Consider the following 72,089-nt stretch of genomic DNA (forward strand, 5'->3'; position numbering starts at 1 on the left):
ATAGACAACATACATCTCATCAAAATATCGAACGAATACCAAATTCACATGACTACTAATAGCAAGACTTCTCTCATGTCCTCAGGAACAAACGTAACTACTCACAAAGCATATTCATGTTCATAATCAGAGGGGTATTAATATGCATATAGGATCTGAACATATGATCTTCCACCAAATAAACCAACTAGCATCAACTACAAGGAGTAATCAACACTACTAGCAACCTACTAGTACCAATCCCGGACTTGGAGACAAGAATTGGATACAAGAGATGAACTAGGGTTTTGAGAGGAGATGGTGCTGGTGAAGATGTTGATGGAGATTGCCCTCTCCCGATGAGAGGAGCGTTGGTGATGACGATGGCGATGATTGCCCCCTTCCGGAGGGAAGTGTCCCCAGCAGAACAGCTCTGCCGGAGCCCTAGATTGGTTCCGCCAAGGTTCCGCCTCGTGGCGGCGGAGTCTCGTCCCGAAAGGTTGCTTATGATTTTTTTCCTCGACGAAAGACTTCATATAGCAGAAGATGGCCACCGGAGGGCCAACAGGGGGCCCACGAGGCAGGGGGCGCGCCCCCACCCTCGTGGCCAGGTGGGGCCCCCTCTGACGTACTTCTTCCGCTCAATATTTTTTATTATTTCCAAAAATGACTTTCGTGGAGTTTCAGCACTTTTGGAGTTGTGCAGAATAGGTCTCTAATATTTGCTCCTTTTCCAGCCCAGAATTCCAGCTGCCGGCATTCTCCCTCCTTATGTAAACCTTGTAAAATAAGAGAGAATAGGCATAACTATTGTGACATAATGTGTAATAACAGCCCATAATGCAATAAATATTGATATAAAAGCATGATGCAAAATGGACGTATCACTCCACACATCGACCGCTATGCAGCATGCATCTAGAGTATTAAGTTCATAAGAACAGAGTAATGCTTTAAGCAAGATGACATGATGTAGAGGGATAAACTCATGCAATATGATATAAACCCCATCTTGTTATCCTCGATGGCAACAATACAATACGTGCCTTGCTGCCCCTACTGTCACTGGGAAAGGACACCGCAAGATTGAACCCAAAGCTAAGCACTTCTCCCATTGCAAGAAAGATCAATCTAGTAGGCCAAACCAAACTGATAATTCGAAGAGACTTGCAAAGATAACCAATCATACATAAAAGAATTCAGAGAAGATTCAAATATTGTTCATAGATAAACTTGATCATAATCCCACAATTCATCGGTCTCAACAAACACACCGCAAAAGAAGATTACATCGAATAGATCTCCACGAGAGAGGGGGAGAACATTGTATTGAGATCCAAAAAGAGAGAAGAAGCCATCTAGCTAATAACTATGGACCCGAAGGTCTGAGGTAAACTACTCACACATCATCGGAGAGGCTATGGTGTTGATGTAGAAGCCCTCCATGATCGATGCCCCCTCCGGCGGAGCTCCGGAACAGGCCCCAAGATGGGATCTCACGGGTACAGAAGGTTGCGGCGGTGGAATTAGGTTTTTGGCTCCGTATCTGGTAGTTTGGGGGTACGTAGGTATATATAGGAGGAAGGAGTACGTCGGTGGAGCAACAGGGGGCCCACGAGGGTGGAGGGCGCGCCCAGGGGGGTAGGCGCGCCCCCCTACCTCGTGGCTTCCTGGTTGAAGTCTTGACGTAGGGTCCAAGTCCTCTGGATCACGTTCGTTCCGAAAATCACGTTCCCGAAGGTTTCATTCCGTTTGGACTCCGTTTGATATTCTTTTTCTGCGAAACTCTGAAATAGGCAAAAAAACAGCAATTCTGGGCTGGGCCTCCGGTTAATAGGTTAGTCCCAAAAATAATATATAAGTGTATAATAAAGCCCAATAATGTCCAAAACAGAATATAATATAGCATGGAGCAATCAAAAATTATAGATACGTTGGAAACGTATCACGCTCCCAATGCTCTGCTCGCCCGTCATCAGCAACGTCCAAGTCACCAAGACCCTCATCGACGGCGGCGCGGGCCTCAACGTCCTGTCCGTTGAGACATTCGATAGCCTCCAAGTGCCATACGATCAGCTACAGCCTACCAAGCCCTTCTCCGGAGTGATGGACGGCTCCACCACCCTGATAGGGCAGGTCCGCCTTCCCGTCACCTTTGGCTAGCGTGACAACTACCGCACCGAGCTCATTGACTTCGACGTCGCCCACATCCGCCTGCCGTACAATGCCATCCTCGGATATCCGGCATTGGCCAAATTCATGGCGGTGACCCACCACGGCTACAACGTCCTCAAGATGCCGGGGAGTGGCGGCATCATCACGGTTCCGTGTGAAGAAAGAGGCGTGGTGTGCTCCCTTGAGCGCACCTTCCAAGCCGCAGCGATCGACGACCCCGACGACCGAGGCACCATGTACCCTCCTGAAGCCATCCCCAAGAAGAAGAAGTAGCTACCCCACCAGGCGCCACAGGGAAGCGGTGCCTCCAGTGGCACCACTTCAGGATCTGCGCCCACAACCGGGGCGCCTCCCTCCCTCGCATAGGAAGGCGTGCCCGGCGCCCTCCTCGGGCTGGGCTCGGGGGCTCTCTTCTGGAGGGCCTCTGACCTGGCCAATGTCACGAGGGAGGCGCTCGGGCACCACGTGGAGGCGTGCTTCGCTGCACGTTTCCCTCAAGAGGGCACTAGGCGAGGGGCGCCCGGTGCTCAGGAGTTCATCGTCAAGGCAACCCAGGAACTTCAAGAGGCAAGGACCATATGCGGCGACCGCCGCCCACCATCCGGCGCAGCTCCCCATCCCGGCGAGGACAGCGGGCTGCACGTCTGCATCGACATCCCAGGGCTCAACAGGGCCGCAACTCTGGAGCGCTTTTGGCCTTCGCGCGTTGGGCGGTGCGAGGGCCCGCCTCACAGCTATGTCTGCATGCCATTCGGCCTGCCGAGCGTGGCAGCCACCTTCCAGCGCAACTTGCAGAGCATCCTGGCAACTCAGGAGGCCAGGCATCACGCAGTCCTAGCGGAGATGGCGACGGTCCTCAAGGAACCACCCGAGCCCCCAGAGCCCACTGAGGCTCAGGGTCCTGGCGGCTCATGAGGAGTGACTCCTCCATCGCGCGCCTTCGGCTACCCCAACACTCCTTCGACAACGGAACCAGGTGACATTTTTCCAAGTTTATTCAGCTGGGTGCGCCCCTCGGGCGGCACGATTCCCAGGTTGCACGGGCCTGTCCCTGCGGCATGTATCCTTTTGCATCTTCAGCTTACTCTGTTGGGGGCGCCCCTCGGTCTGCATCATCCCCAGGCCGCTCGGGTCCGTCCCAGTGGCATGTATCGTTCTGGCATTTATCTCAGCTAGCTTGTCTCCTTGCATGAGCTATTTACGATTACCACTTGCCTACCCGGCACTTCGATGCCTTGAACGTCGTGCGCCCCAGCAAGCCCGCCCGCGACTGCCTCATGATTAAGGACTGGCATGGCGTCTGTGCTCGGGTTCGTCCCTACAGCGCCACCAAATCCAAGAGGCTGAGCTCTGGCTCGCGGGCCCGCTCCCATGTACGTCACCTCCCACGGCCCTTGGTGCCTTATTCTCGCATGAGCTAATCATGGACGGACAGACTAGGGCGCGCGGCCCGGTGCCTCGCCACCACGGGAGCCGCGCGCCGGTCGTCTTTCTTTAGGATTCTTCGCATGAGAAGACTAGGCACGGCGTCTGTGCTCGGGTCCGTCCCTGCAGCGTTGATAAACCCAACGACCGAGCTCTGTCTGGCGGGCCGGCCCCGCTCACGTCACCTCCTGGGGTCGTTGGTGTCTGGCCTTCTCATGTGATCGCCTCAGGAGATTCGCTCGGCGTAGGTTGCCTAACCATCTCGCGGGACCACTACAGCTATCAAGAATCAAGACCAGGCGCAACCCGCCTTGAGGTAGGGCCTCATGAGTCCCGCGCTGGCTCACGAGTGCCCAGACACACCTCGTCTAGCCCTGTCGTGCAAGCCATGTGTCAGGGCGGGGCTATATACGCCCCGGGGGCTCCACTCAGAGGGAGCCCTCACCCATGCACCAGTGGAAGCACCATGCTCCGCGCTGGCAGTCGACACGGTCGAGGAGCGGCTATGCCCGTGCAAGTGCAGAAGCGCTAAGGTCCGCGCTGGTGATAAACAACTGAGGGCGGCCCCATGGCCGTACCAACCTCAGGGAGCCACCCGGTTCAGTGTCCAGCCACACCGCAACGCTTTCCCCTCGGGAGAGCCGTGCGAGGGGGCTGGGCACAGGGGCTGCGCTCGGGTCACGCCCAAGCATACACCGCCCTGCTCAGGTCCCTCGGACCTGGTCGTCACGCGCCCTCCCGAGCGGAGCCAAGGTATGAAGTTTGTTTGGGCGTCAAGGGGGACTCCCGAGCATCGCGACTCAGGAGCCTAACTGGCCACGTAGCCCCTCACCCCTTGGTCTCGTCCTGGCGATCCGGGCAATCCAACGGCGGCTGAGGTATGCGCGGGGTCAGGCCCCGCCGACGTAGAACACTAGGCCTACTCCTGCATCTCCTTCCAGTAAGTTGTTTGCGCGTCAAGGGGGACTCCTGAGCATTGCGACTCAGGAGCCTAACTGGCCACGTAGCCCCTCACCCCTTGGTCTCGTCCTGGCGACCCGGACGACCCAACGGCGGTTGAGGTATGCGCGGGGTTGGGCTTTGCCGACACAGAACACCAAGCAAACGGGAAGGAAATCGCAGAGTCTCAAATAAATATTACAAGCCATATTGTTCTTCAAATACCAAACCCAAGTTTAAACGCCTCCATGAGGCATGGTGCATGTTGCAGAGGTAAAGCAGGAAAAGGAGTCACCAGCAAGCCATCTCGTCATCCCTGGACGCCGCCGTTACCTGCAAGGGGTGCCCATTCCGCGGTGACGTTGCCCTCACCTGCGTCGCCCGCCGGAGTTGCAGGTTCAGCAGCACCACCAGTTGGGGGTGCAGGGTCGAAGGCGCGAAACTTCTTCAGCAGGGCCTCCACCTGGCTCTTCACGGCTTCAGCAGCGGCTGCGCAGCGCTCATCGTCCACGGGCTCGAGCAGCTCGTCAAGGTCGGCGTCGGGATCGCGAAGATGGAGGTGGCTGAAGACGCGCGTCAGTGCAGCAGAAGAGAGCGCGCGGGCTTCCCCCTCCACCAAGGGGCCAATCCCGTCCACGACGTCCTCAAGCGCCGCGACCAGATGAGGGACCAGCTGGGTGGGGCCCTCATCATCTGTCGCCAGCGGCTCCTCCAAGCCCTTCTCATAGAGTGCCCACAGCGCCACGCGAGACTTCTCCTCAAGGGACCTGAAGGCCACGCGGTCCTCAACTAGGACCTGTGCTTTGGCTTCCAGCTCGGCCTCCTTCGCCTTCATTTCCTTCTCCAGCTGGCTACGCTCCATGGCATGCACCCTCGCCAACTGCTCTAGCTCGGCGTCGCGACCCCTGATGGCGTCCTCTCGGGCCTTCATCTTCTCCGCCTCCGCCTTGTGGTCTCGAGCCTCGGCCGCACGCTCGTTGCACATGATCTCTAGCTCGGCCTCCAGCGCCCGGCAGGGATCCTGGGCAGCCCCAGCGCCCTTCAGCGCCACCTCGCGGGCAGTCGCGGCTTGGGCGACCGCTTGCTTGTCCTTCTCGGAGGCCACCGCAACCTGGATCAGCGCCGCCCGAACGGACGCATCGGAGTGAAGCTAGCCAGAGATTAGCTCCAGGCGCCCGGCCACCAGGAGACGGTCGGCGCCTTGAAGATCCTCTCGCAGCAGGGTCAGTGCAGAAAGAGCATGCTCCAGGATGTCAGGCGAGGCAGAAGGGTCACGGACTGGTGGAGGGGCAGAAGAAGGAGGTTGCGTCGTCGCCAAGACCTGCAGGTTGATGGCGGTGGAGGAAGAGGCCAGGAGCTCCGGAGCCTGCGGGGCCTCGGCCGACGAGCTGGGGACGATCGCCTCAGGAGCTGACGAGGCCTTGGGGGTCGCCCTCTCCTGGAGACACTCCTCTGGGCCTCGTGAGGACGATCGGGCCGGAGAAGTACGGACGCCGCCGTCGTCTTTCTGGGCCGGAGGAGGCGCGGCCGTGCCAGGCTGCTGGACCCCCGAAGATGTGGCCGTACAAGGTAGAAGCATCATGAAGCCGCGGCAGAAGCAGGAGCAAGAACAAGCTCAGGACAAGATACTCACTGGTCTACGGCGGCGTAGTCCCGTTGCCTCTTCAGAAGCGAGGAGCCTGGAGGCCTCGCGGCCTGGGGCGCTGGCGCGCGAACCCCAGGTGTTGACGAGGCCGCGGCAGCCCCGGGCGGCGACACAGCAGGGGCTTCGCCCCTGGAGATCAGCGCCGACCTGCCCTTCGTCGGGACACCGGGCGGTGGCTTCCTCGAGGGGGAGACGCCGGACCTCATGGTGACCCCAGCATGAGACGGGGCTTTCTTCACCGGGTGGTCGTTGATGTCATCGTCATCGGGCAAAGCGCGAAGAAAATCAGCCTTGTGCAGAGGGGAGGTCTCCCCAGACCCCTCCAGGGTGGCCGCCGAGTCCTGCTCCTCCTCGTCGGAGGACACCACCACCGGAGTCGTCGTCACCAGGACATCCGAGGGCGTAGGCGGCACGAGCCTGCGTCCATCAAAGACGGGCATGGCGGCGGCAGCCTCCGCCCCATCTGGGCGGCGGTACAAGGGAACGAAGGAATCCGGCGGGTACCCTTGGTCATCCCCAACTAAGGAGCGGAGGGCCGAGCCCAACTCCTCGGCAGAAAGGGCCTCCGGACGCAGGCGGAGGTCATCTCCGAGCTTCCACAAGGGGCGCGGGCGCGCCTGGAGGGGAGCCACGCGCTGCGTCATGAATTCTTTGACGATCATGGCCCCCGTCAGCTTCGCCGCCCTTGAATCACCAGGCTTCAGGTCAGCGGTCATCCTCTCCAGCACCTGCACCGCCCGGGGGTCAGTGAGCTTCGCATGAAGCCACCCTTCTTGAGACACGGGCATCTCCGTCAGCAGCACCAGCCGGGGGTGGGAGCATTTGGCATCCATCAAGACCCACTTGCTCCTGAAGCCCTCGGCCTTCTTCCCGGCCTTCGAAATTGCGTTGGTCTTGTTGGCTGCAACGAAGCCAACGCACCCCGAGCAGTGGCCCTCCTTGATCCGGAGGAAGAAGAAGTGGTGCAGCAATGCCACGGACGGCATCACCCTGACGTACGCCTCGCAGTAGAAGGCGAAGATTGACAGGAGGAGGATGGGGTTAGGATGAAGATGGAGGGCGTGAATCTTGTAATGGCTAAGGACGGAGTAAAAGAAGTCGGAGAAGGGGGGAACCAACCCTGCGATGACACTGCTCATGAAGAAAGGGTAGAAAGTACTGCCTGAGGCCTCCGGCCCGGCGGAGCCGGCCCGGAGCGCAGTCTTCCTCTTCCCATCACTCTCCGCCGTCATCAGGAGCACGGCGGCAAGGTTCTTCTCCGAGACGCTCGGCGCATTGAGCACAGGTTCGTACCAGGATGGCGGGGAAGCGGCCCGAGCCTTGTTGGGCACCATCGGCGGCAAGCTTGGAGGAGGATTTGGGCGGATCTGGAGTCTTTGGGAGCAAGGAGCAAGAAAGGGGATCTGGAGCAAGATGAAGGGAAGCAATGAAGGCAGCGCAGCCCGCGCCAGCCTTTTGTCAGCCGGGCAGTTACCAAGGCTGCATGGGGAAGCGGAGACGCCCACGTCCCGTCGGTTGCCATGCATCAATCAAGGCCGCAGGCGGTTAGGGCTCGCGGCGCTCCACACTTGCCCCTTGGCTTCGCCTCGAAGCCAAGTCCGAGCGCGCCTTTGGCCCGGGGGCTACTGTCGGCGTTCTGGGAACGGGGGTCCCCAGACTTGCCTGCCTGCGGCCCACGGTGTGGCTCCACCAATGGCCTGGTACGGCCCATCTTCACCAGCAAACACTGAAGACCCTCGTGAGGGGCCAAGCCTCGCGAGGCGGACGACACAAGACCTCCTCAGGGGCGGCCTCACTAGGCTGGCTCGCGAAGAGCGGAGAGATCAAGGGGAGGGGCACCTCGTGAGGTTCCCGTGATGTGAGCTGTGACGACCAAGGCCAGGCGGGCGCTAGCAGGCACAGAGTACCCGTTGCCTCTTTGATGCTAAAGGGGCAAGCACAGGCGAGGAGTCCCGAGGCATCATGCAAAGGTTTCCATATCGGTGCAACAATACCAAGACCAGCAGGACGGCAGGACGGAGGTCATCGCGGAGCCCGCGACGGCGTCACCACCAGAGCCTTTGGCAGGCGAAGACCACATTTTGTCAGGATAGCTTGTACTAGCTGTCCCCCTTCAAATTGGCCGTTGTGGGATCCCTTCCCACCTAATATTTGGGGAGAGGACCCGGGCCTCTATAAATAGGACTAGCCACCACCTTAGCAAGGGGACGGATCATTCAGATCACCATCCACCACACTAGCTCGCCAAGCATAAGAGCACCTCTCCTTAGGAGGCTGTTCTTCCCTAGTACTTGTTCATCCTCAGCCTATAAGGCAATCCACCACACCACACTAGAGTAGGGTATTACACCACATCGGTGGCCCGAACCAGTATAAACCCTTGTGTCCCTTGTTCTTCGGGTTCGACGTGCTGAGCTCTGAGATTGCGGTGCACGTGCGAGCTAGGGGGAGAGAGACCTCCGTGCCCACCCCAGTGTTCGAACCTCAAGGGTATCGCCGGAACCCGGAATCTGACATTTGGCGCGCCAGGTAGGGGTGCGCCGAAGCTTTCCTTCCGTCGATCCACGCTCCACCGCCCCGCCGCGTCCATGGCAGACGCACGCCGAGCGTCGGGCCGCCCTCGCCGCCCGCGTCGCTTAGACGGCTGATGTCTACTACACAACCTTCTTCTTGTAGACGTTGTTGGGCCTCCAAGTGCAGAGGTTTGTAGGACAGTAGCAAATTTCCCTCAAGTGGATGACCTAAGATTTATCAATCCGTGGGAGGCGTAGGATGAATGGTCTCTCTCAAGCAACCCTACAACCAAATAACAAAGAGTCTCTTGTGTCCCCAACACACCCAATACAATCGTAAATTGTATAGGTGCACTAGTTCGGCAAAGAGATGGTGACACAAGTGCAATATGGATGGTAGATATAGGTTTTTGTAATCTGAAAATATAAAAACAGCAAGGTAACTAGTGATAAAAGTGAGCACAAACGGTATTGCAATGCGTTGAAACAAGGCCTAGGGTTCATACTTTCACTAGTGCAAGTTCTCAAAACAATAATAACATAATTGGAACATATAACTATCCCTCAACATGCAACAAAGAGTAACTCCAAAGTCACTAATAGCGGAGAACAAACGAAGAGATTATTGTAGGGTACGAAACCACCTCAAAGTTATCCTTTCTGATCGATCTATTCAAGAGTCCGTAGTAAAATAACATGAAGCTATTCTTTCCGTTCGATCTATCATAGAGTTCGTACTAGAATAACACCTTAAGACACAAATCAACCAAAACCCTAATGCCACCTAGATACTCCAATGTCACCTCAAGTATCCGTGGGTATGATTATATGATATGCATCACACAATCTCAGATTCATCTATTCAACCAACACAAAGAACTTCAAAGAGTGCCCTAAAGTTTCTACCGGAGAGTCAAGACGAAAACGTGTGCCAACCCCTATGCATAGATTCCCAAGGTCACGGAACCCACAAGTTGATCACCAAAAGATACATCAAGTGAATCAATAGAATACCCCATTGTCACCACGGGTATCCCATTCAAGACATACATCAAGTGTTCTCAAATCCTTAAAGACTCAATCCGATAAGATAACTTCAAAGGGAAAACTCAATCCATTACAAGAGAGTAGAGGGGGAGAAACATCATAAGATCCAACTATAATAGCAAAGCTCGCGATACATCAAGATAGTGCCAAATCAAGAACATGAGAGAGAGAGAGATCAAACACATAGCTACTGGTACATACCCTCAGCCCCGAGGGTGATCAAACACATAGCTCGGCCTGTTTTTGGGCCCGGCGATTGCAGACCGAACCCGGCGCACTGGGGGCGCTCGGGGGCTCCGTCGCAAGGGAAAAACACGCCTAGGCCACATTGTCAGGCAAAAAGTCAAGCCTATCATCCAGATTCGCCTCCCACCCCCCGCGCGCTCGGCCACCACCATGCCGATCCCGGCGCCGCCCACCGCCCACCACCGCTAGATAGGTCATTCCCCGCCAGAAAAGTGAGGAGGTTTCGCCACGGTAGCCTCTCCACCACCACCCGGGCGATTTTTCCGGCGTTCCGGCCGCGTAGGGCAGTGTACCGGCGGGTGTGCGCCCACAATGCCGGCAAGGTGTTCGGCGATTTGCCTGCTCAGCAATGGACTCGGACGGTGAGGAGGCGCTCGCCGCGCTGCTGGAGGAGGAAGCCGATGCCAACGTCCAGGAAGAGGAACATCTCATGGTCCTCGCCGGCCTGCTCGCGAACAATGAAAAGCCGCAGCGAGGTGGCTCGGCGCCGGGGCGGATGAAAGCAAAGAACCGGCATCGTCTGGAAGGCTACTGCATGCTCTACTCCGACTACTTCGCCGACGCACCACTGCACGGCGACAAAGTATTTCGGCGCCGTTATCGGATGAGCCGAAAGCTTTTCCTCAGGATTGTGAATTCCATCCGGGAGTTCGACGGCTACTTCAAGTGCAAGAAGGATTGCACCGGCAAACTTGGATTCACCTCAATCCAGAAGTGCACGACAGCGATGAGGATGCTTGCATACGGAGCTCCCGGTGATTCACTCGATGACTATGGGCGCATAGCCGAGTCCACGACCATTGAGTGTTTCTACAAGTTCTACAGGGCAGTGGTGGCAGTGTTTGGACTGCAATACTTGCGAACACCCAATGCGAAGACACTGCTCGGATCCTAGCACAGAATGCAGCAAGAGGATTTCCGGGGATGCTTGGAAGCATCGACTGCATGCATTGGAAATGGAAGAACTGCCCATTTGCTTGGCAGGGGATGTACAAAGGCGGCAAAGGCGGTTGCAGTGTGGTACTTGAGGCGGTGGCCACATAGGACCTCAGGATTTGGCACTCCTTTGGTATGCCAGAAACTCACAATGACATCAACGTGCTTGTTGAAGGTCATTCTCCTCCGGCGAACTTCGAGGTCAATGGGCGGCACTACAACAAGGGGTACTACCTAGCTGATGGCATCTATCCGAGATGGTCTACATTTGTGAAGACTATCTCAACCGCTGTGCCAAGAGGCAAGAAGTCCCACTTTGCCAAGGTTTAGGAGGCTTGCAGGAAGGATGTCGAGCGAGCATTTGGTGTGCTCCAATCTCGATTTGCTGTTGTCTGATACCCTGCTTAGACCTGGTCGAAAGATCAAATGTGGGAGATCATGACTTGCTGTATCATCTTGCACAATATGATCATTGAGAGCGAGAAGAAAGAGCCAGTGTTTGACACTGAACCATACTACAGGCAGGGTACTCTTGCCCAAGTTGATCACCAGCTACCGACAACCTGGACTGCCTACCTCAATATGCGTCAGGAGATCCGAAACCCACAGGTGCATCAACAACTGCAGCAGGATCTGGTGGAGCACCTATGGAGGATTAAGGGCGACGCCTAGCTCGACGTGTGATGAAATATGAGTTTTTATTTGTTGAACTATATAATTTGTATTGAACTATTTGATTTTTATTGATTTTCTGTGATGAACTATGTGATAAAAATTTACTTATGTTGAGAATTCACGCCGAACCACGCTGAATATGAGCCGATTCGCGTCGATATCAGGCCTTTTTTCGCTGAGAGTGGACCGAAAAGCAACCAGAAATAGGGCCGATATCAACGCCTAGGGCAACGGCTGGATGCCCAACCGTCCCAGAGCTGATTATACCGCCGGCTCGCCCCTCATAAGGCAATTTTTATGCCTTTTGGAGAGCCAACAGCTGGAGATGCTCTTAAGACGAAGACAACGCTGGCGGAACAGAGGAGCTGGAAATGGCGCACTACCGTGAGGCGGTAGTCTGGGCGAAGAATACGACAGTAAACATGTCCGCCCTCCAGAGCCCTAATCGGCGAAGATAGCTTTGTAATAGCCCGAGCCTGACACCAGCTGTAGTGAAGGTCACGCCGTGCCACCATGCGAGAAAAGCTGTAGCTTTTTTTTCAATCATGATAGTACAGCGAACACAGGAAATGATAATGAATTGCATCCAAATTCATAGACCATCTAACAACGACTATAAACACAAAAGCAAGGCGCGCCACTGTCATCTCCTCTCCCTCGCCAGGGCCGGGCACAAGCTTGGTATTTAATGATGCAAGTAGTGGATTTGATATCGTACATCTTACTCTGCTCTCAAAGTTATTCAATTGCTTCAGTTAATTATTAATTTACTGAAATTCCTTTGAAAAGGTAGCGTAGAAAAAAGCATCCGCTATGTTGGTAGAATGGCAACCACTCACTAAGGTGTCATAAACACCTGAGGCCTGTGCACAACTACTTAACTCTAATTAATCTGGAGGATCGGGTTTTGAAATGTAGCATCCACAGCTCTCGCCAAATGAAAGCTGCCGTATGCACATCTTTGGGTTGTGTTAGTACACTTTGCAACTATTCAATTTTCCTACCATGCACACCACCTGAATAGCATGTATTACAATTTCGTCACTAAAACCAGAAAACAAACAAAAAGTTGCACAGGATTACATGAAATGAACAGATCTCAAGATGTCAACAACGACGAAGCAAATCACTGGACATGCATTCTTGACCATGTCCTGCTAAATGTTCACAAAGACAGGAAGCAAACAATTATCCAACAAGCGGTAAACATGCATATAAACTGTCCAAGTTAAACAAGGAGAAAATGTGTCTGGTGTTTACCTCAACAAGTCGTGCATACAAATGCACATAAAAATGGGGTCAATCTCAGTCATCATCCTCATCTTCTTGGTTGTGCGAGTGGTTTATTTTTTGAGCACGATACATGTCAGCAACCTGGGAATTTAAATACAAATCCGCATGAAAACTCTAAACTACATACATATCATCAAGAAAAAAGCAACAGACAACTTACTTGCTCAGCTGTGGTTGCATGTTCTGGGTTTTTATCATCACGCACCCGCAACAAACGAGGAAATCTTAGAGAGATACCCTGATTTCAATTCAAGCTTTAGTCTCGCCATACTCTGCATGTTTTAGAAATGGGGGGATGAGGAAATCAAATAACATTACCAACCTTATTTGGATCAACTATCCCATTAGCAGCACGATGAACTGGACTTATGCTCAAATCAGCAGCTTTGACCTCCCACACCTGATGACCAGTGAAAAATGATTAGATTCAGCAAGTCTGAAATTAGAATCATCATAACCCCCTTAAGCTATCAAGTGTATATATAGCCAACAATTTTCAGAGTCAACACCAAATGCAGATAAAATGCAAGTAGATGCTAGTTTTCACCTTAAACGCACTGTTCTCATTGCTATACATGAACTGACACAGCAAGAAAATAGATTCCGTGACTTCAAAATAAATGGGAGGCAAGATATAGAAGGAATAAGTTCTTTCCTTATTAGTTACTCGAGAACTAACCAGCACATGGCCTTAAGAACATAGAAAAATATGTTCACTCTGAAGTTGCTAGATTATTAATGATAATGGGTTAATCATCACTCTTTCATTACAAATCAAAAATAGTAGAACAAGCTAAGATCAATCAAATAAAGACTAGCAATGACAAATGACAAAAGTGAACAAAAAATATATAACGAACTAATAGTAACTACTTAAGTTTCAATGTGCATATTACCTCTGACGGCTCAAACCACACATCTGGGTCAGTTGTGTCAGCGAACCTATAATATGCCTGCAAAAAAGAAAGCATTACTATATACCTTCACAACAGGGCAGGATATTAATAAAAGAACCATTATGCAACAAGCTGGTCAATTAATGTATCACCTTTGGGTTCTTTATTACTTTACTTCGAAGGCTCGTAGAACGTTCTTCAAGTTGTTGCTCAGAAAATCCAGTACCTACAATTATATAAATATGAAGAATATAAAGAATTGATTCACCATTCAAGTAATTTAGGGTTACAAAAAATATACCTATATTGCAGATTGTTTGGTATTCTTCATTATGCTCATCATAGCATGCCAAGAGGAACGACCCATATACACCTTATTAAGAAAAAAGGCAAAAAACGATCAGATAAATGCAAACAGAACTATAATAATCAATTTATTTTAATCTTCAGTATGCATGTTTAATTACCTGTTCGTTTTCCTCTTCCATGAAAAGCAGCAATTGGCACTAAGTCTAAAGAGTCTCCAACACTGGCCAAAAGAGCAATACACCATTGGCAGAACAAAATGTTAGTAGTATTTATTTTACTGACATCAAATAAGTCTCTACTGTAAAAACTTGTTGACAACCCAAAACTTCATAGTAAGGTGTCATGTCACAGCATAAATGATGAGATAATAACATGAGGGATAAATATGCAATTTATATCCTGTGCTCCATAACTATTATCTAGATTTCCATGTTGTGCAGGCAAAAATGAGGAGTGAAATCAGGATGGCATGAAATATGCTAACCTGTCCATGTAATCTTTCTTCAATTTCAACCAATTGTTTGACCGCTTCGCCGGCTCATATGTAGCATCCGTATCCAATGTCTTGATAATCAACCCTTCACAACTTCAAAATCACTTAAATCTTAGTGCCAGAAAAAAAAATGGCAAAAGAAAACGGCGGTGGTTAGCATTGATAATAAACCCTTCACAACACAGTTCCATGTAAACGCCCCCACCCATTTTTTCCTTTACTGGAGTCCTGATATATACTCCCTCCGTTCCTAAATATATGTCTTTCTAGAGATTTCAGTATGGACTACATGCGGATGTATATAGACATAGTTTAGAGTGTAGATTCACTCATTTTGCTTCGTATGTAGTCCATATTGGAATCTCTAGAAAGAGTTATATTTAGGAACAGAGTGATAGATGCTACAGTTAACACTTGCTTATTTGACCACTTATTTTCACAGATATGTATATATCCAAGGTGGCTAAGATTTTGTAGGATGTCCTCTCACAGCAATCAAATAGATCTAACAATAGGAGGCCAATGTGAAGTGAAGCAAACAATAGAATGCGTTGTAAGTACTATTTTTTATGGAAAACTTGACTGTTATTTGCTTTGTATAAAGTGAACAAGGAAAGCTCATCGGTAGCAAACATATAAGCTGGCTAATGGTAAAGTGAAAGCTCTACAAAATCCAATTACCTGGAGTTGACAGATAAGTCAAGAAATTTTTGTATCTCCTCGAGGTCATTTGATGTAATTGCAGTTGCCAGTTGAAAAACACCTGGCACTTCCTCGAAAGAGTTGTAAAGATGCTGCCAAGTATTCAAAGCCAATAAATAACTACATCTTTCGAGAGTCAAGACAGCCGAATGAATTAGTCTTTTTTTAGGGTGCAACCACATCACTTTCTGGTTTATCAATAATCAGATTGTACACTATGCCAGTTTCTGTGGATATACATGTACAATATACATGATTAGGGAATTAATGGCAAGCTCTGCTACAATGGCTCAAGTAAAACACTACTCCCTCCGGTCCGGTGTATAGGGCTCGCTAGGAATCGCAGCGCGACCAAGGTGGATTTCTACTGGCTACGTTCCATCTCCTCTTCTCGTACGTCTCCACCTATCAGCGATTAGTTAGGATCTTTTATTTAATTCCTGCTTTTAAGGCTGGCAACCCAAGCGCCTTTGAGGCCCACCAAAAGGAGCTGCTAGCACCCGTTCACATTTGCATGCAACCAAAAGAAAGGAGCTGCTAGCGCACGGGTGCGGCCAGGAGTAATTCGTGCGGGGAGAGAGAGCGCCAGCTGTTGCAATTAATTAGCCTAATTAATTCTAGCGGGCCTTATTTCTGTGGTGTTTCGGAACAAATAGAAATTGCTAGTGAGCCCTATACACCGGACCGGAGGGAGTACGACTAACAAATATGGTGTAACAAAAGAAATCTGCAATCACAACTTTCTGAGGACATACCTACAGAATAGGATAGATAACCCAACTAGACAGCAGAATGAAATTATATATTATTAGGAGTCTACATGACTTGTACAATACCTCTCGGCGAACTTTAAGTTGTTCCTGGAGAAGAGGTTTCCCATTGATGTAAAGGATATCAAAGCCAAAAGTACAGACTGATACTTTGATGTCATTTATAGTAACACCCTTGCGGGCCCTTGTGCTGAGTATCTGGAAGTAAGGAGAAAGATCTCAGCATCCTTACAACTAGCAGTGACAAGGTACATAAAAACTAGGAAAAATTAAGGTAAGTATGATAACCAGAGGCATTAGTTCATCTACTACATACAACAGTTTTCATTGTACATCAGCTATAGGTTATAAACTCAGTTATAAGTATGGTGATCAATGGAAGTGAGCTTACTCATCTTAATAGAGAAAAAATACAAACCTGAAAGGGTAAAATTCTTTTCTTTTCGCGGTCATAAGCAACAATTTCGCAATCTAAGACAAATGACTTAACTGTAGGCTTTCGGATTCTGCATTGAGATAAGTAAAAATTGTTAATTCTCAGAATTAGGAGTGCACCAGGAAATGCGCAATGGACATACAGATTAGCTATGAGTTTGTAAACAGCTCTAGCTTATCAAGGCTAGCACATATAGGCATGGAGCTTCAATAAATTGGTAGGTGAAATGAGAAGGTAAGTATACCTAGAAATTGCATCAACAACATCAGGGTACTTCCCAGTATTCCTTTCAGCGTTCCGACTATAAATTTCTACTGTTCCATCCTCCATGCAATGAATCTTGCAAATTATAGTGTTATTTGAGATTAGCATGGGCAAAATATAAAAAATAGCTAATACCCATGAGGCTTGCTTGTACCTGGGCCCGTTCACCGTCATACTTGTACTCACAAGTGTACTCACGACCTTGAAACTTGTCGATAATCTCTGAGACAGATTTCGTTGCTTTTGCCAACATAGGACCAACAGGGACACCTATGGAGAAATTGCATGTTTCTGGAAGTTTCCAAACACCAGCATCAAGAAGAGTCGGGACAATTTTATCATAGATTGGAAGAACTGAATATGCTTCTTTAATTATTTTTGCGGCCTACACAGAACAGAGGGTACAGAAATATCAGAATGATCATACTAGTCAGTATCCATGCACAGATTTCAGGCAATATGAGAAAGAAAACTGAAAACATGAGAACATGTTGCGCATGCACACAACACAATGCTAGGATCAATACTACAAACTACAAAAACAGCGACTAAAGATATATAATTATTATATGTTACAATTTCACAATAGTTCAACAAGATTAAGTAGTGATTAGAGGAGCCACTACAGAAGGATTATGGGTGTGTTTGTTTGAGCACAAGTTCACCCCACCAAAAATTTGGCCAGTGAATCTTTTGGTCAAGGTTTTGCCACCCCATGTTTTAGCCATGTTGGCAAGACAAACAGAGTGGGCAAAGAGGCATGACCAATTAATTGATAACATTGTCACCAGCCAAACATACTCCTTCCGTTCACAAATATAAGATGTTCTAACTTTTTCCTGAATTGGATGTATATAGACACGTTTTAGTGTGTTTGTTCACTCATTTCAGTCTGTATGTAGTCCATATTGAAATATCCAAATCATCTTAGGTTTGTGAAAGGAGGGAGTACCGTACAAGCCTCAATGTTTTCAGATGACAGAAATGATTTTTTATAAATCCTTACCCCAAGGTAGCAAGATATTCTGAGAGAAGCAACAGGGATACAAAAAAGGAATTCAGCATGTTGCCAAAAAATCATAGAAACAGCAGGATACAAGCCTTGAGGGGTAGACTAAATTAGTAAAAGCTGCAACAGCATGCAGACAATAAGAGTTCAACACCTATCCGCACAAATATATAATTAATGTAAAATTGTAAATAGGAGAAATAAGTGCAGCAACCTCTTCAAAAGGTGATTGGACTTTTTTTGGCGGGGACCCTTTTTCAGAATATACAGCAGCTTGCCCAAGAGCCATTTGGACAGTTTTCTCTGCCAACCCAATACGCATCTTCGACTGCAACAAGTGCCAGTTCAGGGGTTTCTTGCAAAGAATATATGAATACTTAAGTGCATTTAACTAAACATTGCAATATTTACCTGAAGAAGTCGTATAATGTATTGGGGTTCACAGTCTGTTGCAGCAACAAGAAGTCCTTTGATATGGCTTCTTTTCTTATCTTGACTGTCTTTGCCAGATTCCTGAAAACATTATGCTTGCTAAGTGATTTCTGAAGTGGCACTGCATTCTGAACCAGCTAATCATCTCTCCAATATAATCGATTACTAAACAGAGTGGATTTATTTCTAATAATTAAGCATTTCAAAATCAACCCAATAGAAAAAAAATCATTTCATTTTGAGAATATCAAGCCACAGCAAGGGTTAAAATGACTCTTTAGCTTGAGAAAAATGAGAAAGCATATTACCTTTGCGATTGTACGAAAGGTATCAAGCACACGTGATATTGTCAGTGGTTTTGGCTTGTACATCATCTTCTGTGACGACCTGCTTGCTTTTGCCACAAGCCCCAAATCACCCAATTCCTACAGTGACGAAGACATGAAGCAATCAGTTTATGCTCAAACCACATTGCTGTTGCTCACTGCAGAACCTAAATTTCACAACTAACAACCTTGAGGTTCTTTTTGACATGCTCCTCTTTGCGGCCATATGCCTCGGAAAGTGCACGGATGATTGATGCATCCCCAATACCAAGCTCAATCCCTTCGTGAGGTGGCGCAATCCGGTTAGCCGAGAGGTATACTGTGGCAAGGAGATCCTCTGGTGTTGTGGCAATAATCGTACGGAACACGTTTGACAGGATCTCTGTAATGACAATCCGGCCAGACTCGTTGGAGATGAGGTCGAGTGCCCGAGCCAAGAAGAGGAATGGCACAGGCTCGCCAGGCTTCCAGTAGGCAGCAGCCATGGGATCAAACTCACTGCCTTTCTTCTTGAGCTCGAGAGTGGTATTCACCTCCTCTGACTTGGTGGCATTTGAGATTTTGGTCTTCTTATCCTCGGATTGAGACGCTTGGTCTTTAGATTGAGAGACAAGGGCTTGGTCAGAGGGCTTGGCGTCAGATTTGGCCGCTAGGGTTTTGGCCCTCTTCGGCGACAGGGGCTTCTCCGCGGCCTCCAATTTCGCGGCCGCGGCTAGCGTTTTGGACCTCGTGGGCGACGGGGACCTCTTCTTGGCCTCAGGAGCGTCGTCGGCCTTCGACTTGGACTTGGGTGGCGACGACGGGCGCTTTGACTTGACGGGCGACTTGGCCGGCGAAGGCGGTTTCTCGTCCACCGCCCGCTCGGCCGTCGCGCCGTCGGCCTCGGCGGCCGTCTTCGTCCTGGGCTTCTTCGGAGACGGGACCCCGGAGGCGGCCGGGGCCCCCTTCTTGGCCTTCCTGGCGGCGTCCCGCGCGTTCCCCATGAGCACATCCGCCACGGAGCGCTTCCCCCCGGCGCCTCCCGAGGACGACATGGCCGCTCCTCCCGCGGCTAGCGGCGGCACCGCCTCCGCCCTCCTCAACCTCGCGGGCGGCCTCTTCTCGCCGGATTTGACGGCGGCAGTGGGGGCGCGGCGGGAGGAGGAGGAGGAAGAGGAGCAGAGGCGGGGGCAGAGGAGCAGGGGCGGCGGGGCGAGGGTAATGGCTAGGGTTTTAGGCGAGGGGAGCGGGCGGAACTGGCATCGCAGCAGGGAGTGGAGCGAGGTGGTGGCTCGAGGGAGGAACATGAAGGGGGTGGGGGGAGGGTTTTAGAGGTGAGCCGGCCGGGCCTTGGCGTTGGTGGGTTGGGGCGGGCGGGGGGACGATGGATGGCGCGAGAGGCGACTTTGGTTGGGGAATTGCAGGCAGGGAGAAAGCCTTGGCTTCAACAATTTATTCTCATTTTCCCGATTCGTTTCCGTTTATATGGGCAGTCCATCCTCGGTCTTCTGGGAAACTCCTCAAATGATTCGCTACTCGTTTAAACGGGGATAAAGCTGGTGTTATCAGACAACATTTGCCCGGTTTACACCTTTTTTTATTGTTTTGGGAAAACTCTCAATTCAATTCAACCCCAAAAAAAACTCTCAATTCAATTTTTATTTTTTTGAGATTGTACCAACCGAACTGTAAGCTCCATGCCTTGATACTGCTGCATCCACATTAACTTTGACATAGTTTTCCTGTGGAGGGATCCACTGGTTCGCCCTTGGTGCTCGAACTGTCGCAGGAGACGCCGCAGGTGGGAACGTCGTCATAATGAAAACTAAAAAATGTCCAAACAGTAATAGGACCACAGTTCTGTTTTTTCAATGAAATGTGCCGAAGTTTCAGACATTTCATTGATTTTGGTTGGTTCCGAAATACATTAATCCGACTTGAATTCAAACACACTTCGAAAATCTTGCGAGATGTTGGTGCTAGTTATTTGTTTTCTTTTGAGAGAAATTGGTGCTAGTTATTTGTTCATGCTAAGAACCAAAAATATTGATTTGGTAATTCAAATATTTCAATAGCAATTGAATTCAAAATTAAGAACCCTAAGTAGTTGCATCCTTAAGAATATTATAGGCACTGAGTTCAACAACGAAAAAGAAGAGTGGCCTAATTTGTCGGGTTAGTCAGTTGGGGTGATAAACTAATCACACCCTCATTCTTCCGACCATCAGAATGTCATATCCATTGTTACCTTAATTATGGCTTGATTAGTGCAAACATTGTCCCTAAGCTTTGCACTCGCCCAATGTAATATGAAAGGCGAACATTTTGTTAAAAAAATACATGGCTTCCCAAAAATCATGAAGTTAAAATTCTCTATTGTCTTCTCCATGGCAACAAATCATTCTACATTTTTAAACTGATTATAAAAAAATGATTATTTACAGTGTCACAATTCTTCTAATTTATTATGTAGGTTTGAGATCTTTCTATTTTGGCATCATTTGGATTAATATGTGACAGAGGCAAAGGTTTCTCGATGTTTCGATGAGATGGTGGCTATCATTTTCTGAGGGAGTCGACCTTGACGATCCGACTACGAACGTGCGAGGCGTCGCGCCTTAGCAATCGCTAAGCCAACTTCCGAGGGTTATTGACCACGCCGGAGCACGATCAACCTGACCACGAGGGCCTGTTTCCTGCGAGCAAACGAAGAACAAGCAAGAAACTAATATTGCAATCTAGATATTGCGAATATAAGAGGAAAGCTTTATTAATGAAGGTGGGGTTCTGTGACATCTTGGTCTGGTCGTTGAACACAAACGAAGTACGCGAAGTTGCAACTATGGCGAACTTTTGATCTAAACAAAACCCAAAGTCTAAACGATGCCCTAGGGGCTGTATATATGGAGGAAGAGGGGGGATTTCGTGGCCCTTGGAGGAGGGGTCCGAAACTCACCCTAACTCTTGTTTCCCCACACATACGGACTCTAAAAACAGCCTATATTGAAGTATTTCGAAATTACATGGGCCTGGCCCAAAAATAAGGTGACGCATCACCTAGAATAGCCTCTGGATGAAAATTATGAAGTGGGATCTTGTATATTTCGTCCAAGGCTTCATGCACTCATTATAGTGGCTTCAAAGTCCTGAAATCATCACTTGAAACTTTGTTCTTGTCTCCCTTGCGCATGCCATCAACTCTATGCTTGTTCTTGCTCAAATGTTCATCCTTCTCCAAGCTAGGCCCTTCATTTGTAAGCAAAACAAATGTATCCAATTTAGGCAGCATCATATTCTCATGAACATTAGAATCATTACCAAAAAACGAAAGTACCTGGTAATTTAATTGGCGTGCGCGAGCTCTAGTAATCGGTCAAGTATGTATAGTAGCAGGGGTTGTGGGTGTAACAATGATATTGATGTCCTCATCATCCTCCCTTTCTTGAAATGAAGTCGTCCTCGACGAAAGCTTATCTTCCTCACCCAAATAAGGCTTCAAATCTGCAATGTTAAAAATGGGACTAATCCAAAATCTGCAGGCAGCTCAAGTTTATATGCATTATCATTTATTTTCTCTAACACCTTAAAAGGATCATCAGCATGTGGCATTAGCTTTGATTTGCGCAAATTAGGAAACCTATCCTTACGCAAATGTAACCAAACAAGATCTCCAGGTGCAAAGACAACATGTTTTCTACCCTTATCTCCAGCAAGTTTATATTTAGCATTCATACGCTCAATGTTTTCCTTAGTTAACTCATGCATTTTTAAGATCAATTCAGCACGTTGTTTAGCATCAAAATTAACCTTCTCCGAAGATGGAAGAGGCAACAAATCAATGGGTGCACGAGGTAGGAAACCATACACAATTTCAAATGGGCACATCTTAGTAGTAGAATGCAACGAACGATTATAAGCAAATTCAATATGAGGCAAGCATTCTTCCCACATTTTCTTATTATTCTTCAAAACAGCCCTAAGCATAGTAGACAATGTTCTATTGACTACTTCAGTTTGACCATCAGTTTGGGGTGACAAGTAGTACTAAAAAAGCAGTTTAGTCCCCAACTTAGCCCATAAACATCTCCAAAAGTGGCTAAGAAATTTAGTATCACGATCTGAAACAATAGTATTTGGCACACCATGCAAGCGAATAATTTCACGAAAGAACAAATCAGCAACATTAACAGCATCATCGCTTTTATAACATGGTATAATGTGTGCCATTTTCGAGAACCTATCCACGACAACAAATATGCTATCCCTCCCCTTCTTTGTTCGAGGTAAACCTAAAACAAAGTCCATAGATATATCCTGTAACGCCCGGGGAATCAAGCTACAGTAATCCCACGCTAATCATGCCACGTCACTTTGGTTACTGTTGCTAACCTCGCAATGATTCGAAAACGTTTCAAAATTTAAATTCAAAATAAGTCAAACAATTAAAGTTTTCATAAGTGGAAACAAAAATGCTCGGGCGGTGCCGAATATTACAAAAATAATTATAGTAAAGGAAACACAAATTTATAAAATTCTTAAGTACTGTAAAATTAAATAAAACAGAAAAGGAGAATAAACAAAAGAAATAAAAACAGAAAACAAGCAAATAAAAAAAAGGCAACCCCCCGCGCTGAGCCCTTTGGCCCAGCTGGCCATCCACGCGGGCCCCCAGCCGCCCGAATGGGCCGGCCCACCCCGCGCCCCCCCTCTCCCCTTATCCACTCCCCGGTACCCCCCACCCCCACCGACACTCCCCCCCACCCCCGAAATATCTCCTCCTCCTCCCTCCCCCGATCCAGAACGAGATCGAGAGGAGGCCACCGTCGCCGACCGCCCCCGCCGGCCTCGCCCTCGCCTCGCCGGAGCGCTGCCCCGCCGGCCTGCCTTCGCCTCCTCGCCGGCCTGCACCCCGACACCGCGTCGCCGTCGTCCTCAACTGCTCCCCGCGCCCCGCTGCCAGTCCCCCTACGGCCACAGTGAGCACCGCCGCGCCTCGTCCTCCTCTCCTTCCCTTGCCCCGCCGCGCGGCCCGCGCCGCAGCCTCGCGCTCGGCCATGCCCGTGTCGCCCAAGCTTCGGCCGTTGGCCGCGGTCCGCCCCCACACGCGCTCCCGCACCGCCGGCCGCCCGTCACTGCCGTCGCGCCCTTCTCCCCTCGAGCACGTGCGCCCGCTGCCGACGCTACCTGCTGCTGCTCCCGTCGCCGTCGCGTGCAGGCCCATGGCCTCGACCGCGCCCCCCTCGCTGCTTCTTCCCCCCCACGCCCGACCTCCCGGCCGCGCGCCCGCGCGCCCCCCCTGGCCGCCCGCCTACAGCTTTTCGCCGGCGGACGCCCGCTGGCTCGGGTGCCCCGGCCCGGCCTCGCCCTACCCCGGCCGGCGCCCTGCCCGCCGGCGCCCCTCTGGGTGCCGCGGCGCACACTAACGGGCGCCCGCTCCCGCGCCCGTAACCCGCACCAGCATCGCCCCCTCTGGGCCACTGCCAAACGGGGCCCGCGCCCCCCCCACACAGAACGTTTACAAAAAAAAGAGGGAAATGAAATGAAAAATAAAAAATAAAAAATAATAATAATAATAATGATAACAATAATAAAAATAATAAATTAATTAATAAAAATTAATGAATAAATAAATAAAGAAAATAAAAATAAAAATAATCTTAATTAATTAACTAAATTAATTAAGTTAATTAATCCTGTTTAAATTAATCTAATTAGGTAATTAATTTAATTAAACAGTAATTATTTAGCTAAACCCTAATTAACCTAAACAGAGAATGACAGGTGGGTCCCACTGGACCCACATGTCAGTTTGACTTAGTCAACCCCTGTTGACTGCTGATGTCAGCATGACATCATGCTGATGTCATAAATCCAAATTTCGAATTAAATTAAATAATTAATTAAATTCCAGAAATTAATAAAATCTTTAGAAAATCATATCTTTTAATCCGTAACTCGGATTAAAATATTTTCAACATGAAAGTTGCTCAGAACGACGAGACGAATCCGAATACGCAGTCCGTTTGTCCACCACACCTCCCTAACCTATCGAACTAGCAACTTTCCCCCTCCGGTCCGTCTGTCCGAAAACGCGAAACATCGGGAATACTTCCCGGATGTTCCCCCCCTTCGCCGGTACCACCTACTGTCGCATTAGGACACACCTAGCACCGCTCATTGTCATGTCACACATCGTCATGCTTATGTTTGCATTGTATTTACTGTTTCTTCCCCCCTCTTCTCTCCGGTAGACTACGAGACCGACACTGCTGCTGCCCAGTTCGACTACGGAGTCGACGACCCCTCCTACTTGCCAGAGCAACCAGGCAAGCCCCCCCTTGATGACCAGATATCGCCTATTCTTCTCTATACTGCTTGCATTAGAGTAGTGTAGCATGTTACTGCTTTCCGATATCCTATCCTGATGCATAGCCTATCCTTGCTACTACTGTTGTTACCTTTACCCGCAATCCTACATGCTTAGTATAGGATGCTAGTTTTCCATCAGTGGCCCTACATTCTCGTCCGTCTGCTGTGCTATACTATCGGGTCGCGATCACCTGGGCGGTGATCACGGGTATATACTTATATACTATATACATGACACATGTGATGACTAAAGTCGGGTCGGCTCGTAGGAGTACCCGCAAGTGGATCTTTGTGGCGGAGCGACAGGGCAGGTTGAGACCGCCTAGGTGAGAGGTGGGCCTGGCCCTGGTCGGCGTTCGCGGATACTTAACACGCTTAACGAGATCTTGGTATTTGATCTGAGTCTGGCCATTTGGTCTATACGCACTAGCCATCTACGCGGGAGTAGTTATGGGTATCCCGGCGTCGTGGTATCAGCCGAAGCCTTCGTGACGTCAGCGACTGAGTGGCGCGCGCCGGATTGGACTGGAACGCCACTAGGCTAGGTCTGCTTCCGGCCGCGTACGCAACATGCAGGTGTGCATAGGGTGATGGGCCCAGACCCCTGCGCGCATAGGGTTAGACCGGCGTGCTGACCTCTCTGTTGTGCTTAGGTGGGGCTGCGACGCGTTGATCTTACGAGGCCGGGCATGACCCAGAAAAGTGTGTCCGGCCAAATGGGATCGAGCGTGGGTTATGTGGTGCACCCCTGCAGGGAAGTTTATCTATTCGAATAGCCGTGTCCCTCGGTAAAAGGACGACCCGGAGTTGTACCTTGACCTTATGACAACTAGAACTGGATACTGAATAAAATACACCCTTCCAAGTGCCAGATACAACCCGGTGATCGCTCTCTAACAGGGCGACGAGGAGGGGATCGCCGGGTAGGATTATGCTATGCGATGCTACTTGGAGGACTTCAATCTACTCTCTTCTACATGCTGCAAGATGGAGATGACCAGAAGCGTAGTCCTCGACAGGACTAGCTATCCCCCTTTTATTCTGGCAATCTGCAGTTCAGTCCACTGATATGCCCCTTTACACATATACCCATGCATATGTAGTATAGCTCCTTGCTTGCGAGTACTTTGGATGAGTACTCACGGTTGCTTCTCTCCCTCTTTTCCCCCTTTTCCTTTCTATCTGGTTGTCGCAACCAGATGTTGGAGTCCAGGAGCCAGACGCCACCGTCGACGAAGACACCTACGACACTGGAGGTGCCTACTACTACGTGCAGCCCGCTGACGACGATCAGGAGTAGTTAGGAGGTTCCCAGGCAGGAGGCCTGCGCCTCGTTCGATCTATATCCCAGTTTGTGCTAGCCTTCTTAAGGCAAACTTGTTTAACTTATGTCTGTAGTCAGATATTGTTGCTTCCGCTGACTCGTCTGTGATCGAGCACTTGTATTCGAGCCCTCGAGGCCCCTGGCTTGTATTATGATGCTTGTATGACTTATTTATGTTTTAGAGTTGTGTTGTGATATCTTCCCGTGAGTCCCTGATCTTGGTCGTACACATTTGCGTGCATGATTAGTGTACGGTCAAATCGGGGGCGTCACATATCCTCCCAAGGAACACTAGGTACAGGCAAAGGCATATATAAACCATGAGGATTGAGTCGTGACTTGGCTTTTTGACATGTAGTGCAGCGAGCAACAAAACGCTCAACATCCCGTCTCATCTTTGGCCAAAAGAAATGTGTAGCAAGTATATCCTCCGTCTTCTTCACACCAAAGTGTCCCATTAGTCCTCCTCCATGCGCCTCCTGCAACAACAAAAGACGAACGGAGCTAGCTGGAATGCATAGCTTGTTAGCACGAAACACAAATCCATCGTTAACGACAAACTTGTTCCATGTTCTACCTTCTTTACAATTCTGCATTACATCTTTAAATTCAGTATCATGCACATATTGATCTTTGATGGTCTCCAAACCAAATATTTTAAAGTCAGATTGTGAAAGCATAGTATAACGACGAGACAATGCATCAGCAATAACATTTTCTTTACCCTTCTTGTGTTTAATGACATAAGGGAAAGTCTTAATGAATTCAACCCATTTAGCATGTCTACGGTTCAGTTTTGCTTGACTTTTAATGTGTTTCAAAGATTCATGATCAGAATGTATAACAAATTCTTTGGGCCATAAATAATGTTGCCATGTTTCTAAGGTCCGAACAAGAGCATATAATTCTTTATCATAAGTAGAATAGTTCAGACTAGGCCCACTCAATTTTTCAGAAAAGTATGCAACAGGTTTGCCATCTTGTAATAACACACCTCCTAATCCAATTCCACTAGCATCACATTCAACCTCAAAAGTCTTATTAAAATCAGGAAGTAGGAGTAAAGGAGCATGTGTCAACTTATCTTTCAATATCGTGAAGGCTTCTTCCTGTGCGGTACCCCAAACAAAAGGCACATCCTTCTTTGTAAGCTCATTGAGAGGTGCAGCAATGGTGCTAAAATCTCTCACAAAACGCCTATAGAAACCAGCGAGTCCAAGAAAACTCCTCACTTGTGTGACCGTTTTGGGCTGCGGCCAACTCTCAATAGCTTCAATCTTGGCTTTATCAACTTCAATTCCCTGTGGAGTAACAACATAGCCAAGAAAAGATACTCGGTCAGTGCAAAAGGTGCACTTCCCAAGGTTACCAAACAAACGTGCATCACGTAGAGCAATAAAAACAGCACGTAAATGTTCCAAATATTCTTCCAAAGATCTGCTATAAATCAGTATATCGTGAAAATAGACTACCACAAATCGTCCAATGAAAGCACGCAAAACTTCGTTCATTAGTCTCATGAAAGTACTAGGTGCATTAGTTAACCCAAAAGGCATGACTAACCACTCATATAAACCAAACTTAGTTTTAAATGTTGTTTTCCATTCATCTCCCAATTTCTTACGAATTTGATGATATCCACTACGCAAATCAACTTTGGAGAATATTGTAGAGCCACTCAATTCATCAAGCATATCATCTAGCCTAGGAATAGGATGACGATAACGAATAGTAATATTATTAATGCCTCTACAATCAACACACATACGCGACGTACCATCCTTTTTAGGCACTAGTATAATAGGAACAACACAAGGACTAAGAGATTCGCGTATATAACCTTTGTCGAGCAGCTCCTATACTTGACGCATAATCTCCTTCGTCTCCTCTAGATTGGTACGGTATGGTGCACGGTTGGGTAGTGATGCACCGGGAATTAAGTCAATTTGATGCTCAATCCCTTGAATAGGTGGTAATCCCGGTGGCACGTCTTGTGGGAAGACGTCAGCGAACTCCTGCAAAATGTTAGTGACAGCAGGGGCAAAGAGGAAGGCACATCCTCGAATGAAAATAATGTCTCTTTGCACACAAAAGCATAGCAAACAGATTTGCTAAAATCTAGCTCATCAATATCAGATTTGGTGGCAAGTAAACATGCACTTTTCAATTTAATTTTAGAAGCAACACCAGATGGTTTATTATTAGGCTTTATTTGTTGCTCAAATTCTTTTGCCACAATCTGATTTTCACTCTTATTTTTCTCCTATTTTGCTTTATTAGCTCTATTAATATCATCTTTCAAAATGGAATCAAGTCATAGGAAGCAAAGTAATATTTTTATCCTTATGAACAAGAGTATACTGATTGTTTCTACCATGGTGTACAGAATTTTTATCAAATTGCCATGGTCTACCAAGTAATAAGGAACATGCTTGCACAGGTACCACATCACAATCAACATAATCAACATATGTAGAGATACTAAAATGCACACGAACAGTACGCGTTACCTTAACCTTGCCGCTGTTGTTGAACCATTGGATGTAGCAAGGATGTGGATGTGGTCTTGTGGTGAGAGATAGCTTCTCCACCATTTCCATGCTAGCCAAGTTGTTGCAGCTCCCTCCATCTATGATGACGCGAATAGAACGTTCCTTCACAACTCCCTTTGTATGGAATAAATTATGCCTCTGATTTTGCTCAGCTTGTGTAACCTGCACACTCAAAACACGTTGAGAAACTAAACATTCATACCTGTCAGCATCTTCAGCAGCCATGTATTGCGTCTCATGATCAGAATCATCTCCACCGTGTTCTTCATGTGTAATAAGAGCCAAAGTCTCCTCATCATAGTCACTAGCGGACTCATACCCACCATCCTTAGTAGCAATCATCACACACTGAGATTTGCATTCTCTCGCAAAATGTCCTCTTCCCTTACAACAACGATAAATAATATCACTTGTGTGCCCTGTTGACGCCATGGAAGAAGAAGAGCTCTGCGCTGACCCGGCAGGTGTGCTCTTAGCAGAGAGTGGTGGTTGTGCCTGCTTTCTTGTATCACGGTTGGAGGTGGCACCTGATGGAGGTGATGGTGCAGTGGAAGTAGAGGATGCACGTGGTGTCCATGATGAAGGTCGACCTGCAGAAAAGTTAGTTCGCGCCAATGCTTGTCGATCATGCACTTCACGTTCAGCTTTACAAGCAAGATGGAATAAACGAGTGATATTATTATACTCCTTATACTCTAGAATGGTATGAATCTCTCTATTTAATCCACCCATAAAACATGCAAGCATAGCTTCATTCTCCTCAACAATACCACATCTAATCATGCCAGTTTGTAATTCCTGATAATATTCTTCTACATAATTTTTTCCTTGTCTTAAATGCTGCAATTTTTGAATTAATTCACGTTGATAATATGGTGGAACCCAACGAGTACGCATAGCAGTTTTCAAAGCAGCCCAAGTAGCTGGAACAGGATATAATCTACAATGTTCAGACCACCAAACACATGCAAAGCTAGTGAAAGCACAAACAGCAGCAGGAACACGTCTCTCCTCAGGATATTGTAAACATGTAAATTGTTGTTCAGTTTCTAACTCCCAAGTAAGATATATATCAGGAACATATCTACCCTCAAATGGTGGAATATGCAATTTTAGTTTAGGGAGATGGTCATGATCTCGTACCTGAGGGGGAGCCCTAACATTGCCATTATTTGCATGTGGACGACCTGGTGGTTGTGGTGCTGGTGGTTGCACGTAGTTCTGATTTTGATCAACCTCATCCTCGTAATCTCCCGCATAATCATCCTCCGCATCAGCAGCAGGAGCCACAGAAGTATCAACAGCAGCACCAATAGTTTGGCCAGGCTGAAGAAGGACACGGCTCGCTCGGCAGAGGGCTGTTTCGCGACGTGGAGGTAGTTGTTGTTGTTGCAGAGGTGCGGCAGGTGCAACCGGTGGTGGAAGACGCGCAAGCAGTTCATTAAATCTATTATCGAGCTTTGTTTCGAATGTCTTCTCAAGTCCAGTGATCTTCTCCATGGCCTCTTCAAAATTGTTCAACACATCTTGCACCTGTTCAGTCATCATTTGCTGAAACTTATCATGAAGCTCCTTATTCGTTAAGTTCTCCCAGTCAATCTCGTCACCTTGTGATCCTGGCATGGTTAGCTGCAATAGAAACACACAAGAATATGATCCTACAGACTACTAACAAGTGGTGGTGGTGGGTGTCACAAATCCGTCAAGCAAATCTCAAATTCTACCAGTTCTTACCCAGCAGCAGGCGGTGATCGGCAACCGTTGTAGTCAAAACTCTCAAAGCTTAGATAGAGCGATTACCAGGGAGAGTCAAACGCACGACGTAGATGTATGTGGAGCTGGGAAGGCTTATAATATGGTAGCAAAAGGGTCAGCAATAATCAATTCAGAGATGCAGAGTTAAATAAACACTCAACGACGGTACTGTGCTGGTCCTAGGCTAGACCGTGCTAGAGACGCGAGCCTAGAACACTAACAAAATCACGGCGCTGCACGTAAACAAGGGAAAAGCACACTCTGGAATTATTTTTTCGCTCTGTTTTTTTTTGCGCTCTTTTTTTTTGCGAAAAATCACTATAATGGCGAGTGTCTCAAAACTCTTCCTAGGTCAAACTGACAGGATGGGCACGAAATTTTTTTGACTTTTTTTCGGAAATCAGGGCAGCGACAACGAAAAAGTGCGACAAAAAATCACTATGATGGCACGTGGCTCAAAAGACTCAGAAAAGCCTAAAAATAGGATAGGGAAAAAATATTTTCGGTCGCCGAAATTTTGGCCTAAAAACTGCCTGGGGGTCTCCAGACTCATTTTTTCCGAGACCTACTCAGGCAAGGAAACACGAAACGGAAAAAAAGATGGATCTCGAAAATAAACCTGATATGAAAAGAACTCGGATTGGTGGTGGATATATGGTGGTAGGATATGGTAGCGGTGGTGGTATATGGATACGGATTCAGAGCGGTGGCGGATAAGCGGTGGTGGTAGCTGGCAGGGGCGATGATGATGGTGCGGCGGCGGCGTGACAACTTATGACCAGAACTCGAAACTCTAAAAGACTAGACTCTAAGACCAGCAACTTGACACGACGATGCAACCGCAAATTCAACAAAGCAAAAACCCTAAAAAGATTATGCAAAGGCTCAGATTGGTTCTGATATGATGAACTAACCCTAATTTTTTTGTGGCTTTTTCGTGGACTGTAGGTATGAAGAACAGACTCGGTCTAAACTACGAAAAACTGTAAAATCTCACCGAGCAACCTGAAAATCTGATACCACTTGATAGAGGCAAAGGTGTCCCGATGTTTCGATGAGATGGTGGCTATCATTTTCTGAGGGAGTCGACCTTGACAATCCGACTACGAACGTGCGAGGCGTCGCGCCTTAGCAATCGCTAAACCAACTTCCGAGGGTTATTGACCACGCCGGAGCACGATCAACCTGACCACGAGGGCCTGTTTCCTGCGAGCAAACGAAGAACAAGCAAGAAACTAATATTGCAATCTAGATATTGCGAATATAAGAGGAAAGCTTTATTAATGAAGGTGGGGTTCTGTGACATCTTGGTCTGGTCGTTGAACACAAACGAAGTACGCGAAGTTGCAACTATGGCGAACTTTTGATCTAAACAAAACCCAAAGTCTAAACGATGCCCTAGGGGCTGTATATATGGAGGAAGAGGGGGGATTTCGTGGCCCTTGGAGGAGGGGTCCGAAACTCACCCTAACTCTTGTTTCCCCACACATACGGACTCTAAAAACAGCCTATATTGAAGTATTTCGAAATTACATGGGCCTGGCCCAAAAATAAGGTGACGCATCACCTAGAATAGCCTCTGGATGAAAATTATGAAGTGGCATCTTGTATATTTCGTCCAAGGCTTCATGCACTCATTATAGTGGCTTCAAAGTCCTGAAATCATCACTTGAAACTCTGTTCTTGTCTCCCTTGCGCATGCCATCAACTCCATGATTGTTCTTGCTCAAATGTTCATCCTTCTCCAAGCTAGGCCCTTCATTTGTAAGCAAAACAAATGTATCCAATTTAGGCAGCATCATATTCTCATGAACATTAGAATCATTACCAAGAAACGGAAGTACCTGGTAATTTAATTGGCGTGCGCGAGCTCTAGTAATCGGTCCAGTATGTATAGTAGCAGGGGTTGTGGGTCTAACAATGGTATTGATGTCCTCATCAATATGCACATGGTGTCATATTTGCTATCCAAAGCTCTGAGAATCTTCTTAATGATGATTTTTTCCCATCATTGCTTCGCTTCCTAAGCCGACAATCTAATTTGTAATGATTTCTAGCCTAGAGTACATCTCGGCAATGCCTTCACCATCCTTCATCCTGAACTTGTATAGCCGACCTTGTAGGACATCAACCTTGGACTCCTTCACAGACTCGGCACCTTCATGCATTTCCAAATTCATTTGCACTTTCAAGACGACTAATCTTGTTGAATTCTTCTGGGCACAAAGCACTGAAGAGGATGTCAAATGTTTGAGAATTATGTTGGATCATGTGGTTGCTTCAGGATCCGGAACTTTTCCACCTTGGAAGAATTCACCTTGCAAACCAATGTGAACATTAGCCCAAACGGTGGGATTATGAGCAAGAATATGCATTCTCATCTGATGTTTCCAACTAGAAAAATTTTAACCATCAAAGTAAGGACCTCTACAATGATAACTTCCCTCGCTAGAAGCCATATTCTCCGAGGTGGTTAAGACAAAGCAAAGAGTCAACTTACCAAGGATTCACCAATGGAGAACCTTGCTAAGGAGACCAAATCTCTGATTCCACTTGTATGATCGAGAAGTATGTTCAGAGGGGAGGGGTGAATAGATTACTAAGCCAAAAGATGCACTCCTTTTCTAAATTTTAATTTCCATGCCACTTTTAGCCTTTTATAGCAATCTATCAAGCACATGCAAGTGAAGGTAAAACAAGTAGAGTTGGAGATACGCAAACATGAGTTGGCTTAGTGAAGATATTTCCCATGGTTCAGATAGTGAGATATCTTACATCCACGTTGATGGGGTCTTTGACTCATGAAGGTTCTAAGTGTTGGAATTATGCCCTAGAGGCAACAATATTTATATAATTATATTTCCATATTCATAATTAAAGAGTTTATATTCTATGTTATAACTGTTATGATCCTGGAACATGCGATTCAGTGGAAAACTCGTATGCACATGTGGAATGATAAACGGTTATATGTAAGATTCCTAGTCTTGTCTCTAGGACTAGATCAAGTGTTGTTGGTGATCATGTTTTCCGGATCTTAGGATATCATTTAAGTGTGAAACGATAGTCCTAAAACAACATTGAGATTATGACGTTGGAAGAACGATCATATTGAATCGACCCAAATTTGTCTGTTACGGATTGAGTAATATCGTCTATAATCAATTGTAATAACACTGAGTGTTTAACATGTGATTTTTCTCCTTAGACCATGAGAGCATCCTAGTCACTTTCGTACCATATGGTGAGCTTTGGGATTGCTCAAACGTCACCTGTAGCACGGTGATCATAACGACAACTTACGGGTTCATCGAAAAGTTTGACAAAGGGACTAGATAGCTCGAGAGTGGGATTTGCTCCTCCGAGGATGGAGAGATATTCTTAGGGCCCCCTCGGTGTGACGGCATCCATCATCATCTGTCTAGACACAGGTGACTACGTCACGGGGATGCTGGAACACGATAACGAGGAAAAAATGAACAAAACCGGTAACAAGGATTTCGGTATAGTGAGCATGTGTTTACTCAGGAGGATATCGATGCATCTCGAGTTTTCTAAAGTATCGCAAAGCAAACGGAACATCAAATGATAACCAAAGGTTCACTCGAATATAATTCGTGTGCTCATAGTGATCGATATGGGCATCCACGGTTCCGTTATCGATCATTGAACGAAGGGGTTTCGTTAATGTCTATGAGTTACCGAACCTACGTGGTCACAAGCTTCAGGCAATCACGATCTGTTTAGTATTAGTAGGATGGGAGTGATGAGAATATATTTGTAAAATTGTTTCATTCATATATGGAATAGTTCCGAGAGGGCTCGGAAGCGTTTCGGGGTCACCGGAAGGGTTTCGGTGAATATTGGGTAATACCGATAATAATATATAGGTGGAAAATGTTTCAGGGATGTTAAATTATATATAAAATGGTCTGAAAATATTTAGAATAATTTTATATTTAATTTAATATCAACAAGCCTTAAAAGGCTAAGAGGTGAAAGGCAACTTGGGCCACAAGGGCCCAAGTGGGGGAGGCGCCCCCTTTGCCATGGAAGGAGGCCTAATTGGAGAGTGGGGAGGACTCTTCCTCCCCTCCCTTGGCCGGCACCCCAAGGAGGGACTTTCCCTCCTTGGTGGATACCCTCTCCCTCCCCTCCAACCTATATATACTAGAGGTTTTGCATCGTTTCAACACACAAGTTTTGGATCCTGATAACCCACAAGTATAGGGGATCACAACAGTTTTCGAGGGTAGAGTATTCAACCCAAATTTATAGATTCGACACAAGGGGAGCCAAAGAATATTTGTAAGTATTAACATTTGAGTTGTCAATTCAACCACACCTGGAGATTAATTATCTGCAGCAAAGTGATCAGTAGCAAAGTAGTATGATAGTTTTGATAATAGCAGCAGCAACAGTAGTAACGGTAACAGTGATAGCAGTAATTTTGTGACAAGTGCAACAGTAACGATAGCAGTGGTAACTTAGCAGGAACAATATTAAAGCGTAGGCATTGGACCGGCGATTTGTTGGATGATATTCATCATGTGACAGTCTTAACTTAGGGCGATACGGCACTAGCTCCAGTTAATATATAATGTAGGCATGTATTCCGTAAATAGTCATACGTGCTTATGGAATGAACTTGGATGACATCTTTTGTCCTACCCTCCCGTGACAGTGGGGTCCTATTGGAAACTAACGGATATTAAGGCCTCCTTTTAATAGAGAACCGGAATAAAGCATTAACACACGGTGAATACATGAACTCCTCAAACTACGGTCATCACCGGGAGTGGTCCCGACTATTGTCACTCCAGGGTTGCCAGATCATAACACGTAGTAGGTGACTATAACTTGCAAGATAGGATCTAGAACATGGATATAATGGTGATAACATAAACGGTTCAGATCTGAAATCATGGCACCCGGGCCCAAAGTGACAAGCATTAAGCATGGCAAAGTCATAGCAACATCAATCTCAGAACATAGTGGATACTAGGGATCAAGCCTTAACAAAACTAACTAGATTACATGATGAATCACATCCAACTCCTCACTGACCAGCGAGCCTACGAAGGAATTACTCACTCCCGGTGGGGAGCATCATGGAATTGGCGATGGAGAAGGGTTGGTGATGACGAAGATCGAAGATCCCGCTCTCCGGAGCCCCAAACGGACTCCAGATCTGGCCTCCCAATGAAGAGCAGGAGGTGACGGTGGCTCCATCTCGTGGAACACGATAATTCTTTCTCCCTGATTTTTTCTGGAAATATGTGATTTTATAGCGTCGGTTTCAGGGTCTGCGGGGCCACCAGGTGGGGACAACCCACCTGGGCGCGCTTGGAGGGGGGCGCGCCCTGGTGGGCTGTGCCCACCCAGGTGCCCCCCTCCGGTGGTTCTTGGCTCCAGAAATTCTCTTTTATTATATAAAAAATCCTCGCAAAGTTTCGTTCCATTCCGAGAACTTTTATTTCTGCACAAAAACAACACCATGGTAGTTCTGCTGAAAACAGCGTCAGTCCGGGGTTAGTTTCATTCAAATCATGCAAATTAGAGTCCAAAATAAAAGGAAAAACATTAGGAAAAGTAGATACGTTGGAGACGTATCAGAGCCTCCTCTAGTTCTTCTAGTTCTAGTTCTAGTTGGTCCTAGTTGACTAATTAGAGCTAGACTAATACTCTAATCCTCATAATTAGAAGCCATGTGTGGTTCTAATCTCCTCTCTCTAAACTTTCGGTGACAATTAGCTCTGGACGACGAAGCGTTGTCGTATCGTGAAGGCTGCACACTTGCAACCAAGTAGAGAGGTCTTGCTTTCGGTCTTCCATTCGAGGGACTGTTCGTGGGCGGTTTGCGGGATCGTTCATCGACAGTTCGAGAGACTCCAAGTACAACCTACACCAACATGTTCTTCTTCCACTGCAACTCGGTGACGGTAACGATCATGATCCCAACCTGTTAGGCATCTTCATATTGACCTTGGGTGTGCGTAGGCGCTATTTTTTTTGTTTTCTACTGCATTTTCCAACAATATGATCACAAGGATCTTTGCTACGAGATTACACAAAGGAATGGTTCATGAAGGACACTCACCCATGAAGGGTCCTTGATGGAGTAACCAATCTATTCCACCATGGCGTACACCCACGAAGGACTAGCCTCAGGAAGGTAGATCTTCACAAAGTAGGCGATCTCCAAGTCCTTACAAACTTTTTGGGTTGTTCATATATTTGAAGATTTCCAAGAACCTAGCAGATCTAGGAAGACACACACCCTCGAAAAGTAATAAGATACAAGTTGTTTGGTGATGAATCCCTTGCTCTTGTGCTTCAAAAGATAATCTCGTCAACACTCAGACTCTCTTAATATTTGACTATTGGATTGGAGAAGGTAGGAGTGGAAAGCAAGAGAGGATTAGATCTCAAAGGATTGGCATGGATGGTTGTGGTAGAAAGCCCTTTGAAATCAACACAAGGAGGTGGATTTATCTCTCAGAACATGTGATGGGAGTGGATTTTGCTTCAAGTGAGCTGTTTGGATAGGTGAAGGTATAAATAGGAGGGACGAAAATCTAACCTTTACCAAATTTATTACATAGCTCGAAAGCTCCAAAGTGACCAGCTTGGATGTTCCAACATGAACATAGGTAGCAACTTTCAGATGCTTCATATGGTCCGACCATAAAGCATTTGGAAGCTCTGAGGTGTACACTTGGGCAGTAGCACACTTTCTGTTGTTGCTTTAGAAATTCCAACATATTTGCTTCGGAAATTTCTGTAGGTTTGCTTTGAAGATTCTGACATGGCAACATTAGGTTTACGAGTAGATTTGGTGATTCCAAGTGGAGTACTTGGAGGCTCTAAATGGGGTAGGTTTATGCAACGGCTAAATCTAGTTAATGTTTCGGTGATTCCGACCGGAAGAACTCGGAAGATATATTGGAATCATTAAAGGAACTTGAGGGTCCTTGAAGTTTGATCGGATGGAGCAAGAAGCTCATCACTACAACCTCATCCCCTTTTGATAGAATTGGCATGCCTATGGGTTCAATCTTAGATCACTAAAATGAAAAAGAGGAATCCTCTGGCTTGGCCAATAGTTGTCTTGATGCATTTTGTAGGGGTCACATTCTATTCCTTTGTTTCACCCACAAGGAACATTTCTTGAAATAAAGCTTGTAGGTGGCATTAGTTCCTTGAGATATGCTGATATCAATTACCAAAATCCACCAAGCGGATTAAATGCACTTAATTTGACAATGTTTTTAAGATTATTTGGAGTAACCTATTAATAAAGTGCCAACCCATGTCTGTCATTGTTTACGTTTTCAAGGCAAATAGATATGTTACAAAATTCAGAAAAAACACGAGAGAAGTTTGGAGTCCTAGCGGCCAAATGGGCCAAGCCAACCACCCATGTGGGCCTTAGGGTCCCTAGGCACCCATGTAGGCTCCCTGGACATGACAACACCTAGGAAGTGTCTGATGGCTTATATATACCTAAAGAACAGCTTGAGATTTTTGCTGGATTTTTGTATGTTGCCACCACTACCTGTTATGAGGTGATCTTTGTTTTAACCCTTATCTTGCCCAGAAGCGGGTGCTCGTGCCCGGCGTCGAGCCAACCAATGGCAACACCCAGTAGTTTCCTCCGACGTGGACTTGTATGTCCGCTGACGGCAGCTAAAAAGGGCGTGAATAAAAAACTTACCTTCGATCTAGGAAGACTCTCCAGCTAACGAATCTTTCGATCTAGGAGGGGGAATTCCACATTAGATGTTCAAGGCGTCCAATAGCAGCCCAAACTCACACGCGAGCGAGGAGATCGATCTGTGTGGACTGGCCCATTTAGCTACCATAGTGTGGTTTTCCCTGTGCTGTTTTTTTCGTTTTCTTTATCTTTTTTAGGTATTCTTTTTTTTTTCCTATTTCTGTTACTCTTTTTTTAGTAATTCACATTTTTTAAATCAAAATTTGTTGAGACTTTAAAAAATTACTGGAGTTTGAATTTTTTCATCTTTTTCAAAAACTACTTGCGTTTTAAGAAAAATGTTGGGAATTTTAAAAGATTCACTTTTCTATTTTTTTAAATCTTCAAAATCATTAAGAATTTTAAGAGTCATTTGAAATTTTCAAAAACTGTTTGGATTTTTTAAAAGTTGCATTTTCCAAATTCTTTGTGTTTTTAAAAAATATTTGGAATTATTCGAAAATTGTTCAGTTTTTCTAAAAAATGTATGGAATTCTCAAATTTCTGGAAAAATTTGAAGAAAAATTGAAAATTTCGAAAAAATAATAAAATTTAGAAATTGTTCACAAGTTTTTTGAGAATCGAAAATGTGAAAAATTGTTCTCGCTTTATAAAATTCAAAAATTAAAAATTTTCACGTTTTCAAAAGATGTTCACTTTGTTTCAAAATTTGTTCACATTTTTTTGAACTTGAGCTACAGTAAAGTCACATGCTGTAGGGCCCGATGCTACAGTAGGATCTGCATACTAAAGTGAGCCCATGGCGCTACAGTACCGCCAATGGGCCGGCCAGTTGAACTGCCCATGTGTGAGTTGCCCCCTTATTGAAAGGCCAGTGTAGTCCTGGCCATGTCCGGCCCGGCCCTGTCGGCCCACCCAGGCCCAACACTAAAATCCAGGGCCTAGGCCCGATGGGCTTGCCCGTGGGCCGGGCTTGGGCTTGAGTTTTGAGCCCACCAGCAGGGCCTAGATGGGCTTGGGCTTGGCATATTGGCATTTTAAGGAAGAGGCCCGGCCCATGGCCCTAAGCCCTAAGGGCTTTTCGGGGCTTTTTACCAGATGGGTCGGGCTTGGGCTTGAAAAGTAGGCCTGATGGTAGGGCATGGGAGGGCCTGGGCCTCAGTTTTCTGCCGTGGGCTTTTTAAGGCCCGACCCAGGCCCGGCCCTGCCCGGCCCGTGGCCAGGTATAGGCCAGTGATACGCGCCGGACCGTCGGCCAAATTTTCGGCCGGTCAAACTGCACACGCACGATTTAAATAGCTACAACCGTACGATGGTCTTCCTTCCCTCAGTTGTTTCGTCAAGAAAACAAACAAAAAGTCATGGCAGCCATCATCAAGTACAACCCGTGATCCTCCGTGGACATCAGCCAGCTCGCCGTGCGTCCTCGCCTGCCTGCCTCGTCGCTGGTGGTCGTCATCGCATCCCCGTCCTCACCGGTTCCAGCAGGATGTCGCCTCCCCTCGTAGCAAAACGATGCCGTCGTAGCAAAATGCCCGACGTCTTTGTCGTTGCAGCACCTAGCCGCCGCCGTCGTATCACGCCCGTCGCCGCGCCACCGTGCCTCCGGCCGCAACACTCTGTGTTGCCGCTCGCACTGAGTTGAAGCTTTTTCTCATGCTGGTTGAAGTTTTTTTTCAGGCCGGTTGAAGCTTTTTTCTACCCGCCGACGCTTGCTGCACGGGGTTGAACGAACGACGGCTGCCAATGAACACCATTTAAGTGGATGTAGCAGAAATTCACGCCGGTTGTAGCAAAAAACAGTGACAGCTGCAGCAAAAGCGTTGTCGTCGCCGTCCCAGGTCACAACTCCGTCATTAATGAATGTAGCAAATCCCTCGTTGGTTGTAGCAAAAGCAGACCACAGTTGCAGCAAATAACCATCGCCGTCGTTGTGCGTCGTAGCTCCACCGTTAGTGGATGTAGCAAAAAATGTCGCTGGTTCCAGCATCCCGCGACGCGGTCGCAACATGCAGCACTAGCCGCCCTTGAGCTCGCAGCTCCATGATGGTCTGGGCATGGCCATGGTTGCCACAGTCACATCACTGACAAAAACGGATGCAGCTTCGCGGGACTGTGGTTGCAGCTTCTTCTCCCATCTCCGTTGGAGCTTCAGCCAGCAGTGGTGAACTGGATCTTGAAGACGACCTGAGGAAGAAGACAAAGAGGAAGGCTGAGAAAAATAAACAAGCGGTCGTGATGGGCCAAAGCCCAAAGGCAGATGGTGGGCCAAGGAGGAAAAATAACAACGTGAAACATGTACTGGGAGACGTGTGTGCGCTGGATCCCCTACGTGATCGAGTGGCGTGCATGCGACCAGCCGAAGCTTCAGCCGGTGCGCCGTTGCCAAACGTTTGCCTTATTGAGAACGAGCGTTCAATAGGAGCTAGTTCAAAGGAAATGGCAAAATTACTACGTATCATCATGGCAAACGTTGTCTGCATGGCTAGTCCAAGAAAAAACAATGGTATTGGCAAAAGAGCTAAATTGCCATGGCAAATTTAGGAAAATTAAGTTTTTATAAAATAAAAAATATCAAGGAAAATTAACCATGTAGGCAATGGCACATGAGGAGAAAAAAAACTACTTGAATCATGGCAACCTATACCAGAAGTGCTGCAAAATTCAATTTAGCTACTTTTCAGTCAGCTGATTTTCCATTTTTGGGTCAGTCGATTTTTCACCCGTTGATTTTGTTCTGTGATTCGTTCTGTACCATGAGTTGTTTCGGTTGTGTAAAAATTGACTGAACCTTGAAGTGGATCAGTCGTATCGTTATTGGGCCGATGCCTCGACCCCGATATCCTATTTCTTCGCCCGTTTAGCTGCAGCCCAGCCCGTAGAGAAAAGTCGCTCTCTCTGTCGTCTCTTCTTCTGCTTCACTCCTCTTCTCCTCTCTTATCCACTCTCTTCGCTGCTCTTTGCCCCCATTGCCCCCCACCTCTGACCGTGGAGGCTTTGTGCTTCATTGCCCCCCCAATTCATTTCTTTTTTCTGTATGATTCATTTGCTATTTTAAGTCATTCATTTGTTGTTTCTGTTGATATCTATTTTGCAGGGATTTCGAGGTGTCACTGGTTAGGGTTTTCTCTGCTTGCTGTGAGGTCTGCTAGGGGAGGCTTTAGGTATGTGTTCTTCCATTTCTTTTTTGCTTTTGATTTCTCCCTATGATTTATAGATCTTGGTTAGGTATACAAGAAGCTTTGAGAGCAGTCGTTGAAATCACTAGCCTGAAGACTGAACCAACATTGATTTTGTTTAAGGAATACCATTGCAGTCCCTTCTCTTAATCAAGTGTGTTCTGATGCATGGTTCAGTTCTCTTTTGTCAATTTCTATCTGACTTAAGGCGTTTAACTTTTGAATTGACATATTCTACAACTCTGTAACCGATTGTCTGAAGCTAGCATTGACTGCAACTAGGATACTAACATGTACAATTGTCAGCCTCGTCAATGTTAAACTGTATGCACTTGACAGATTTCAACCAAATGGTTGTACAACTAGATTCATAGTTAAGCCTGAATTTAGGTGGGTTTTGTTTGACTCTGAAAGTGCCATTTGGTCACTTGGTGTGGTATCTCAACTCTTCTATTTGAGAATAAATAACACTATTCATCTCAAAATGATATAAACTTGGTGTGGCGTATTTTTTTTGTTAGTTGTGTTGGTGTGCAATTTTCATGTCATTTGATTAGTTTTATGTTTAGTTTTCCCAAGGGTTTATGTCCCAAGGTCTTGAAGATATCAACAGTGACAAGAGCCCAGCTTCGAGTTCCTTTTGTTCCATCGGACATCGTGGTGTTCTGTGTAGTCCCCACTACACTCCTGGTGGTGATGCTAGTGGATCTGGTGGTGATGCTGGTGCTGCTGCGACTTCCTGCTCTGTTTGAAGCGTATGGTTCAAGCTCGGTCTTAAGACATATTGGGTCTGCTTTTGGAACTGTATGCCTTATAGGCAGCTAGTACGATGTCGTCTTTAGATTTTGTATTAGTTTGTCCCATGTTGTCAAGTTGAACTGTCACCTCTTAGTTACCTAGGTTGAATTTGCTTTTGCAATCTAGTTGTGTAATGTTTGCGACCACTACTGAATCTCATTGAAATTAGTGGCAAAACTTTGGTCTGTCGTTTTATTATTTGGCTATTATAAAAAAAATTGTAGGCTATGTAGTGGTCATCTTCTTTGTTTTTAATTTGAAAAGTTGGGGTACTCTGTCCCTATCTTTGTCAATTTGAACATGTAATATTTCCTTGTGTTTATTTCAAACTTCTACAACTGTGATTTTGAGCTTGCTGATATTGTTTTGTTGCAGGTCACAGTGCCTTCTTCCAATCTTTGAAGATAAGTTGGAATTCAAGGTAGAAAATATTTTGTGGAATGCCACTTCCTATAGGTATTTTGGTCGTTTATAGTTTCTTAAAATTCATATTTTTTGCAATGCTCATTACTGATTGTCTTCATAGTTACTTCCCATAGTAATGTTAACGTTCCTTCTTTGTTTTCTCCCATGTCTCTTTTCTGACATCTGTGCAACATGTAATGTTATGATAGTGCCACAACCTGAGCAAGTGATTTTCCCTTGGCGACAACTTTCTCCACTAATCCTTTCTGCTAGTTATCCATTTGTACAACTCTTTGGACGTGCAAATGCAATATTCAGACTTCTTAGTTTTATAATTTTGTTTTTCAAAATTATTATATTCCAACCATAACAATGGTTTTTCATGTTGATAGCAACTTTAGCATGCAAATCTAATTCCTTACATTATAGTCATTGTTGATGCTTACCTTGTGTTTTTGTTGGTTGTATCATGAGAATGCACTTGCTGATATTCCTGTTGTGTAATTTTTGGCACCTACATAAGCAATTTCAGATTATTAGTTATTTTTTGGGTAACTTAAACTAGAGTTTTGAAACTTCTGCCTCTGCATCCATTTTTATTCAGTGTTCCTCACCTTGTTGACAGTATGGTCTGCTCCACCATGAAGTTGTTGTTGCTCATAATGAAGTTGCGCAACTTCTGTAGGTTGCATATGCAATTATCTTTTTAATATCTTGATATGACATGAAAGCATAGTACTAATTGATGCAATGGTAGCATAATGACTTCCATGGTGTCGCAGCAGCGCTGTTCCTTCTGATTTTGAATCTCTGTATCCTGCAAATGCAATTTCGATATAATTAGTGTCATCATGTGGAAGTTAATCGTAATGCTAATGGCTGGCAGCCATGACAACCAAAACAGTGGCTATTGCAATTGTCTGCTGACGCAACAGTGGTGTCTGTCAGCAAGATTTTATACCCTATTCATCTCCTTGTTGATAATATGTTTTGCTACTGCATGTTGGTGTTGTTGCTGATACTTATTCTGTGCAACTTCTTTATCGTGCATCAGCAATTAAGATAACCAGATTCATTAGCAATATATTTTTCCGTAGTTAACAGCTGGATACTGTAATAGGAATGGTTGCTACGGCAACAAAATTTGTGTCTACACTTATGTTTATGATTTCGATTTTTATCTTCAGGAAGGGTAATAGGCTTCCCAAAATTCATTCATCTATAGAAAAACTTCATTATATTCTTTCTTTTGCATTTGGAAGGGTAATAGGCTTCCCAAAATTCATTCAACTATAGAAAAACTTCATTCTATTCTATCTTTTGCATTGGGAAGGGTAACATGCTTCCCAAAATTAATTCCTCTATAAAAAACTTAATTCTATTATGTCATTTGCTTTTGCATTTTATCTTTATCTATTGATTTTAGTTTATGTTTTGTTTATGCTTAGTTTCTTCAGACTATGTAGTAGGTTCCGACTTTGATGAAGTACCTGAAGTTTTCTATGTTGTCCTTGATGAGGAATGCTTCAGGAGGATGATGAGTTGTATTAATCATTTCTTTTATAGTTTGACTTATTTTGTAGATATCAATCTATGTGTATGTGTTTACTTAGCCACTGCATTTTTTCATGGCTAATATGAAACCTGTGTATTTTAGGTGTTGTTCCCCATCCTATGTCTTGATTGTCTTTGTAATTAGTTATATAGATGGAACTATAATTTGTCTTTCCATGATCTAAATCCAGTTGACATTGATCAATTATGCAAGTATAATTATAATCGTGAATACAGTGAGGTACTCTGTATTACATATAGCTTGAATTCTTTTGTACATATCAATGTATCTGCTTCCAATAAAACCTAAATCAGCATATCAACAAGGCTAATATGAATCTTGCTGTTGTAAAATGTGTGCAAGTTTAGTATGATTAACATGCAATTTTTATTTGTAGTCTTTGAATTTATGAATTAGGCTTTTGCTGTAATTATAGTTGTACTCATAGTCATGCTCATGCATTTTATTACTTGCAGTAATGAGAATGCAATAATTAGGTTTAGGTAGATTTTTGCAAGTACATCGATCCTTTCTCTTTTGAAGTTGTTTTCTATATTTCTTGGGGTTTTTTTTTGCGTTGACTTGTTCTTGTTATGGCTATCTCTCTGAATATGCAAATTTAATTCTAACATAGACAACTTCTTTAGGGAGCTGTACTGCCGAAACTTTTAGTTTGACAACTTCTTTAGCCCTAGATGTGATAGTTATATTTCTGTAAGTATGTATGCATGCTTGTATTTATAGTTCTTGCGTGTTGCTGTTGAAGAACAAGTGAAAGTTTAGTTCTCTGAATATGCAAATTCAAAATTCTGCCATGAGGGTGTTGTTCTGATTTTACTTGTAGTTAAATAATTTCTAGCACAAGCAGGTCAAGATGTTGTAGTATGCATGCTCATAGTATAGTTCTTCTATATTGCTACTCAACAACAACTGCAAGCTTAGTTTTCTGAATATGTAAATTTAGTTAGTTCATGGATATTTTAGATTCTGGCTTCAGGGAGGTGTTCAGCCTTAACTGTAGTTTAACAATTTTTCTAGTATAACTAGGTGATTTTTATACATATCTATGCATGCTCACACTACACTTCTTTGTATGTTGCTTTTGATCAACAACTGCAAGTTTCCCCGTAAAAAAAACAACAACTGCAAGTTTAGTTTTCTGATTGTGCAAATTCAGTATGTGCATGCAATTTTTAGATTATGCCTGCAGGTAGGTGTTCTGCCTTGACTATAGTTAAACATTTTGTAGTACAAATAGGTGAAAATGGTCAAAATGCTGTGGTTATCTTTTTGTACATATGTATGCGTGCTAGTACTATACTTTATTGTATGTTACTTTTGGTCAAAAACTGCAAATTTAGTTATCTGAATATGCAAATTCAGTATATGCATGGAAATTTTAGATTCTGATTTCAGGATGGTGTTCTGCTTTAACTGTAGTTAAACAATTTGTAGTACAACTAGGTGAAGATCTTGTGGTTATCTTTTTGTACATATGTATGCATGCTAGCACTATACTTCTTTGTATGTTGCTTTTGGTCAACAACTGCAAGTTTAGTTCTCTGAATATGCAAATTCAATTCCTTCTTGGAATTTTTAAATTCTGCCTTTAGGGAGGTGTTCTGTTTTTAAATTCTGAATATGTCAGGTCGTCACATAAGATGCAGCAGCAAAATCAAAACACAGAAGGCAGAAGATGGCAAGAGAATTTTCAAGATATCAAAATCAAAATCAAAACACCAAATTGTCAGGTTGTCACATATTGTCAGGCCCTTTTTTTTGGTCTGGACAGAAGGCAAAAGAGGGCAAGAGAATTTTTTCAGCCAGTTTGGTTGTTGGGCTGATTGACTGACCCTAACTTTGGGTCAGTCAGTTTTCTTCTGTCCTCTTTTCTTTTCCTTTGTTGTAGTAATCAACTGACCACATTCTACAATCAGTCGATTGACCTGTAGCCGCTCCTTGCAAATTACCCTATATCATAAGAAAAAAAAACTATGTTAAAAAATGGTTGATTTGCATTATAAATCATGCTGACTGGGTACTTGAAACTATATATGAATGTAGCCGAATACACGTTCAAATTTGATTTTGTTTACAATACTTCACTAAATGTTCAAGCTTGTGGGACAATGTCCTGGTCTCAATCAAATGACTCACCTGTCCTAAAATATGGGCATAGTGATAGCAAATCATGGTTGAACTGAATTTTCAAAAAAAAAAAAAATCATGGTTGAACTGAATGTAGCATGGCTTGCTGGCTACATAGAGCACCCCCCCGCGTCCCTTGTATACTTTAAGCGCTATATTGATGGAATAAAACTCCCTAGTTTACCCGCAAAAAAGTCATAAAATATGAAGTATTAATAATACAAAAGCCAGTCTAGATAACGTACACAAGCACAAAAGATGAACTCAGATAGAGATACAGTGAAGAATCGGGAGCTAGCATTTCTTGTGTAATACGTACGAGAGAAGTAGTATAGTACTATAACAGTACAACAGGATACCAATATCAAACTGAGACAGACACCAACAAGATAAACTCGCACTACCATCCATATAGGTAGTTTATTGTGCTGCGTACTCGACAAAGTACGTACCCTTCGAGATTAGCAACGACACTGACACTTGACTTGACTCCATCGATATGGGATACGGCGCCGTGAGCAACTGCCGTACTTCTGGCCGCCGGCGGCTGCCGAGACTGCTCACGGGTGAATACATGGTCTCAGGCGTCGGACCATGTGACGGGCACCTCGCCGATGTCGCTGTCGAGCCCGAGCGCCTTCCACACGGCTTCCGTGGTGTCCACGATGTTGGTCTTGCAGCCGTGGTTGGAGTCGCACTCATCCACCACCTTGGCCTGCACGGTGCGCCCGTTCTTCTTGCTGGTGATGTTGATCATCTTGCCGCACCGGCGTCCGCCCGCGTACCACCTCGTCGACAGCGCCACGATCATGTCCTTGTCGCTGTGGTATTTGCCGTCGCACTCCGACGGTGCGCCGCCGTCCTCGCCTTTCTGGAACCCGTTCACCGTCATCACGCCAGGCGTGCCGCCGCCGCCGCCGCCGCCACCGCTGCCGCCCGGCGACGGGCAGTGGGGTTTCTTGTGCTTGTGGACCATGCCTGGCACGGAGTCGTCCTCGCCGACGCAGGGGTCCGGCTTGGCGTGGTGCCGGGCCACGGATAACGTGGACAGCTGCAGTAAGATCACAAGCATGGCCACGACCGCGAGCCTCGTGTTCGCCATGGCTAAGCTTCTGCCAGCTTACCTGCTGCCCTTTGACTTGACTTGCTGTGGGTGGTGATGAGTTGTGGCTGGTTCGAGGAGTTTATATAGGCGCACGTACGTATATACCGATACTCTCTCGGTGTGCTCGATACAGGCCTAAAATGGCTGCGTTAGATGACAACTGAATTGTAGAGATGAGTTCGTTTGGATTACATGGTGTCGCTAATATTACAGCGGTAATAACTGAGGGCAGAACACAGCAGGTCGCTCTTGGTAGAGAGAACGTACCAGTTTTCACTACTCCAAGCAGAGAAAATTCCAAAATCAAAGCTTTCTAATCGTGATATACTACGATATGACTAGATGAGCAAGAGCCAAGTGTATCGTAGTTGGTGGTGTGTCCAATGTACGTCAATACTATTATGTGTAAATGTTGTTTAATCCCGTACGCGAGCCGTCTGGAGAGTTCTTTTTAGTAAAATGGAGGAACTCTACCGAAGAGGAAGGACACGCAAATAAGGGGGCACGCACTTCGTGGGCCGTTAATCTACGTGGAGATTCGCGACATTGGTTATGTATACGCACAATTTTAGTCTCATTTATGTATGTAATTCATTCGTATATAAAGCCGATATACATGTCGGTCTCTGGTCTGATACTGTTTGGTGTGGGTCTCAAAAACAAAGAACGGGAAGATATGAACTAATATAGGACAGAAAAACGATTCGTTCATTAAGCCATTGTTGTGTTGTTCTTCTTAGTTCTTCTTTCTTCTTATCTTCCTGTTCCACGAAATATCCATGGTTAAGCCGACTTTGAATCGGTCCTTGCATATTGAAGGTCTCGAAGATAAGAACACATACGGCAGTATGTAGATAGGAAAAGGGACAAGTTTCTTGGAGAAGTTTATTTTCTTATCTAAACGCAGAGATCATCTTCTTTCTTTACGGATTCGAAGGGCTTCAAACATAAGAACGCCTGCATAAATATGATGCTTCAAAAAGGTACAAACTGCTTTGAAAAGGTTTGCTTTGTTATCAATCTTGTACAAGTCGGAAATATCGTTGTTGATGTTGTTCTTTGATCTTTTTTTATTTTCATCTTGGAACAACTTTTGTGTTCGAGATTTGGAGTAGGATGAATTGGATCTTAGAATCCAGCTACAATAACTGGCAGTACATGTAACAAGTTAGAATCACTGAAATTTTATGTTCAGACGATTTACGAAGAAGTTACAACTTATGAAACTTTAGATGAACGTAATACTTGTTTTTTGTATTTATTTGTATAGCTGAATACTTAATCGTGTTGAAATAATTCTGATAAACGAATGTTTCGACTGGATTGGATTTAATAGTAATTCAATCTTATTAATCATGTTTATGTCTTAAAAAATCCATTGTTCTTCTAAACAATAATATTATTTCACATATTGTTTGAGATACTAAAATTGTGAACAATGCAAGTTTATGATCTAGAATACTACTACTTGGACAAAATCAGTTGCTATACATTTATTCATGTAGAAAACATCGATTTAGGTTACTAGGTCATGAACTAAATTTTAAACTAATAATTAAAAACTTAAACTGTAAATAAGAATAGTACTATAGTGAAAGTTGATCGCTAAATTGACTTGAAGCTGACTTTTTTTCAAACAACGATGATTTTGTTTAGAAAAATCTAGAGCAATAATTATCTACAACAATGCCATAGTTTAATGTACAAGAATAAATAAGTCACTAAAACTGAATGTACATTCTCAAACAGAACGGCAAATAGGGAACAACGCTTCCGTCTACATTGTAATCTGAACATTCTAACCACTAAGGACTAAAGAATTTTGCTGACATTAAATATCTCACTGATGTAAACCCTAAACCTAAACCTAACCTGGAACCCTAACTCCCAAAGGCCATGATTAGTTAGAATATAGCGAAGATGTAGAAAGTTCTAATGTATAAACCTTTAACCCTAACCCTAAACCCTAAGCACTAAATCCTAAATCCTGAACAACAAAATCCTAATCCCTAAACCCTAAGCCATAAACATTAAACCCTAAACCCTGAACCCAAAACACTTGTACTATAAATAGCAAACAATAGGCGCCTGATGACAAAATTGGAATAAATAAAAACAGTAAAATGAATTGTGATTTAAGGAGTATATTTTTTGACCATATAATAAATATATGTTGGTTGAAGTAGAGCATATGTATGCTCGAATATCATGTAATTGGATTTCAAAATGATTTGACTACAAAAAGATAGATCGAAAGATATGCATATATGGACAAAGAAGAAAATTGATTTTATATTTATTTCAAGAGTGTATGTTACAAGATGATAGAAATAATTTACTTACAAAAGTATTTTAAAAACTAAATTAAGATAGTATGTGACGTGGGAAGAACGATTCGTTTGAATTAAACTATAACTTCACTTGTGGAGGATGTTGATAAGATAACGATATACAGTTACTTAAAAACATCACAAATTAACTTTAGCGCAACAAATACAAAACATATTCAAAATGAATTGTGATTATAAGGATGAGAAACAATTTGTTTGTAATTTTGGAGTTGGTCAAAGTGCATATGACTGGGACATAATAAACAATAGGTACCGTAATATCAATGGTCGATTTACACGTATGAAGAGATAATGGAGCAACTAAGTTTTGACTGTAAGTTTCATGGCAACGAACCGGATAGATATCATAGTATGAATGATGCATTTACACGTGTGCACAATCCAACGTAGTATGGGAAGACGAGACGTTTGACTGGTCCACTTGCCTCTTGTAGTTAGTGATGGTCGCATATAATTAGAGTACTTTGTGGGTTAGTTCCTCGATGCATCACCATATCCTCTCTAATTCACTCTCCACTTGTACATCAATGGCGGACAACGAACATGGGGTTCCGCCGGACGAACCTCTTTTGGAGTTTTGGGTGGAGTCGCGTCTGGTATTAAGGGAGATTTGCCGGCTGCACGTCGAGGAGGAGGAGTAAGAGGCTCAGGCAATGGCCGAATTTCAGGAAGAGAAGAGAACCTCAACAAAATCGTCGAATTGGTGTACGGTCCTGGTCGGATTGTTCACCAGGGTCGTGGCCATGGGCGTGGAGTTGGCGGCGTTGGGGTCAGAGATGCTAGCGTTGCTGCTGCGGATGACGAGGGGTTAGGTGGTGCCACTGCTGCAGTCATGGCGGCGGGGTCGACGGTGGCGGTAGCCGAGGCAGAGGTGCTCTTGGCAGTGATCGTGGCCGCAGAAGGAATTAATGGTTGTACCGTACGTACCTATCTATCACCATTTCATCTTTTCTATCAATGTAATTTGCCTTGTGAGCATTTGCCGCATCAGTTTCAGTTAATGAAAATGAATGATATGAATGTGTTCATGTACTCAACTATTATATGTCTGAATATTCTTGTTTCTTAAATACATTGGTATGAGCATGAGGACTGATAGTAGGTTGAAATTTGTACACTAACTAAGTTCCGCGAGATGAACTAATACATTTTATATACATTATAGGACACAAAACTTACATTAGACATATATAGATTGTAATATAGGTTTATGTCAATGCAACATAAAGAATGTGTTCAACTAGGTTTTATTCCAGTTTTGAAAGTAAACAAATCACAAGACTAGATTCCAATAGATTAAAGAAGAGACATATCTTAGCATAAATATTTGCGATATCAATTCACTATTATGCTAAAAGCACATCGCAGAACATACATAACTAATATGAAGGCTATATCGATGCAAACAAAGAGAGAAACATTCAAGAATGGTATCGCATTTGATTGTTGTCACACTTCAAAATTGGAAGTAGTATGGTAGAATCATATATATCATATTTTAAAACATTGGTTAGGCAACACTTACAGATAATACCATAATAACCACATACAACATACACTACTGCAGGATGATCCAAACGCGACACTACGATCAGAGACCCTTCGATGAAACTGTGTGCGATGTCATAATCGCAAATAGTGGTGTAAAAAAACCGTTAAAAAATGTGCAAAACGTTTGCGATGACGGATGCATCAAACACGGTTCAAATTTTAGGTGCGTGTGCGATGCAGGGCATACGATTCAGTTCAATTAACTGTTTGGGATAAGAAGGAACAAAAGAAACGGGCAGCCAGATGAAGACGTGTGCGATATACAGCATACGGTTCACTAGGATGGACTGTGTGTGATTAGGCAATACAATGGAAACGGTTCAACTGAACAAGATATGTGTGATACGCGGCAAACAGGTCCGTAATCAGAAATGTCTGCGAAAACCAATAATAACAGAGACGATTGCTGCTAAGAAGCCGTGTGATTTGCTCTGTCTACAGTAGAATAACATGTATATATATATATATATGTGTGTGTGTGTGTGTGTGTGAAATAAACATCCAATTACATAAGTGACTATACAGATCATTCGCACACACCTCAATAAACAATTGCATGCATTATAAAGTAGGAGAAACGATCGTCTAGTCATCTACTTCTTGTGACGCTCCCGCCACTGCTCTGTGTCTCGATCCCTCGTCTGGGGCAGGAAGAAGACACTTCCTTATATCAACGATCCGCCTGTACATCTCGTAGCTTGTGTACGCGTCCATGGCCGCGTACTTGACATGTTGTTCATCCAGTCTCTCATGCCACACACTGTGCCAGGCGTTCTTGTCCTTATTGCTCTCGTTGTTCATCTTCATGTAGTAGGGGTCGATGATGGCCGAGGCGAGGTCAACCAGGGAGTTCAGTTTGTTTTTGTTGCTGCCCCAGACCTTGTAGTGGTGCTGGATGTTGACAAGATTCGGGCATTTCAAGTCCGAAACCTTGAGCTCTTTTAGATCGTTAGTGGTGTCCACCGTAGCGAAACTGTAGTCGGAGCTGTTGATAAACCTGGAGAAACGCTCGCAAGGCCTTGTGGCAAGGTGGTAGTGGTAGACGAGGACGTCATGTCACACGCACAACTGGGCGACGACAACCTTCTGATTGTGCCCGGCACGACCGATGGTGTACTCGAGGTCGAAGCCGACAACTCGGTACTTGTCCTTGGCAAGGAACTACTCCATAGTTTGGATGGAGCTCTGCACGAGACCGGATCGTTCGTTTACACCATCGAGAGGGCCTTCCCCCTCACGTGGGTGTCCACTACGTGATGCGTGGTGAACTGCCCGCCGTTGTCGTCGTCGGCCGCTGGGAGCGCCATTGGAACCGCTGGATGTCCTCTTTGTATGTGTCGTCGTGGGTGTGCTTATTGTGTCGTGTGACGCGAGAGATATAACGTAAATGGCCGCAGGAATAAATGGTGGCCAGGCAGCCTGGATTCTCTGCGCGTCCGCATGGCAGTTTTTGCAGCGGGTAACTGCATTGTCGCGCCGCGCCCGGCGCAACCGCATGCACACGAACGTGCGTGATCGTGCGCCGGCCCCAAACACTGGCAGCGCGCGTGGAGGGACGAGGGCAGAGCACCCGAAGGGACGCGAGAGCATAGCACACGCGGCGGGACGCGAGCAGAGCGCGCAACGGCCGCCTAAACCGCAAGCATCCACACGCATAGAGCAGTTGAACACGCAGGAAATGGTCGCCTACAAGCCGGCCGACAGTTGCGTCGCTGCGTAGAGAGCGGCCGTGTGCTACCACCTCCGTCTAGTCTATAGTCCCTTTTATATTCTGTGCCATACTTTGCCCTCAAATTTAATCCATAAAATGTTAATGCATGTTATAAAAATTATATAATTGGAAACTATGTTCAAATACTAATCCAACTATATAATCTTTGGCGACATGCATTCGTATTTTATTAGTTAAATCATACTTATAAACCAGGACGGGGGTATAGTAGGTAATTAAATCGCAAATGTTTTTTTATTAACCGTGTGTGTACGCGGCCTTCGTCCTCCTCTCGCACGTTTTGTCACCCCGCTGCCGCAGACGGCTTACGGCGCAAGATTGCGCAGCGCGCGGGGGCGTACTTTTGGCCAAACGGTGGCGCCAATGAATCGTCGGTGAGCCCGTTCCCGCGCAACCTCGCAGGTTCCCGTGCAAGCTTCCCGCCCGACACGGTGAAATTCCCCAAAATCCCAATGCTTACCGGCCTGCTATAAAAACCCTCACGGCCGGGGCGTCCTGCGTCGCATTCCCCCTATAGCTTATCTCGTCAGCTTCTCCCACAATCGCCAATGGCACTGGTCCGTCGTCGTCGCTCAGCCACTCCGCCGTCATCAGATGACAACTCCAGCTGGGAGGCTACACCGCGGCGGCGGCACAGTCCCCGGCGTAGTGTAGTCCGCGTGGCGTCCCTGTCGGGTGTGCGCGGAACACCCACCACATGCTCCGCCGCCGGTGCCCGTCGGCAGCTGTTGCCGGCCGTCGTTGCCGCCACACCACCGTCGAGAGCCAGAGCCATCGCCCGCTCCACCGCCGCAGCCCGAAGGCGAGAGGTGGCCGTCGTGGCCGCCACTGCACTGCCGGCCACCGTGGCCATCACCCGCTCCGCTACCGTGGCCCGAAGGCGGGAGGTGGTGGTCGTGGCCGCCACCCCTTCATCGGCCGCCGTGGCCGCCAGCCCACCGTCGACCGTCGGGGTCATCACCCGCTCCGCCACTGCCGCCCGAAGGCAGGAGGCGGAGGTGGATGCCTCCACGTGCGCCAGCGACCTTGCGCGCTACATCGAGTTTCTGCGGGAGGAGGAGGGGCACCTCGTCGAGCATGCAAAGAGCCTTACCGCCGCCGTGGCCGCGGCACACGTCGCCTCAGAGGCGAGGAATCAGGAGATCTACGAGGAGAACCACTACTTTGAGAGGGGTCGTCTGGAGCGGCAGAGGGCATTCGTGAAGGAAATATGCCCTAGAGGCAATAATAAAGTTGTTATTTATATTTCCTTATATCATTATAAATATTTATTATTCATGCTAGAATTGTATTAACTGGAAACTTAGTACATGTGTGAATACATAGACAAACAGAGTGTCACTAGTATGCCTCTACTTGACTAGCTCGTTGAATCAAAGATGGTTAAGTTTCCTAGCCATAGACATGAGTTGTCATTTGATTAACGGGATCACATCATTAGAGAATGATGTGATTGACTTGACCCATTCCGTTAGCTTAGCATTCGATCGTTTAGTATATTGCTATTACTTTCTTCATGACTTATACATGTTCCTATGACTATGAGATTATGCAACTTCCGAATACCGGAGGAACACTTTGTGTGCTACCAAACGTCACAACGTAACTGGGTGATTATAAAGGTGCTCTACAGGTGTCTCCGATGGTACTTGTTGAGTTGGCATAGATCAAGATTAGGATTTGTCACTCCGATTATCGGAGAGGTATCTCTGGGCCCTCTTGGTAATGCACATCACTATAAGCCTTGCAAGCAATACAACTAATGAGTTAGTTGCGGGATGATGTATTACAGAACGAGTAAAGAGACTTGCCGGTAACGAGATTGAACTAGGTATTGAGATACCGATGATCGAATCTCGGGCAAGTAACATACCGATGACAAAGGGAACAACGTATGTTGTTATGCGGTTTGACCGATAAAGATCTTCGTAGAATATGTAGGAGCCAATATGAGCATCCAGGTTCCGCTATTGGTTATTGACCAGAGACGAGTCTCGGTCATGTCTACATAGTTCTCGAACCCGTAGGGTCCGCACGCTTAACGTTCGGTGACGATCGGTAATATGAGTTTATGTGTTTTGATGTACCGAAGGTAGTTCGGAGTCCCGGATATGATCACGGACATGACGAGGAGTCTCGAAATAGTCGAGACATAAAGATCGATATATTGGATGACTATGTTTGGACTTCGGAAGGGTTCCGGGCAAGTTCGGACAAATACCTGAGTATCGGGGGTTACCGGAACCCCCCGGGGAGTGTAATGGGCCTATGGGGCCTTAGTGGAGAAGAGGAGGGGCGGACAGGGCAGGCCGCGCGCCCCCTCCCCCTCTAGTCCGAATTGGACAAGGAGGGGGGGGGCGGCGCCCCCCTTTCCTTCCTCCTCTCTCCTCCTTCCCTCTCTCCTACTCCTACTCTTGGAAGGGTTGGAGTCCTACTCCCGGTGGGAGTAGGACTCCCATTGGGGCGTGCCTAGGAGGGCCGGCCCCTCCCCCTCCTCCACTCCTTTATATACGGGGGAGGGGGCACCCCATAGACACACAAGTTGACCAGTTGATCTTTTAGCCGTGTGCGGTGCCCCCCTCCACCATAATCCACCTCGGTCATATCGTAGCGGTGCTTAGGCGAAGCCCTGCGTCGGTAGCATCATCATCACCGTCATCACGCCGTTGTGCTGACGGAACTCTCCCTCGAAGCTCTGCTGGATCGTGAGTTCGAGGGACGTCATCGAGCTGAACGTGTGCTAAACTCGGAGGTGCCGTGCGTTCGGTACTTGGATCGGTCGGATCGTGAAGACGTACGACTACATCAACCGCATTGTCATAATGCTTCCGCTTTCGGTCTACAAGGATACGTGGACAACACTCTCCCCTCTCGTTGCTATGCATCACCATGATCTTGCGTGTGCGTAGGATTTTTTTTTGAAATTACCACGTTCCCCAACAGTGGCATCCGAGCCAGGTCTATGCGTAGATGTTATATGCACGAGTAGAACACAAGTGAGTTGTGGGCGATACAAGTCATATTGCTTACCAGCATGTCACACTTTGATTCAGTGGTATTGTTGGATGAAGCGGCCCGGACCGACATTACGCGTACGCTTACGCGAGACTGGTTCTACCGACGTGCTTTGGAGATGGAGATCAAAGGCACAAGATGATGATGGCCATATCATATCACTTATATTGATTGCATGTGATGTTTATCCTTTATGCATCTTATTTTGCTTAGTTCAACGGTAGCATTATAAGATGATCTCTCACTAAATTTCAAGGTACAAGTGTTCTCCCTGACTATGCACCATTGCGAAAGTTCATCGTGCCGAGACACCATGTGATGATCGGGTGTGATAAGCTCTACGTTCACATACAACGGGTGCAAGCCAGTTTTGCACATGCGGAATACTCGGGTTAAACTTGACGAGCCTAGCATATGCAGATATGGCCTCGGAACACTGAGACCGAAAGGTCGAGCGTGAATCATATAGTAGATATGATCAACATAATGATCTTCACCATTGAAAACTACTCCATCTCACGTGATGATCGGACATGGTTTAGTTGATAGGGATCACGTGATCACTTAGATGATTAGAGGGATGTCTATCTAAGTGGGAGTTCTTAAGTAATTTGATTAATTGAACTTTAATTTATCATGAACTTAGTACCTGATAGTATTTTGCATGTCTATGTTGTTGTAGATAGATGGCCCGTGCTGTTGTTCCGTTTAATTTTAATGCGTTCCTTGAGAAAGCAAAGTTGAAAGATGATGGTAGAAATTACACGGACTGGGTCCGTAACTTGAGGATTATCCTCATTGCTGCATAGAAGAATTATGTCCTGGAAGCACCGCTAGGTGCCAAACCTGCTGCAGGAGCAACGCCAGATGTTATGAACGTCTGGCAGAGCAAAGCTGATGACTACTCGATAGTTCAGTGTGCCATGCTTTACGGCTTAGAACCGGGACTTCAACGACGTTTTGAACGTCATGGAGCATATGAGATGTTCCAGGAGTTGAAGTTAATATTTCAAGCAAATGCCCGGATTGAGAGATATGAAGTCTCCAATAAGTTCTACAGCTGCAAGATGGAGGAGAATAGTGCTGTCGGTGAGCATATACTCAAAATGTCTGGGTATAACAATCACTTGATTCAAGTGGGAGTTAATCTTCCGGATGATAGTGTCATTGACAGAATTCTTCAATCATTGCCACCAAGCTACAAGAGCTTCATGATGAACTATAATATGCAAGGGATGGATAAGACAATTCCCGAGCTCTTTGCGATGCTAAAGGCTGCGGAGGTAGAAATCAAGAAGGAGCATCAAGTGTTGATGGTCAACAAGATCACCAGTTTCAAGAAAAAGGGTAAAGGGAAGAAGGGGAACTTCAAGAAGAACGTCAAGCAAGTTGCTGCTCAAGTGAAGAAGCCCAAGTCTGGACCTAAGCCTGAGACTGAGTGCTTCTACTGCAAAGGGACTGGTCACTGGAAGCGGAACTGCCCCAAGTATTTGGTGGATAAGAAGGATGGCAAGGTGAACAAAGGTATATGTGATATACATGTTATTGATGTGTACCTTACTAATGCTCGCAGTAGTGCCTGGGTATTTGATACTGGTTCTGTTGCTAATATTTGCAACTCGAAATAGGGACTACGGATTAAGCGAAGATTGGCTAAGGACGAGGTGACGATGCGTGTGGGAAATGGTTCCAAAGTCGATGTGATCGCGGTCGGCACACTACCTCTACATCTACGTTCGGGATTAGTTTTAGACCTGAATAATTGTTATTTGGTGCCAGCGTTAAGCATGAACATTATATCTAGATCTTGTTTGATGCGAGATGGTTATTCATTTAAATAAGAGAATAATGGTTGTTCTATTTATATGAGTAATATCTTTTATGGTCATGCACCCTTAAAGAGTGGTCTATTCTTTTCGAATCTCGATAGTAGTGATACACATATTCATAATATTGAAGCCAAAAGATGCAGAGTTGATAATGATAGTGCAACTTATTTGTGGCACTGTCGTTTAGGTCATATTGGTGTAAAGCGCATGAAGAAACTCCATTCTGATGGACTTTTGGAATCACTTGCTTATGAACCACTTGGTACTTGCGAACCATGGGCAAGATGACTAAAACGCCGTTCTCCGGAACGATGGAGCGAGCAACAGATTTGTTGGAAGTCATACATACTGATGTATGTGGTCTGATGAATGTTGAAGCTCGCGGGGGGTATCGTTATTTTCTCACCTTCACAGATGATTTGAGCAGATATGGGTATATCTACTTGATGAAACATAAGTGTGAAACATTTGGAAAGTTCAAAGAATTTCAGAGTGAAGTAGAAAATCATCGTAACAAGAAAATAAAGTTTCTACGATCTGATCGTGGAGGAGAATATTTGAGTTACGAGTTTGGTCTTCATTTGAAACAATGCGGAATAGTTTCGCAACTCACGCCACCCGGAACACCACAGCGTAATGGTGTGTCCGAACGCCGTAATCGTACTTTACTAGATATGGTGCGATCTATGATGTCTCTTACTGATTTACCGCTATCGTTTTGGGGTTATGCTTTAGAGACGGCTGCATTCACATTAAATAGGGCACCATCTAAATCCGTTGAGACGACGCCTTATGAGCTGTGGTTTGGCAAGAAACCAAAGTTGTCATTTCTTAAAGTTTGGGGTTGCAATGCTTATGTGAAGCTTCAACCTGATAAGCTCGAACCCAAATCGGAGAAATGTGTCTTCATAGGATACCCAAAGGAGACTATGGGTACACCTTCTATAGTAGATCCGAAGGCAAGACATTTGTTGCTAAGAATGGATCCTTTCTAGAGAAGGAGTTTCTCTCGAAAGAAGTGAGTGGGAGGAAAGTAGAACTTGATGAGGTAACTGTACCTGCTCCCTTATTGGAAAGTAGTTCATCACAGAAATCTGCTCCTGTGACTCCTACACCAGTTAGTGAGGAAGCTAATGATGATGATCATGTAACATCAAATCAAGTTACTACCGAACCTCGTAGGTCAACCAGAGTAAGATCCACACCAGAGTGGTATGGCAATCCTGTTCTGGAGGTCATGTTACTTGACCATGACGAACCTACGAACTATGAGGAAGCGATGATGAGCCCAGATTCCGCAAAATGGCTTGAGGCCATGAAATCTGAGATGGGATCCATGTATGAGAACAAAGTGTGGACTTTGGTTGACTTGCCCGATGATCGGCAAGCCATCGAGAATAAATGGATCTTCAAGAAGAAGACTGATGCTAACGGTAATGTTACTGTCTACAAAGCTCGACTTGTTGCGAAAGGTTTTCGACAAGTTCAAGGAGTTGACTACGATGAGACTTTCTCACCCGTAGCGATGCTTAAGTCCGTCCGAATCATGTTAGCAATTGCCACATTTTATGATTATGAAATTTGGCAAATGGATGTAAAGACTACATTGCTGAAAGGATTTCTGGAAGAAGAGTTGTATATGATGCAACCTGAAGGTTTTATCGATCCAAAGGGTGCTAACAAAGTGTGCAAGCTCTAGCGATCCATCTATGGACTGGTGCAAGCATCTCGGAGTTGGAATAAATGTTTTAATAGTGTGATCAAAGCATATGGTTTTATACAGACTTTTGAAGAAGCCTGTATTTACAAGAAAGTGAGTGGGAGCTCTGTAGCATTTCTAATATTATATGTGGATGACATATTGTTGATTGGAAATGACATAAAATTTCTGGATAGCATAAAGGGATACTTGAATAAGAGTTCTTCAATGAAAGACCTCGGTGAAGCTGCTTATATATTGGGCATCAAGATCTATAGAGATAGATCAAGACGCTTAATTGGACTTTCACAAAGCACATACCTTGATAAAGTTTTGAAGAAGTTCAAAATGGATCAAGCAAAGAAAGGGTTCTTGCCTGTGTTACAAGGTGTGAAATTGAGTCAGACTCAATGCCCGACCACTACAAAAGATGGAGAGAAAATGAAAGATGTTCCCTATGCTTCAGCCATAGGCTCTATCATGTATGCAATGCTGTGTACCAGACCTAATGTGTGCCTTGCTATTAGCTTAGCAGGGAGGTACCAAAGTAATCCAGGAGTGGATCACTGGACAACGGTCAAGAACATCCTGAAATACCTGAAAAGTACTAAGGATATGTTTCTCGTTTATGGAGGTGACAAAAAGCTCGTCGTAAATGGTTACGTCAATGCAAGCTTTGGCACTGATCCGGATGACTCTAAGTCACAAATCGGATACGTATTTATATTGAATGGTGGAGCTGTCAGTTGGTGCAGTTCTAAGCAAAGCGTCGTGGAGGGATCTACGTGTGAAGCGGAGTACATAGCTGCTTCGGAAGCAGCAAATGAAGGAGTCTGGATGAAGGAGTTCATATCCGATCTAGGTGTCATACCTAGTGCATCGGGTCCAATGACAATCTTTTGTGACAATACTGGTGCAATTGCCTTGGCAAAGGAATCCAGATTTCACAAGAGAACCAAGCACATCAAGAGACACTTCAATTCCATCCGCGATCAAGTCAAGGAGGGAGACATAGAGATTTGCAAGATACATACGGATCTGAATGTTGCAGACCCGTTGACTAAGCCTCTCTCACGAGCAAAACATGATCAGCACCAAGACTCCATGGGTGTTAGAATCATTACTGTGTAATCTAGATTATTGACTCTAGTGCAAGTGGGAGACTAAAGGAAATATGCCCTAGAGGCAATAATAAAGTTGTTATTTATATTTCCTTATATCATGATAAATGTTTATTATTCATGCTAGAATTGTATTAACTGGAAACTTAGTACATGTGTGAATACATACACAAACAGAGTGTCACTAGTATGCCTCTACTTGACTAGCTCGTTGAATCAAAGATGGTTAAGTTTCCTAGCCATAGACATGAGTTGTCATTTGATTAACGGGATCACATCATTAGAGAATGATGTGATTGACTTGACCCATTCTGTTAGCTTAGCATTCAATCGTTTAGTATATTGCTATTGCTTTGACTAAGCCTCTCTCACGAGCAAAACATGATCAGCACCAAGACTCCATGGGTGTTAGAATCATTACTGTGTAATCTAGATTATTGACTCTAGTGCAAGTGGGAGACTGAAGGAAATATGTCCTAGAGGCAATAAGAAAGTTGTTATTTATATTTCCTTATATCATGATAAATATTTATTATTCATGCTAGAATTGTATTAACTGGAAACTTAGTACATGTGTGAATACATAGACAAACAGAGTGTCACTAGTATGCCTCTACTTGACTAGCTCGTTGAATCAAAGATGGTTAAGTTTCCTAGCCATAGACATGAGTTGTCATTTGATTAACGGGATCACATCATTAGAGAATGATGTGATTTACTTGACCCATTCCGTTAGCTTAGCATTCAATCGTTTAGTATATTGCTATTGCTTTCTTCATGACTTATACATGTTCCTATGACTATGAGATTATGCAACTCCCGAATACCGGAGGAACACTTTGTGTGCTACCAAACGTCACAACGTAACTGGGTGATTATAAAGGTGCTCTACAGGTGTCTCCGAATGTACTTGTTGAGTTGGCATAGATCAAGATTAGGATTTGTCACTCAAATTGTCGGAGAGGTATCTCTGGGCCCTCTCGGTAACGCACATCACTATAAGCCTTGCAAGCAATACAACTAATGAGTTAGTTGCGGGAAGATGTATTACAGAACGAGTAAAAAGACTTGCCGGTAACGAGATTGAACTAGGTATTGAGATACCGACGATCGAATCTCGGGCAAGTAACATACCGATGACAAAGGGAACAATGTATGTTGTTATGCGGTTTGACCGATAAAGATCTTCGTAGAATATGTAGGAGCCAATATGAGCATCCAGGTTCCGCTATTGGTCATTGACCGGAGACGAGTCTCGGTCATGTCTACATAGTTATCGAACCAGTAGGGTCCGCACGCTTAACGTTCGGTGACGATCGGTAATATGAGTTTATGTGTTTTGATGTACCGAAGGTAGTTCGAAGTCCCGGATATGATCACGGACATGATGAGGAGTCTCGAAATGGTCGAGACATAAAGATCGATATATTGGATGACTATGTTTGGACTTCGGAAGGGTTCCGGGCAAGTTCGGACAAATACCGGAGTACCGGGGGTTACCGGAACCCCCCGGGGAGTGTAATGGGCCTATGGGGCCTTAGTGGAGAAGAGGTGGGGCGGCCAGGGCAGGCCGCGCCCCCCTCCCCCTCTAGTCCGAATTGGACAAGGAGGGGGGGGGCGCCCACCTTTCCTTCCTGCTCTCTCCTACTCCTACTCTTGGAAGGGTTGGAGTCCTACTCCCGGTGGGAGTAGGACTCCCCTTAGGGCGCGCCTAGGAGGGCCGACCCCTCCCCCTCCTCCACTCCTTTATATACGGGGGAGGGGGGCACCCCATAGACACACAAGTTGATCAGTTGATCTTTTAGCCGTGTGCGGTACCCCCCTCCACCATAATCCACCTCAGTCATATCGTAGCGGTGCTTAGGCGAAGCCCTGCGTCGGTAGCATCATCATCACCGTCATCACGCCGTCGTGCTGACGGAACTCTCCCTCGAAGCTCTGCTGGATCATGAGTTCGAGGGACGTCATCGAGCTGAACGTGTGCTGAACTCGGAGGTGCCGTGTGTTCGGTACTTGGATCGGTCGGATCGTGAAGACGTACGACTACATCAACCGCGTTGTCATAACGCTTCCGCTTTCGGTCTACAAGGGTACGTGGACAACACTCTCCCCTCTCGTTGCTATGCATCACCATGATCTTGCGTGCGCGTAGGATTTTTTTTTTGAAATTACTACGTTCCCCAACAGTTCGACGTGAGCATCGCTGAAGTTGCAACAGCGGCAGACACCATATTGCGGTTGCCCTGCTCGTCGGTAGGCTCCTCCTCCTCCGCCTCTTACTGAGCGCGCTCGGCAGAAGAGAGGCAGCCGGAAGTAGTAGAAAGCCCCTCCGCAGTAGTAGTAGTATTTAGGGGCTATTTTATTCAGTTCATCTGACTATAGATGTGGTGGAACTGTACAACGTACTTAAAATTAGCTAGTATATATAGTTGAACTAGCTATTTCAGTACGTGGTTGACAACAATTGGGGAAAAGTTTGGTCGGTTCAGCTGTCGAGTTGAACTGTTTGTATAAATTTAGAACCACTACTTAATCTATGAATGAAATCTATGCTTAATTACTGAATTTTAGTTGCAAAAATTAGATACTGCTAGTGATTTTTAGCTTCATATTTTGATAAATCGCGGTGTTACAAGGTTGACAAATGGCAATGTTACTAGATCAACAAATGTCAATCTTTCCATTTTGACAAATGGGAACATACCCAGTATGACAAATGCAAATCTTACCAAATTGTTTGTAAGTGGTTGCACACGGGTCATCCAAAAGAACCGTTTGCGTTGAAGAGATGCACAAATCCTGCTCTCACTTTGCATCATGTCGTCCCGGGATCGACGGGCGGGGCGCCGGAGGACGACAGCTAGCGGCGCTGAGAGGTAGCGTTCGACGGCAGCGTCCCATTCTGCTGAGGGGGGCACGCGCACGGAGAGTAAGGCGGGCGGCCATGGAAGTCAAGGGGCTCGCTTCCCAGTGAGACTGCGCAGCGTACAGCTCGCACGCTTCCTGGTGAGCCTGCGCATTCGAGGACAGCTTGCACGCCTCTCGGTCAGCCTGCGCACCGGACTGCGCTCGCACGCCTCCCGTTCAGTCAAGGTTAAGTAGCTGTCCGCACGGCACCTCCTACAGCCATTAAAACCAAGACACGCGGCGTCACATGAATGGTTAACAGAATGCACACGGTTTGAATTATACAAACATTTGAGATATTAAAGTGGCTGCTATTTTTTTCAAAATGCCTTTGTTGGTTGTCATTATTCGAGTGCGCCTTCTCTCAAAATGGACATGAAAAATACCACAGCATGTCGGGTGCCATTCCATGATAGCATGCCGAGTTTCATGAATTTCATACGAGTTTTGGATTCACTAGAATTTAAAAACCAGGTATCTCAATGTTTTGCCGGCAATCAACAGTGCCCTGGTGTTTTAAATTCATTCCCATTTCTTGCATGGGACCTAAGCATGCACCCAAGGACACAAATTTGATTTTTCAACTAATTTATATGTACTGGAGCATGTGCATGTAGTTCAAATTTGAATTATGCACATAAATGCATTGAAAACTCAGTTAATGAAAAAAATGTCCAAACGAACCCCGAAAAATCACAAAAATTGACACAACACTCTTGTTGTTCTATGTTGACACAAGAAATTTTTTGAAAGCAATAAGAGGCAATGGATATCGTTTCATCCCAAAAGGTGGGATGTTCCCTACCGAAACCATCATGCTTGTTGTGTGAAGCTCTGGTTTGTGAGAAGCATATACCCAAACCTGCCCCAAATGGGACAAAATTTTTACCACGGTATGTTGATGCCGCTCCATGATAGCATGCCAAGTTTCAGGAATTCCAGACGAGTTTTGGATTTACTAGAATTTAAAAACAGCTATCTCAATGTTTTGCCGGCAATCAACGGTGCCCTGGTGTTTGAAATTCATTCCCATTTCTTGCATGGGACCTAAGCATGCACCCAAGGACACATATTTGATTTTTCAACCAATTTATATGCACTGGAGCATGTGCATGTAGTTCAAAATTGAATTATGCACATAAATGCATTGAAAACTCAGTTAATGCATAAAAATGTCCAAACGAGCCTGAAAAATCACAAAAATTGACACAACACTCCTGTTGTTCTATGTTGACACGAGAAAATTTTTGAAAGCACTAAGAGGCAATGGATATCGTTTCATCCCCAAATGTGGGTCGTTCCCTACCGAAACCATCATGCTTGTTGTGAGAAGCTATGGTTTGTGTGAAGCATATACCCAAACCTGCCCCAAATGGGACAAAATTTTTACCACGGCATGTTGATGCCGCTCCATGATAGCATGCCAAGTTTCATGAATTTTAGAAGAGTTTTGGATTTACCAGAATTTAAAAACCAGGTATCTCAATGTTTGCGGCCGAGTGACGGTGGCAGGGTGTTTGACATTCATTCCCATTTCTTGCATGGGACCTAAGCAGGCAACCAAGGACACAGATTTGAATTTTCAACTAATTTATATGCATTAGAGCATGTGCCCTGGTGCATGTGCGCTAGACGAGGGCTGCGGCCGCCGCCTCCTCCTCGTCCAAGCGGCCCAGGACCCCATCCCCTTCTCCTCCCCTCGCGGACGCTGCCCCGGAGGCTGATTTCGATCTTGGGTCCTTTAGCCCGAAGAGGAAGAGGATGCAAGAAAAGGAGGACGAGTAAGCACCTTGCCCCTCATCATCTCCCGACCCTCTGCCTGCGCTATCTTTCCCTGACTTGATCTTATCTTCACAGTGACACGGAGACGCTAGCCCAGAGGGTGGCGAAGAGAGCCAAAGCTTCGACAGGCGGCGAGCCCCCGGCGTGCGCTCCGTGCACGCCGGCGTTGGTGGTGATCAACCCGGATGGCAGCCCTCAGTGTAGCCCCCGCTCCAGCCCCCAGCGTGAGTCCGTTATTCATTCCCCATCGAGGGGCGTTGGGGTGTGTATCCTTGGCGCTGACCTTGCCGGGTTCGCAGGAGGAGAACGGCAACAGGAGGAGCAGCTGAGGGCCGCCCCTGACACGCCGCCCTCGTCGACCATGCCACCCAGAGGGGTGTCACCGGCAAGGGCATCTACCGCCGAGCCCACGCGCACGGAGGAAGAGGTGGCAAGCAGGGCGCTGGTGGCTGATATGTCTCCAACGTATCTAAAATTTATGAAGTATTCATGCTAATATTTTATCATTCTTGGATGTTTTACAATCATTTTATAGCAACTTTATATCATTTTTTGGGACTAACCTATTGACCCAGTGCCTAGTGCCAGTTGCTGATTTCTGCTTATTTTTTACATCGCAGGAAATCAATACCAAACGGAGTCCAAACGCAACGAAACTCCACGGGGATTTTTTATGGACCAGAAGGAACCCAATGGGCCAGAGCTGCACCTGGGGGGTGCCCCGAGGGGGGCACAACCCACCAGGGCACGCCAAGCCCACCTGGCGCGCCCAGGTGGGTTGTGCCCACCTCGGTGGCCTCCCGCACCCCTATTTGCACTATAAATTCCCAAATATTCCAAAACCCATTGGAGTTAACATAGATCAGAAGTTCCGCCGTCGCAAGGCTCTGTAGCCACCGAAAACCAATCTAGACCCATTCCAGCACCATGCCGGAGGGGGGAATCATCTCCGGTGGCCATCTTCATCATCCCGGCGGCCACCACGATGAGGAGGGAGTAGTCCACCCTCAAGGTTGAGGGTTTGTACCAGTAGCTATGTGTTTGATCTCTCTCTCTCTCGTGATCTACATCATGGGCTTTGTTAATATAGTCAGATCATATGATGTTTCTCCCCTCTATATTCTTGTTATGATGAATTGAATCTTTACCCTTCAAAGTTTTGTCTTGTTGGATTGAATATTCAGAGATGAGAACACATGATATATGTCTTGCAATATGAGGTGACAATGAGGTATCCTATTGATTCACTTGATATGTGTTATGGCATTCAACTCACGGATTCCCGCGGTGATATTGGGGTAATCTATGCATAGGGGTTGATGCACGTTTTTCTCCGACGAAACTTTGGGGTCACTTTATAGTTCTTTGTGTGGATTGAGTATTATGAATATGAATTTGCTTTGGTGTTATTCTAGTACGAACTCTAGGATAGATCGAACGCAAAAAATAGCTTTGTGTTATTTTAGTACAAACTCTTGGATAGATCGAATGGAAAGAATAGCTTTGAGGTAGTTTCGTGCCCTACAAACAATTCCTATCTTTTGTTCTCTGCTAATAGGAACTCGGGAGTGATTCTTTATTGCACTTTGAGGGATAATCATATGATCCAACTATGTAAGCATTGTTGAGAGGTAGCACTAGCGAAAGTACGGACCCTAGGCCTCATTTTTAAGCATTGCAATACTGTTTTTGTGCCCGTTTACTATTTGCTACCTTGCTGTTTTTATTTATTCAGATTATAAAAATATATTTCTACCATCAATATTACACTTTTATCACCATCTCTTCACCGAACTAGTGCACCTATACAGTTTGCCATTGTATTGGGTGTGTTGAGGACACAAGAGATTTCTTGTATTTGGTTGCAGGGTCGTTTGAGAGAGACCATCTTCATCCTACACCTCCCACGGATTGATAAACCTTAGGTCATCCACTTGAGGGAAAATTGCTACTGTCCTACAAAACTCTGCGCTTGGAGGCCCAACACAAGTCTACAAGAATAAAGTTGTGTAGTAGACATCAAGCTCTTTTCTGGCGCCGTTGTCGGGGAGGTGAGTGCATGAAGGTATATCTTTAGATCTTGCAATTGAATCATTTAGTTTCTTGTTTTATTGCTAGTTTGGTTCATAAAATAAAACTACATAAAAAATGGAATTGAGGTTGCATAATATTATTGATCATCTTTACAATATTTTTTTGAAAATGATGGTTCGGAAAATTGTGCTCAATTGTTAGAAGAAGTCAATAAAATGCTTGGCACAAAATATTTGAATGATGAGCATGATCGCAATGTTGTTAGTATGAATTCTTTGAATATCCAAAATGCTATGATGATTGCACAAGTCATGACAAAAATGTTTCTTATAAGCATGTCACTTTTTGTGGAGTGAATTGGGAGTGCCTTTGCACACCAGAAAGGGAAGATAGATTTTGTAAGAAGCATAAATATTGAGAAACGGAAAGGTTGCAAGAGAGGCTAGATGATTGTGCTGAAAGATTTAATTTTTTCCGCCATCCTTGTGAACTTTGCAATGAACATGGTCATTTAAATCTTCAATGCAGATTCTTTCATGATCAAATAGTGTCCAAAATTGTGATAACTTGATTACCCTTGAGCATCATAAAGAGCTTAGTCTTCTTTTGGGGTATGTAGAAATGAAACGTATAACTAAGGGTATTCCAAAATTTAATCTCAATAGATTTCTTGATTTTGATCTAGAGGAAATTTATATGTTTTGTGCGATAAATTGCATTGAGAATCCTTATATTGCAAACTATCTAAATCAAGACAACAAATGGAATATGAAGAGAGTACTAATGAAAGGGAAAATGTTTCCCAATACCCTCCTAGTGTTTATTATGATGAAACAGGTAACGAGGAGGAGCTTCATATCCAATCAATCTCTTCAACGAGAAGCTTGAAAAGATTAATTACCCACACATGATGTGGTGAAGAAGAAGAAAAGAAGAAAGAAGAGAGGTAAAAATGTATCTCTCCCAAATAATGTTGCTCCTATTATTGTTGTGCCTCATGAAAATGAATCAAAAATAATTGTGGAAGATGATGCACTTGATGATGATATTGCTTCTATGTCTTATGGCACAATGTCCGAGAGCACTATTAATGATGATTTTGTTATGCCCACTACTTGTTGTAATGATTATGATTGGGAAGACAATGATATCCATTATGATCTTGAAAATATTTTTAGCACTTGCTTGGAAGAATATGATAATAATGTTTGCTATACTATTGGTGCCATTCATGCTATTGATAAGAATGATTGTGATGATATGCAAAACCACAAGCTTGGGGATGCTATGTTTGATGAGTATGATATGTTTGGAGATTTATTTGCTGGAAATAATGCTTGTCCTAAGCTTGGGGATGCTTTTCTTAATGAATATGATCCTTTGATTCCTTCTACTTTCGATAAGAAAATTTATTATGATGATAGCATGCCTCCTATTTATGATGATTACATTGATGAAAGTGGGTATGGAAGAGTGTCAACTCTAGGTAGTAGTGATCCCACTATTTTGGAGGGTGTTGAATCTTATTACAATATTGATGAAAGTGGATTTGGAGAGGTCATTTTTCCGAAAAGGGGGGACTCCCCGGCCTCTGCATCAGAAGGATGCATACGACCAACTTATTAAATAAACAAACAGGTTCAACAAGGTCTTAAAGTCTCAAACGAAAATAAAGGAAAGCTCATAAAGAGCCAAATGGCCAATAACAAACTAGCCTCAAAAAGCCACAACCGGCTGGCATAAGAAATATAGGTAAACTAATTGCCTATCCTATTACATGACCGCCATCCAAACCGGTTGAAGATATCCCGTGCTACCATCTCCCAGCGGATAGATCCAGTAACCAAACGCTCCCTGGCCTCCGTTGGAGTGAGTAGCGACCACGTACGGATCAACGCAGTGGCTTGGAAAATAACCTGCAAAAAATGAATATTAGTTGTTCTGTTAAAAACTAAATCATTTTTGCAGTTCCAGACTACCCACAATAAAGCACATACTCCTACGCGAATGTGTCTCGCTATTTCGGGCTCTATCCCGTTAAGCCACGTTCCAAATAACGTGCTGACAGAACTCGGTGGAGTAATATTAAATGCAATATGGACCGTCCTCCATAGAACTTTGGCTAACGGGCAATCAAGAAAAAGGTGTTTGATAGTTTCATCCCAATCACAGAAACTACACCTAGTAGGTCCTGTCCAATTACGCTTTGCCAAATTGTCCTTGGTTAATATTACTTGTTTATGTACAAACCACATAAACACTTTGATTTTCGAAGGAACTTTGACAGCCCAAACATGTTTGGAACTAGGAATGGAGCTTGAATTGATAACATCAAGATACATTGATTTCACTGTAAACTCTCCAGACCTAGTAAGCTTCCAGCGTTACTTATGGGGCTGTTGGGACAACTGAACCTCCATCAGTCTCCTTACTAGATGAAGCCATTCTTCCCAATGATTGCCAACTAGCGTCCTTCTGAACTGAATATTAAGGGGAATAGATTGAAGTACCGTTGCAACGAATGCATCACGTCGTTGAACAATACGATACAGAGATGGGTATTGAATGGCAAGGGGGGTCTCTCCGAGCCAAGTATCCTCCCAGAATCGCGTGCTAGCACCGTTGCCGATAATAAACTTTGTCCTATTAAACAAGGTTAATTTTACTTTCATAAGCCCTTTCCAAAAAGGTGAGTCAGTCGGCCTCGCTGTCACCTGGGAAAAAGTTTTGGAGTGAAGATACTTGCTACGGAGGATCTGCGCCCAAGTGGCATCAGTCTCTACAAATAACTTCCACAACCACTTGCTGAGAAGACACCTGTTCTTGACCTCAAGATTCTCAATGCCAAGACCCCTTTGGTCTTTCAGTAGACAGATGATATCCCATTTGGCGAGTCTGTATTTTCTTTTTAGTTCATCGCTCTGCCAGAAGAATCGTGATCGACAAAAGTCCAGTCTTTTCCTAACTCCAACTGGGACTTCGAAGAACGACAAAAGAAACATAGGCATACTCGTTAGAACCGAGTTTATCAGAATTAATCGGCCTCCGTATGACATGAGCTTGCCCTTCCAGCAACTCAGTTTCTTTTCAAAGCGGTCCTCGATACACTTCCATTCTCTGTTTGTCAGCTTACGATGGTGGATTAGTATACCTAAGTACGTAAAAGGTAAAGTCCCCAATTCACACCCAAACAATTGCCTATAGGCCTCTTGTTCGTCATTGGCTCTACCAAAGCAGAACAATTCGCTTTTGTGAAAGTTAATCTTTAACCCGGTCAATTGTTCAAATAAGCATAACAACAGCTTCATATTTCTCGCTTTTGCCAAGTCATGCTCCATAAAGATGATCGTATCATCGGTGTACTGTAGGATAGACACACCACCATCAACTAGATGAGGTACCAAGCCACCCACCTGATCAGCCTTCTTAGCCCTTCCTATCAGAATTGCCAACATATCAACTACAATGTTGAACAGGATAGGAGACATCGGATCCCCTTGTCTCAGGCCCTTATGTGTCTGGAAATAATGACCTATGTCGTCATTCACTTTAATTCCAATAGTCCCTTTTTGCGTGAATGATTCTACCTAGCATCGCCAGGCTTCATCAAAACCTTTCATACGCAAGGCCTGTTGAAGGAATGGCCATTTGACTTTATCATACGCTTTCTCGAAATCCACCTTAAAAACAACTCCATCTAATTTTTTCGTGTGAATTTCGTGGAGCGTTTCATGAAGGACCACCACCCCTTCTAGGATGTTTCTGTCCGGCATGAAAGCAGTTTGGGAATGCTGCACCACAGAATGCGCAATCTGTGTGTGCCTATTAGTCCCAACTTTGGTAAAAATTTTGAAACTAACATTGAGGAGGCAGATCGGCCTGAACTGCTCAATTCTCACAGCCTCCATTTTCTTTGGAAGCAGTGTTATTGTTCCAAAATTCAAGTGAAATAACTAAAGCTGTCCAGAGAATAGATCATGGAACATTGGTAACAAATCCCCCTTAATAATATGCCAACACTTTTTATAGAACTCCGCCGGAAATCCATCCGGCCCTGGAGCCTTATTGTTTTTCATCTGCGCAATAGCTTCAAACACCTCTTTCTCCGAGAACGGGGCAACCAAAATATCGTTATCATCAGCAGTGAGATGAGGCACATCCTCAATCCTGGACTCATCCAGGGACACACAACTATCCTCTGGAGGCCCAAAGAACTGCTTATAGTACTCGGTTATGTATAATTTTAGGTTATCCTGTCCAAGAACGGTTCCTTCATCTTGTTCAAGCTGAAAGATTCTCTTCTTTCTGTGCTTGCCATTAGCGATCAAGTGAAAAAATTGAGTGTTCGCGTCCCCCTGGACAACTTTGTGAACCTTAGCCCGCAACGCCCACTTTAATTCCTCTTCACGGAGAAGCTCTTTCAACCTCATCTCCGCTTCCAGTTTAGCATGAAGCTCCGAGGCTTGCAAAATTGTGGACTCGGCTTTTAAATCTAGGGACTGAATAAGTGTAAGGAGCCTTTCCTTTTCGATCTTATAAATCCCACTAAGATGCTTAGCCCACCCACGTAAGAAACTTCTCAAATGCCTGATCTTATTCTGCCAGCGCTGAACCGAAGTCCTACCTCCTGCATCCTTAGCCCATTCACTGACTATCAGATCCAGGAAGCCTT

At 45.3% G+C, this 72,089-nt stretch overlaps 2 protein-coding genes across 3 annotated transcripts; one reads left to right on the forward strand and one right to left on the reverse strand.

Moving 5' to 3' along the window:
* Positions 1 to 12,446: 12,446 nt before the first annotated feature.
* LOC123181261 (DNA ligase 1) lies at positions 12,447 to 19,818 on the reverse strand. 2 transcript variants are annotated; one of them, XM_044593527.1, is made up of 18 exons: positions 18,699 to 19,818; positions 18,493 to 18,609; positions 18,164 to 18,265; positions 17,967 to 18,080; positions 16,898 to 17,128; positions 16,724 to 16,818; positions 16,462 to 16,549; positions 16,110 to 16,241; positions 15,253 to 15,365; positions 14,563 to 14,664; positions 14,237 to 14,298; positions 14,071 to 14,142; positions 13,922 to 13,995; positions 13,770 to 13,826; positions 13,196 to 13,273; positions 13,034 to 13,111; positions 12,841 to 12,954; positions 12,447 to 12,734 (listed from the first exon to the last, which is right to left on the reverse strand). In XM_044593527.1, the coding sequence occupies exons 1-17, from the start codon at positions 19,794 to 19,796 to the stop codon at positions 12,886 to 12,888; spliced, it is 2,682 nt and encodes an 893-aa protein (XP_044449462.1). In that variant the 5' UTR covers positions 19,797 to 19,818; the 3' UTR covers positions 12,447 to 12,734; positions 12,841 to 12,885. The 2 variants fall into 2 exon arrangements, with proteins under 2 accessions (XP_044449462.1, XP_044449461.1); XM_044593526.1 differs by having other exon boundaries at positions 12,447 to 12,737.
* Positions 19,819 to 23,543: 3,725 nt separating this feature from the next.
* LOC123158790 (uncharacterized) lies at positions 23,544 to 46,471 on the forward strand. Its single transcript, XM_044576634.1, has 5 exons — positions 23,544 to 23,893; positions 41,071 to 41,370; positions 41,955 to 42,140; positions 42,559 to 42,604; positions 45,792 to 46,471. The coding sequence occupies exons 1-5, from the start codon at positions 23,544 to 23,546 to the stop codon at positions 45,801 to 45,803; spliced, it is 894 nt and encodes a 297-aa protein (XP_044432569.1). The 3' UTR covers positions 45,804 to 46,471.
* Positions 46,472 to 72,089: the final 25,618 nt, after the last annotated feature.

The sequence above is a fragment of the Triticum aestivum genome, chromosome 1D, assembly GCF_018294505.1.
Source record: "Triticum aestivum cultivar Chinese Spring chromosome 1D, IWGSC CS RefSeq v2.1, whole genome shotgun sequence".
Classification (NCBI taxonomy): Eukaryota; Viridiplantae; Streptophyta; class Magnoliopsida; order Poales; family Poaceae; genus Triticum; species Triticum aestivum.

Excerpts from the sequence above, each read along its gene's own strand:
- LOC123158790 (XM_044576634.1), top strand. The coding sequence starts at position 23,544 with ATGCCCGTGTCGCCCAAGCTTCGGCCGTTGGCCGCGGTCCGCCCCCAC. Across the intron at positions 23,894-41,070 it reads GCCCGCCGGCGCCCCTCTGG|CTGCAGCCCAGCCCGTAGAG; the intron begins GTGCCGCGGCGC and ends TCGCCCGTTTAG. Across the intron at positions 42,141-42,558 it reads CTTCCTGCTCTGTTTGAAGC|GTCACAGTGCCTTCTTCCAA; the intron begins GTATGGTTCAAG and ends GTTTTGTTGCAG.
- LOC123181261 (XM_044593527.1), bottom strand. The coding sequence starts at position 19,796 with ATGTTCCTCCCTCGAGCCACCACCTCGCTCCACTCCCTGCTGCGATGC. Across the intron at positions 16,819-16,897 it reads ATGACGGTGAACGGGCCCAG|ATTCATTGCATGGAGGATGG; the intron begins GTACAAGCAAGC and ends ATAATTTGCAAG. Across the intron at positions 14,299-14,562 it reads AAGAAAGATTACATGGACAG|TGTTGGAGACTCTTTAGACT; the intron begins GTTAGCATATTT and ends TCTTTTGGCCAG.